The sequence below is a fragment of the Nerophis lumbriciformis genome, linkage group LG08 (genome assembly GCF_033978685.3).
Source record: "Nerophis lumbriciformis linkage group LG08, RoL_Nlum_v2.1, whole genome shotgun sequence".
NCBI lineage: Eukaryota > Metazoa > Chordata > Actinopteri > Syngnathiformes > Syngnathidae > Nerophis > Nerophis lumbriciformis.
In genome coordinates this window covers 1209528-1272447 of record NC_084555.2, presented here as the reverse complement: position 1 = coordinate 1272447, position 62920 = coordinate 1209528, and the positions used below count along the sequence as shown (strand labels likewise).

General features: G+C 35.2%; 3 protein-coding genes across 5 annotated transcripts; 1 reads left to right on the top strand and 2 right to left on the bottom strand.

Moving 5' to 3' along the window:
- Positions 1-2893: 2893 nt before the first annotated feature.
- Positions 2894-17377, top strand: odf3l2a (outer dense fiber of sperm tails 3-like 2a). 2 transcript variants are annotated; one of them, XM_061967923.2, is made up of 6 exons: positions 2894-3139; positions 3293-3480; positions 5060-5170; positions 13774-13896; positions 13966-14107; positions 16717-17377. In XM_061967923.2, the coding sequence occupies exons 2-6, from the start codon at positions 3426-3428 to the stop codon at positions 17048-17050; spliced, it is 765 nt and encodes a 254-aa protein (XP_061823907.2). In that variant the 5' UTR covers positions 2894-3139; positions 3293-3425; the 3' UTR covers positions 17051-17377. The 2 variants fall into 2 exon arrangements, with proteins under 2 accessions (XP_061823907.2, XP_072769702.1); XM_072913601.1 differs by lacking the exon at positions 2894-3139 and having other exon boundaries at positions 3245-3480.
- A 5192-nt stretch (positions 17378-22569) lies between these two features.
- Positions 22570-34952, bottom strand: ebi3 (Epstein-Barr virus induced 3). 2 transcript variants are annotated; one of them, XM_072913599.1, is made up of 6 exons: positions 34696-34952; positions 28884-29001; positions 28594-28732; positions 23661-23778; positions 23428-23591; positions 22570-23342 (listed from the first exon to the last, which is right to left on the bottom strand). In XM_072913599.1, the coding sequence occupies exons 1-6, from the start codon at positions 34766-34768 to the stop codon at positions 23187-23189; spliced, it is 768 nt and encodes a 255-aa protein (XP_072769700.1). In that variant the 5' UTR covers positions 34769-34952; the 3' UTR covers positions 22570-23186. The 2 variants fall into 2 exon arrangements, with proteins under 2 accessions (XP_072769700.1, XP_072769701.1); XM_072913600.1 differs by having other exon boundaries at positions 28884-28998.
- Positions 34953-38537: 3585 nt separating this feature from the next.
- On the bottom strand, positions 38538-56058 carry LOC133611376 (uncharacterized). Its single transcript, XM_061968095.2, has 8 exons — positions 55509-56058; positions 53431-53514; positions 51765-51875; positions 48462-48566; positions 48296-48379; positions 47486-47557; positions 44643-44900; positions 38538-38949 (listed from the first exon to the last, which is right to left on the bottom strand). The coding sequence occupies exons 1-8, from the start codon at positions 55617-55619 to the stop codon at positions 38752-38754; spliced, it is 1023 nt and encodes a 340-aa protein (XP_061824079.1). The 5' UTR covers positions 55620-56058; the 3' UTR covers positions 38538-38751.
- Between the last annotated feature and the right edge of the window lie 6862 nt (positions 56059-62920).

Sequence of the window (62920 nt, the reverse complement as noted above, 5' to 3'; positions counted from 1 at the left end):
CAAAGGTTACAAGGATGTTTCACATGCCTTTACTGTGTATATAATTGAACAGTATTTATGTTGTGTACAAGGTGTAGTTATAATATGTTGTGAAAAGGAAATTTCATAATTTTTATATATATATACATACATACATATATATATATATATATATATATATATATATATAGCGCGGCCCCCAGCCAAATTGTTTTACCCTAATGCGGCCCCGGAGTCAAAAAGTTTGGGGACCCCTGGGTTAGAGTGTCCGCCCTGAGATCGGTAGATTGTGAGTTCAAACCCCGGCCGAGTCATGCCAAAGACTATAAAAATGGGACCCATTACCTCCCTGCTTGGCACTCGGCATCAAGAATTGGAATTGGGGGTAAGTCACCAAAAAATTATTCCCGGGCGCGGCCACCGTTGCTGCTCACTGCTCCCCTCACCTCCCAGGGTGTGGAACAAGGGCATGGGTCAAATGCAGAGGACAAATTTCACCACACCTAGTGTCATACTTGCCAACCCTCCCGAATTTTCCGGGAGACTCCCGGATTTCAGTGCCTCTCCCGAAAATCTCCCGGGACAACCATTCTCCCGAATTTCTCCCGATTTCCTGCCGGACTTACGGCACGCCCCCTCCAGGTTCGTGCGGAGGACAGCCTCTCGTCACGTCCGCTTTTTACTTCATACTTCAGAACCGACTCCCACACTTGCCGTCAGGGTGCGCAATACAACGTAAACCAAGTATCTTTTTGGTTGGCCAACGGTTTAAAAAAGTAACCACAGTTCCGTGGTTACTTTTTGGTTGGCCAACGGTTTACGGTGTATTGCGCACCCTGACGGCAAGTGTGGGAGTCGGTTCTGAAGTATGAAGTAAAGAGACGTAACTTCGTCACCTCGCCTGGTTATTGACTCCAACCCAGAATATTACACTGCCCATACCTATGCTCCTTCAAAGGCTGTGCTACTGCCTGCAAAGCATTGCACTTTCAAATACAACAATGAGTAGAGAGGAGTGTTATGTGTGTAAATGTGTAAATAAATGAACACTGAAATTCAAGTATTTATTTTATTTATATGTATATATATATATATATATATATATATATATATATATATATATAATAAAATACATATTTATATATAGCTAGAATTCACTGAAAGTCAAGTATTTATTTTATTTATATGTATATATATATATATATATAATAAAATACATATTTATATATAGCTAGAATTCACTGAAAGTCAAGTATTTATTTTATTTGTATATATATATATATATATATATATATATATATATATATAATAAAATACATATTTATATATAGCTAGAATTCACTGAAAGTCAAGTACTTATTTTATTTGTGTATATATATATATATATATATAATAAAATACATATTTATATATAGCTAGAATTCACTGAAAGTCTAGTATTTTATTTATATGTATATATATATGATAAAATACATATTTATATATAGCTAGAATTCACTGAAAGTCAAGTATTTATTTTATTTATATGTATATACATATATATAATAAAATACATATTTATATATAGCTGGAATTCACTGAAAGTCAAGTATTTATTTTATTTATATGTATATATATATATATATATATATATAATAAAATACATATTTATATATAGCTAGAATTCACTGAAAGTCAAGTATTTATTTTATTTATGTGTATATATATATATATATAATTAAATACATATTTATATATAGCTAGAATTCACTGAAAGTCAAGTATTTATTTTATTTATATGTATATATATATATATATATATATATAATAAAATACATATTTATATATAGCTAGAATTCACTGAAAGTCAAGTATTTATTTTATTTATGTATATGTATATATATATATATATATATATATATATAATAAAATACATATTTATATATAGCTAGAATTCACTGAAAGTCAAGTATTTATTTTATTTATATGTATATATATATATATATATATAATAAAATACATATTTATATATAGCTAGAATTCACTGAAAGTCAAGTATTTATTTTATTTATATGTATATATATATATATATATATATAATAAAATACATATTTATATATAGCTAGAATTCACTGAAAGTCAAGTATTTATTTTATTTATATGTATATATATATATATATATATATATATATATATAATAAAATACATATTTATATATAGCTAGAATTCACTGAAAGTCAAGTATTTATTTTATTTATATGTATATATATATAATAAAATACATATATATATATAGCTAGAATTCACTGAAAGTCAAGTATTTATTTTATTTATATGTATATATATATATATATATATATATATATATATATATATATATATATATATATATATAATAAAATACATATTTATACATAGCTAGAATTCACCGAAAGTCAAGTATTTATTTTATTTATATGTATATATATATAATAAAATACATATATATATATAGCTAGAATTCACTGAAAGTCAAGTATTTATTTTATTTATATGTATATATATATATATATAATAAAATACATATTTATATATAGCTAGAATTAACTGAAAGTCAAGTATTTATTGTATTTATATGTATACATAAATATAATAAAATATATAGTTATATATAGCTAGAATTCACTGAAAGTCAAGTATTTATTGTATTTATATATGTGTGTGTGTATATATATATATATATATATATATATATATATATATATATATATATATATATATATATATATATATATATATATATATATATGTATAAGAAATACTTAAATTTAAGTGAATTCTAGCTATGAATATACTCCTCCCCCTTAACTCCGCCCCCTGGCCCCGCCCCCCAGACCCCGCCCACCTCACCCCCCAAATCTCCCGAATTTGGAGGTCTCAAGGTTGGCAAGTATGCCTAGTGTGTGTGTGACAATCATTGGTACTTTAACTTTAACTTAAAAAAAAAACAATGGGCAGTGAAAATGAAGTCCAATCTGACTAATAATAGCAACAATATTGAAGTAGTCCAGTAAAGAGTGACGAGAGAAACAATTAGTCACCATTCCAAAGTTAGCATTAGCATGTTAGCATGTGGTCGCAGCCTGTAACAGAAGACGAGAGGACGTTCTTTCATTTTTAATGGCGTGTGCACTGAGACGCGGTAAGTTACAGACAACACCAGTAACCAAACACCACACATATTATATTGTTCACCAGTAACTTCATTTTTTTTAAGAAAGGAGCTGCAACGTCTCCGCAAAGTCTTAGCATCGGTAATTGTGTCTTTTTCCTTCTTCCTTTTCCCGTCCTCAAGTGACCTTTTGAGGTAAGCTCGGACAAGATTGTGTTACTTCCTACCTTGTGCTCGTGTGTTATTTATGACTGGGGGGGGAGACGCATGAAAAGGGAGTGACAGAAGAAAAGAAGAGGAGGAAGAAAGTCGAAGGATGATGGAGGAGGTTGTCGGCAAGAGACGGCCAATAATCTCAGCTAAGGAGAGAGGTCAGTACGTGAAATACCTCATAGTGTGTGTGTGTGTGTGTGTGTGTGTGTGTGTGTGTGTGTGTGTGTGTGTGTGTGTGTGTGTGTGTGTGTGTGTGGGGATAGGTTGATTGGCAACACTAAATTGGCCCTAATGTGTAAATGTTGTCTGTCTATCTGTGTTGGCCCTGTGATGAGGGGGCCACTTGTCCAGGGTGTACCCCGCCTTCCGCCCGAATGTAACTGAGATAGGCTCCAGCGACCCCCAAAAGGGACAAGCGGTAGAAAATGGATGGATTGAGCCGTAACAATGTTGTTAATATTCAGTGTTTTATTGTCCATAGTTAATATTGTAAATCACACTTTCTTTATTTTCATGTACATTTTGGGTGTCCCATTCAGTAAAAAACTGTAAAATTCCATTCGTTTTTTTTTTAGGTTTGTCTGTTTTTACAAACCCCGTTTCCATATGAGTTGGGAAATTGTGTTAGATGTAAATATAAACGGAATACAATGATTTGCAAATCCTTTTCAACCCATATTCAGTTGAATGCACTACAAAGACAAGATATTTGATGTTCAAACTCATAAACTTTATTTTTTTTTGCAAATAATAATTCACTTAGAATTTCATGGCTGCAACACGTGCCAAAGTAGTTGGGAAAGGGCATGTTCACCACTGTGTTACATGACCTTTCCTTTTAACAACACTCAATAAACGATTGGGAAACTAATTGTTGAAGCTCTGAAAGTGGAATTCTTTCCCATTCTTGTTTTATGTAGAGCTTCAGTCGTTCAACAGTCCGGGGTCTGCGCTGTCGTATTTTACGCTTCATAATGCGCCACACATTTTCGATGGGAGACAGGTCTGGACTGCAGGCGGGCCAGGAAAGTACCTGCACTCTTTTTTTTTACGAAGCCACGCTGTTGTAACACGTGCTGAATGTGGCTTGGCATTGTCTTGCTGAAATAAGCAGGGGCGTCCATGAAAAAGACGGCGCTTAGATGGCAGCATATGTTCCAAAACCTGTATGTACCTTTCAGCATTAATGGTGCCTTCACAGATGTGTAAGTTACCCATGCCTTGGGCACTAATGCACCCCCATACCATCACAGATGCTGGCTTTTCAACTTTGTGTCGATAACAGTCTGGATGGTTCGCTTCCCCTTTGGTCCGGATGACACGATGTCGAATATTTCCAAAAACAATTTGAAATGTGGACTCGTCAGACCACAGAACACTTTTCCACGTTGCATGAGTCCATCTTAGATGATCTCGGGCCCAGAGAAGCCGGCGGCGTTTCTGGGTGTTGTTGATAAATGGCTTTCGCTTTTCATAGTAGAGCTTTAACTTGCACTTGCAGATGTAGCGACGAACTGTATTTAGTGACAGTGGTTTTCTGAAGTGTTCCTGAGCCCATGTGGTGATATCCTTTAGAGATTGATGTCGGTTTTTGATACAGTGCCGTGTGAGGGATCGAAGGTCACGGTCATTCAATGTTGGTTTCCGGCCATGCCGCTCAAAATATTTGCCTAGCTCTGCTTTAGAGTGTGTGTTAAGGTATGACGTTTTTCTCGTCTTTCGTGGTCTCGCCAACAGGACCGGGTCCGGGACGCTACGCGCTACCGCCGACCGTGGGCTACATCAACCATGACGTCACCAAGCCCAACAGCCCCGCCTACACCTTCCACAGCCGCATGAGCAGCGCCAGTGAGTCCACATCAACACACAAAAAGACAGCAAGATCATCATACTTGTGGAAAGTGTAGAAGTAAAAAAAATAAAAAAATAAAAAATAAAAATAAAATGTGTTGTACTGTGCAGGTTTGAAATAAATACTGTCAACGAAGATTTGCATCAGTCTGCGACACATGGTCATTTTGATAGTAGGCTAATATAGCTAATATAGACACTTACGTCATGTGTTGCCTTCATTATAACACTTATATAAGACTTTTAAAGTCATTTTGATAGTAGGCTAATATAGCTAATATAGACACTTACATCATGTGTTGCCTTCATTATAACACTTATATAAGACTTTTAAAGTCATTTTGATAGTAGGCTAATATAGCTAATATAGACACTTACATCATGTGTTGCCTTCATTATAACACTTATATAAGACTGTTAAAGTCATTTTGATAGTAGGCTAATATAGCTAATATAGACACTTACATCATGTGTTGCCTTCATTATAACACTTATATAAGACTTTTAAAGTCATTTTGATAGTAGGCTAATATAGCTAATATAGACACTTACGTCATGTGTTGCCTTCATTATAACACTTATATAAGACTTTTAAAGTCATTTTGATAGTAGGCTAATATAGCTAATATAGACACTTACGTCATGTGTTGCCTTCATTATAACACTTATATAAGACTTTTAAAGTCATTTTGATAGTAGGCTAATACAACTAATATAGACACTTATGTCATGTGTTGCCTTCATTATAACACTTATATAAGACTTTTAAAGTCATTTTAATGGTGAGCTAATTATAGCTAATATAGACACTTACATCATGTGTTGCCTTCATTATAACACTTATATAAGACTGTTAAAGTCATTTTGATAGTAGGCTAATATAGCTAATATAGACACTTACATCATGTGTTGCCTTCATTATAACACTTATATAAGACTTTTAAAGTCATTTTGATAGTAGGCTAATATAGCTAATATAGACACTTACGTCATGTGTTGCCTTCATTATAACACTTATATAAGACTTTTAAAGTCATTTTGATAGTAGGCTAATATAGCAAATATAGACACTTACATCATGTGTTGCCTTCCTTATAACACTTACTGTATATAAGACTTTTAAAGTATTTTTGATAGTAGGCTAATATAGCTGATATAGACACTTACATCATATGTTGCCTTCATTATAACACTTATATAAGACTTTTAAAGTCATTTTGATAGTAGGCTAATATAGCTAATATAGACACTTACGTCATGTGTTGTCTTTATTAAAAGACTTATATAAGACTTTTAAAGTCATTTTGATAGTAGGCTAATATAGCTAATATAGACACTTACGTCATGTGTTGCCTTCATTATAACACTTATATAAGACTTTTAAAGTCATTTTGATAGTAGGCTAATATAACTAATATAGACACTTACGTCATGTGTTGCCTTCATTATAACACTTATATAAGACTTTTAAAGTCATTTTGATAGTAGGCTAATATAACTAATATAGACACTTACGTCATGTGTTGCCTTCATTATAACACTTATATAAGACTTTTAAAGTCATTTTGATAGTAGGCTAATATAGCTAATATAGACACTTACGTCATGTGTTGCCTTCATTATAACACTTATATAAGACTTTTAAAGTCATTTTGATAGTAGGCTAATATAACTAATATAGACACTTACGTCATGTGTTGCCTTCATTATAACGCTTATATAAGACTTTTAAAGTCATTTTGATAGTAGGCTAATATAGCTAATATAGACACTTACATCATGTGTTGCCTTTATTATAACACTTATATAAGACTTTTAAAGTCATTTTGATAGTAGGCTAATACAGCTAATATAGACACTTACGTCATGTGTTGCCTTCATTATAACACTTATATAAGACTTTTAAAGTCATTTTGATAGTAGGCTAATATAGCTAATATAGACATTTACGTCATGTGTTGTTTTCATTATAACACTTATATAAGACTTTTAAAGTCATTTTGATAGTAGGCTAATATAGCTAATATAGACACTTACGTCATGTGTTGCCTTCATTATAACACTTATATAAGACTTTTAAAGTCATTTTGATAGTAGGCTAATATAACTAATATAGACACTTACGTCATGTGTTGCCTTCATTATAACACTTATATAAGACTTTTAAAGTCATTTTGATAGTAGGCTAATATAGCTAATATAGACACTTACATCATGTGTTGCCTTCATTATAACACTTATATAAGACTTTTAAAGTAATTTTGATAGTAGGCTAATACAGCTAATATAGACACTTACGTCATGTGTTGCCTTCATTATAACACTTATATAAGACTTTTAAAGTAATTTTGATAGTAGGCTAATACAGCTAATATAGACACTTACGTCATGTGTTGCCTTCATTATAACACTTATATAAGACTTTTAAAGTCATTTTGATAGTAGGCTAATATAGCTAATATAGACACTTACGTCATGTGTTGTCTTTATTATAACACTTATATAAGGCTCTACATGTTTTGCAGCTCCAGACAGATTTTTTTTTTCTATTTTTGGTCCAGTATGGCTCTTTCAACATTTTGGGTTGCCGACCTCTGGATTAAATCTTAACGTTTAAAACATTTACTGTATATAATGTATAGCACTCTAAAATTAAAGTCAAAGAACCAATGATTGTCACACACACACACACTAGGTGTGGCGAAATTATTCTCTGCATTTGACCCATCACCCTTGATCACCCCCTGGGAGGTGAGGGGAGCAGTGAGCAGCAGCGGTGGCCGCGCCCGGGAATAATTTTTGGTGATTCAACCCCCAATTCCAACCCTTGATGCTGAGTGCCAAGCAGGGAGGTAATGGGTCCCATTGTTATAGTCTTTGATTAAAGTGAAATATATTTTATTCAAAAGCCTTACGAAAATGATTTTGACTATTCCGTCTATTTCTACGCTATCGCGACAATAATGTTAAATACGGTACACGTTGCAAAGATACGTCACGCTAACGTTAAGTTACACCCCTAATATTGTTATGGTTCACACAGAGGGGAGATGACGGCAACAGACACCAGGGAGTTATATGTACAATAATTTATTATATATGTAGTCAATATATATATAATAATACAAAACAATACTAATAAACTATAGAATGGTGTTTGACAAAATCCAAGAGCGTATGCGTGGCGCAGTGGAAGAATGGCCGTCCGCGACCCGAGGGTCCCTGGTTCAATCCCCACCTAGTACCAACCTCGTCATGTCCGTTGTGTCCTGAGCAAGACACTTCACCCTTGCTCCTGATGGGTGCTGGTTAGCGCCTTGCATGGCAGCTCCCTCCATCAGTGTGTGAATGTGTGTGTGAATGGGTAAATGTGGAAGTAGTGTCAAAACGCTTTGAGTACCTTGAAGGTAGAAAAGCGCTATACAAGTACAACCCATTTATCATTTATCATTTACACCATTGAGAAACTAAGTTCCCGCCAGGATCCTTGGGTCCACTGGTGCTTGTCTGATTCATACTTGCCAACCTTGAGACCTCCGATTTCGGGAGGTAGGGGTTGGGGGGTGGAGGGCGTGGTCGGGGGTGGGGCGGGGGGCGTGGTTGGGGGCGTGGTTAAGCTATATATAAGAAATACTTGACTTTCAGTGAATTCTAGCTATTTATATATATATTTTAGTATATATATATATATATATATATATATATATATATATATATATATATATATATATATATATATATATATATATATATATATATATATATAAATAAATAAAATAAATACTTGAATTTCAGTGTTCATTTATTTACACATATACACACACATAACACTCATCTACTCATTGTTGAGTTAAGGGTTGAATTGTCCATCCTTGTTCTATTCTCTGTCACTATTTCAGAACACACACATTATACAAATATACATTATAAAATCAATAAGAAAACGGGAGCTCTAATTTGGGAGTCTGAATTAGGATCAGAAGTTCCTACATAAACATTGCGCACTCACGTCGCCTTTTTGTATTGATTACTGCAGCTGTGCACTGGATTCATTCACAAATACAAACTACAACTCACAAACACTTTAGAGTTAGGCTCCACTATCAGAATGTGTACTTAAACTTATAAAGATCACATGGATATTATTCAGTGAGTTGATTCACCAAAACTAACCTGTTATACAGAAGGAAAAAGCACACAGGACGTTTCAATTGTTCACAGACTGGTCGCTCTCATCAGAATGACAAGACACTTCCGGTCTGCAGGTGATAGCATTCAATTGGGAAGAAACGCCCTACTGCCCCCTACTGACCAATGTGAATACTGATAAATGTGTAATGACAGCTCCAAAAACGAATTCAAACCACAAAATAAAATAAATAAATCAACACAAAAATGTGACACATTATGGGTGGGTCACATATGCATGTACAGTAGATGGCAGTATTGTCCTGTTTAAAAGTGTCACAACATTGCTGTTTACGGCAGACGAACTGCTTTACGGTAGACAAAAACTTGACTGCTGTTGTTGTGTGTTGTTACCGCGCTGGGAGGACGTTAATGAAACTGCCTAACAATAAACCCACATAAGAAACCAAGAACTCGCCCTCGATCATTAGCTGTTTATATTGCGGGAAAGCGGACGTGTGAACAGACTGTCAACACGTCACTCAGGGCCGCATGGAGCTGGAGGGGGCGTGGCCTCCAGCTCTGCCTGAATTTCGGGAGATTTTCGGGAGAAAATTTGTCCTGGGAGGTTTTCGGGAGAGGCGCTGAATTTCGGGAGTCTCCCGGAAAATCCGGGAGGGTTGGCAAGTAGGGTCTGATTAGACCCAGGTGCGCAGATAGCAGATTGTCTGCGGCTGCGGCGACGCGTGGGTGCGGTCTGTGCGGCAAGCACGGGGGCGTGTCCTGTGGAGCTCACAGCAGAGCCTCTTGGTGCTCCCGCAGATGAGGGAGAAACAAATATTTCCGAAAAAGCACCACATGAAGCAAACATTAACGTTAAACACTTTTCCGAGAGGTGTTCCGTCGCTGCGAAGTTACGCCAAATCCATTTTTGAAAGAAGCCAAGTCGACATTTGCGTCTTTGTATTTCGTGACAATGTTAACTCCTCTCTGAGCTGCCACCTTACCGTGGTAGAGGAGTTTGCGTGTCCCAATGATCCTAGGAGCTATGTTGTCCGGGGGTTTCTATGCCCCCTGGTAGGGTCTCCCAAGGCAAACTGGTCCTAGGTGAGGGATCAGACAAAGAGCAGCTCGAAGACCTCAATGAAGAACACAAACATAGGACCAAGATTTCCCTCGCCCGGACGCGGGTCACCGGGGCCCCCCGCTGGAGCCAGGCCCGGAGGTGGGGCACGATGGCGAGTGCCTGGTGGCCGGGCCTGTCCCCATGGGGCCCGGCCGGGCACAGCCCGAAGAGGCAACGTGGGTCCCCCCTCCAATGGGCTCACCACCCATAGCAGGGGCCATAGAGGTCGGGTGCAGTGTGAGCTGGGCGGAAGCCGAGGGCAGGGCGTTTGGCAGTCCGATCCTCGGCTACATAAGCTGGCTCTTGGGACGTGGAACGTCACTTCGCTGGGGGGAAAGGAGCCTGAGCTAGTGCGTGAGGTGGAGAAGTTCCGGCTAGATATAGTCGGACTCACTTCGACGCACAGCAAGGGCTCTGGAACCACTTCTCTTGAGAGGGGCTGAACTCTCTTCCACTCTGGCGTTGCCGGCAGTGAGAGGCGACGGGCTGGGGTGGCAATTCTTGTTGCCCCTTGGCTCAAAGCCTGCACGTTGGAGTTCAACCCGGTGGACGAGAGGGTAGCTTCCCTCCGCCTTCGGGTGGGGGGACGGGTCCTGACTGTTGTTTGCGTTTACGCGCCAAACGGCAGCTCAGAGTACCCACCCTTTTTGGATTCACTCGAGGGAGTACTGGAGAGTGCTCCCCCGGGTGATTCCCTCGTTCTACTGGGGGACTTCAACGCTCATGTTGGCAGCGACAGTGAAACCTGGAGAGGTGTGATTGGGAAGAATGGCCGCCCGGATCTGAACCCGAGTGGTGTTCTGTTATTGGACTTTTGTGCTCGTCACAGATTGTCGATAACAGACACCATGTTCAAACATAAGGGTGTCCATATGTGCACTTGGCACCAGGACACCCTAGGCCGCAGTTCCATGATCGACTTTGTAGTTGTGTCATCAGATTTGCGGTCTCATGTTTTGGACACTCGGGTGAAGAGAGGGGTGGAGCTTTCTACCGATCACCACCTGGTGGTGAGTTGGCTGCGATGGTGGGGGAGGATGCCGGACAGACCTGGCAGGCCCAAACGCATTGTGAGGGTTTGCTGGGAACGCCTGGCAGAGTCTCCTGTCAGAGAGAGTTTCAATTCCCACCTCTGGAAGAACTTTGAACGTGTCACGAGGGAGGTGCTGGACATTGAGTCCGAGTGGACGATGTTCCGTACCTCTGTTGTCGAGGCGGCCGATTGGAGCTGTGGCCGCAAGGTAGTTGGTGCCTGTCGTGGCGGTAATCCTAGAACCCGTTGGTGGACGCCGGCGGTGAGGGATGCCGTCAGGCTGAAGAAGGAGTCCTATCGGGTTCTTTTGGCTCATGGGACTCCTGAGGCAGCAGACAGGTACCGACAGGCCAAGCGGTGTGTGGCTTCAGCGGTCGCGGAGGCAAAAACTCGGACATGGGAGGAGTTCGGGGAGGCCATGGAAAAAGACTTCCGGACGGCTTCGAAGCAATTCTGGACCACCAACCGCCGCCTCAGGAAGGGGAAGCAGTGCAGTGTCAACACCGTGTATGGTGGGGATGGTGCTCTGCTGACCTCGACTGCGGATGTTGTGGATCGGTGGAGGGAATACTTCGAAGACCTCCTCAATCCTACCAGCACGTCTTCCTATGAGGAAGCAGGGCCTGGGGAATCTGTGGTGGGCTCTCCTATTTCTGGGGCTGAGGTTGCCGAGGTAGTTAAAAAGCTCCTCGGTGGCAAGGCCCCGGGGGTGGATGAGAGCCGCCCGGAGTTCCTTAAGGCTCTGGATGTTGTGGGGCTCTCTTGGTTGACAAGACTCTGCAACATCGCGTGGACATCGGGGGCGGTACCTCTGGATTGGCAGACCGGGGTGGTGGTTCCTCTCTTTAAGAAGGGGAACCGGAGGGTGTGTTCCAACTATCGTGGGATCACACTCCTCAGCCTTCCCGGTAAGGTCTATTCAGGTGTACTGGAGAGGAGGCTACGCCGGATAGTCGAACCTCGGATTCAGGAGGAACAGTGTGGTTTTCGTCCTGGTCGTGGAACTGTGGACCAGCTCTATACTCTCGGCAGGGTCCTTGAGGGTGCATGGGAATTTGCCCAACCAGTCTACATGTGCTTTGTGGACTTGGAGAAGGCATTTGACCGTGTACCCCGGGAAGTCCTGTGGGGAGTGCTCAGAGAGTATGGGGTAACGGACTGTCTTATTGTGGCAGTTCGCTCCCTGTATAATCAGTGCCAGAGCTTGGTCCGCATTGCCGGCAGTAAGTCGGACACGTTTCCAGTGAGGGTTGGACTCCGCCAAGGCTGCCCTTTGTCACCGATTCTGTTCATAACCTTTATGGACAGAATTTCTAGGCGCAGTCAGGGCGTTGAGGGGATCTGGTTTGGTGGCTGCAGGATTAGGTCTCTGCTATTTGCAGATGATGTGGTCCTGATGGCTTCCTCTGGCCAGGATCTTCAGCTCTCGCTGGATCGGTTCGCAGCCGAGTGTGAAGCGACTGGGATGGGAATCAGCACCTCCAAGTCCGAGTCCATGGTTCTTTCCCGGAAAAGGGTGGAGTGCCATCTCCGGGTTGGGGAGGAGATCTTGCCCCAAGTGGAGGAGTTCAAGTACCTCGGAGTCTTGTTCACGAGTGGGGGAAGAGTGGATCGTGAGATCGACAGGCGGATTGGTGCGGCGTCTTCAGTAATGCGGACGCTGTATCGATCCGTTGTGGTGAAGAAGGAGCTGAGCCGGAAGGCAAAGCTCTCGATTTACCGGTCGATCTACGTTCCCATCCTCACCTATGGTCATGAGCTTTGGGTCATGACCGAAAGGACAAGATCACGGGTACAAGCGGCCGAAATGAGTTTCCTCCGCCGAGTGGCGGGGCTCTCCCTTAGAGATAGGGTGAGAAGCTCTGTCATTCGGGGGGAGCTCAAAGTAAAGCCGCTGCTCCTCCACATCGAGAGGAGCCAGATGAGGTGGTTCGGGCATCTGGTCAGGATGCCCCCCGAACGCCTTCCTAGGAAGGTGTTTCGGGCACGTCCGACCGGTAGGAGGCCACGGGGAAGACCCAGGACACGTTGGGAAGACTATGTCTCCCGGCTGGCCTGGGAACGCCTCGGGATCCCCCGGGAGGAGCTGGACGAAGTGGCTGGGGAGAGGGAAGTCTGGGCTTCCCTGCTTAAGCTGCTGCCCCCGCGACCCGACCTCGGATAAGCGGAAGAAGATGGATAGATGGATGGGTTAACGTATTTTTTGAGACACTCGCATGTTTTTACATTTGTAACATGTAATATTATTATTGAAATTGTTATTATTTGGCTGGTGCTTGTCATATTTATGACATATGGAGTTGCTCTGTGCAGTGGTCTCTGTGGATTCCAGTCCAGGACCAAGGTACCACGTAGGCGCCAATGTGACGCGATTTGGCAGAATGGACACGCCCTCCTACTCCATGCTGGGGCGGGGGAGGCGCATTAGCTCAAAAGGTGACATCGGGAAATACAAGAATATGAAAACATATTTTGTTCGGCTCCACACTAGTCTGTGTTTTATAGGTAATGACTTCCAGACTCCGGGGCCAGGGGCTTACAGCCCTGAGAGGGCTCCACCTCTAAACGCTCAACGAAAACCGCCGGCTTACACCATCGGCGCTCGGACACGATATCGCTCTGTGGATGCAGTACCGGCACCCAACAGGTGAGGGCAGAGAAACACAAGTAAAGAGGAATCGGAAAATACCCCCAATTTTGCAATGCGCTCAGATTTTATGTGACTTCCTGTTTCTGCCAACTGTCCCTGTCCTTTCTCTTCTGCCAAATACTCATGTTTTTTTATTCTGCTTTTTATACTTGGCAGATTGGATTGGGAAAAAAAAGGAACCCAAACAATTTAATTTACCTCCGCCGTCTAGCTTGTTAAAAATCAAAAATCAAAAATCTAATATTTTCTGTCAGTGAAAAAATAAATGTTAATTTTGAGGCCATAAACTCATCGGAAAAAAATAAAACAAGAAAAGGAGGTCGCCCCCTGCTGGAAATGAGGGAACATATACAGTAAGTCTGTGACTTGCTCAGTTAGCTAAACTTAAGACATCATACCAGTCATTATTAAGAATTAATATTATACATTTTCACTCTTATTTTGTTGAAATATAATTATTAAATGATTTTGAAAGCCCAAAATAAAAACATTATATTAATAATAATAGTGGAAAGTATTGGATACAGGTTTTGTTGCCTCAAAGTTTTGACTTTTGAAGTTTGGATTTGATCTATGTTTAATATTGACATCCAAATGTTCAAATCAAAAAGGTGCATATTTTTTTTCAGAATGTTTTCCTGCTAATAATAATATATTATTTAAATAATAATAATAATAATAAATTAGATTTATATAGCACTTTTCTAGACACTCAAAGAGCTTCACAGAGAAGTGAGAACCCATCATTCATAATAATTATAAACAAAACTGACAATTAAAAAAAAGGTATTTATATATTAAAAAAACATTTTAAAATTAGCAAGTGTTTGTGGAAAGTACTGGATACAATGTTTGACTTACATTCTGTCTATTTTTAATATTCACACTGAAATGTTTAAGTAAAAAAAATATTGTGTATGTATTATTTCCTGATAGCAATTATAATGACATACAACACTGCCTTTAAAAATAGTCATTTTTTTAAAGTAACACAAAAAAACATTTGTATATTAAATGTTAGTCGAGTTGGGTAAATGTATTTACTTGTATTCTATTTATTTTACATTTTAACACCGAAATGTTTACATTTAAAAATGTTTGCGTATTATTTTTCAGATTTTTTCTTGATATTAATGATTATATTCAAGAATACTTAAAAAAAAAAAAAAAAAGTGCTTGCCTTAAAAAAAACACAATTTTTATATTGATAAAATGATACTGGAAAGTATTTTTAATATTGACACCAAAATGTTTTTTGTCTTTTTTAATTTCAACATTTTTTTTCTATTTTTTTTACTGATCTATAAAACTAGCATGTTGAAAAAAGTTCCTATTTAAAAAAATAAAAAATGAAATAGTGATACGTGCTATCGGATACAATTTTTGGCTTATATTAAATTTTTAATATTAACATCAGAATGTTTAAATTGAAAAAATTATTTGTTTTTTTTCCAAAAGTATTATACACAAAACTGTCTTCTTAATCAAAAAATAAACAAACATGTGTATTTTAATAATAGTAATAGTGGAAAGTAGTTTTTGACTTACTGTATATTCTATTTATTTTTGATATTCACACCAAAATCTTAAAATTTAAAATAAATCTTGCATATTTATTTTTCTCCTGATAAAAATTACATTATACATACTGGTAACTGTTTATATAACAACGTGGCTGGGGAGAGGAAAGTCTGGGATTATTTTCTCAGGCTGCTGCCCCTGCAATCCAATCCTGCATAAGCGAAAGAAGATGGATGGATGGTTGGATAACTGTCTTTTTAATTAAAAAAAGTCCATATTAAAAAATAACTATAATTATATTGACAATAGTGATATTGGAAAGTGTTGGATATAATTTTTTAATTTTTCCCGCTTAACGAGGCATCTCCTCCTAACTATACGAATGCACATATTGCCCGTCCCCTTAAAAGGGGTGGAGGGGTCGAACTAATATACAATGAAAACCTTAACCTTACCCCTAACCTAAGTAATAAATATCAATTATTTGAGATGCTTACTATGAGGTCAGTCGCCCTGCTGCCTCTCTACCTGGCTGTTATGTACCGTCCCCCTGGGCCCTATTCGAACTTTATCAGTGAATTTTCAGAGTTTGTTACCGATCTAGTGACGCACGCAGACAATATAATTATAATGGGGGATTTCCTCTGCAATCCGATCTAGGATAAGCGGAAGAAGATGGATGGATGGTTGGATAACTGTCTTATTAATAAATTAAAAAAATCCACATTAAAAAATAAAAATAATCATATTGACAATAGCGATATTGGAGAGCGTTGGATATAATTTTTGACTTATATTTATTTTTAGTAGTGACACAAAAAGGTTTAAATCAAAAAAAATATTTCCCCCCCACATATTTTCCTGATATTGATTATTATTTACTTCAATTTTTATCCATTTATTTAAAAATTTATTTTTTACTATTATGAACTTTTAGCTGATTGGCCTGCAGAAATCAAGTTTTTTTTGTCCGTCAGACCTCCTGTCATTTTCAAATCTCCCTGTCCTTTCTGCGCTGTGTGGGGCAGGTTATCAAATTAGGTTTGTTGCCCTTGACATTCTTTTTGTTTTGTTGACGCCATCAGCTATATGCTTCCCAACCTGCTGGGTAGTCGGGCGTCGGGCGTCAGCCACAGCATGTCGGCGCGCAGGCAGGTGGGCGCCCCCTCCGAGGACCTGGCCAAGAGCCCCGGGCCCAGCAAATACAACAGCACCAACCCGGACGTTTACCTCCAGCGCCAGCCCTCCTTCTCCATGCAGAGCAGGACTAAAAGACCTACTTACTCCATGGCCACGCCGGGCCCGGGGTCTTACAGCCCAGAGAGATCCAACGGGCTCTTTCGCAAGGCACCTTCCTTCACCATGGGCGTCAGGCACTCCGAGTTTGTCATGCCGCTTGTCTTGGAAATTATCGACTGACTGTGAGTGTGTGGATTTTTCTTGATTGCAAAAAAGTGTGTAAGAAAGCGTACTATGCATATCACGCTAATGTTGTTTCTGTTATGTATATTTCCTGAAAATGAAACGCTACACGATTTTGTGGCCACTCGTGTTACGTAGCACAAACATTAACGTTGATTACACCAGTCTGCTCCTTTTCGAGGTTATTAGATACATTCACAAAAAATGCAAAGTCATGCTAACGCTGTTTGTGCTACGTCCGTTTCCAAAAAGTATCACTCGCTACAAACGTCTTTAGCCTCGATTGAATCTACAGGAGTGTTGATTCTTGATGTTTTTAACAAAATAAACTAAGTCAATCTAACGTTGTGATATGACATTTTTGACTTTTGTCACGTTAAACTGTCGACTTCCGAAAAGCAAGTCCTTGAACTAAGGATGTAGCCTGCGATTTTAATCTTCAACATAGTTCCTATGAGGTGTTGTCCTAATTACTAGCACACCTATTAACATGATTAACACTTGTTAAGTCACGCTTTTTTTACATTTCCAAAAAAATACTAACCTCATGACATTTATTAAATGTTGAAAATCCATTTTGGTCGGGCTAATGCTAGTAGCATAACAACCAGGAAGTAGCTGCTAACAAACAAACAAACTATGACTGAGGTGTCACTGTGCGTCAAACGTAATACATTTTTAAACATTATATTTGAAAATTTGAACGCATACATTATGTACATTCAAAAGTCGTGAAATCATGCTAACGTTCTTTTCGTAGCATACATTACCAAACACGGGTTTCCAAGATACATTAGGCCTAAGTATTAATGTGTTCATAAACACTACAGACACTTACAGTACGTCACATTTTTGTTATTGCATAGGTTTCCGAAAATATTTATGTTTGGAAACATTTTAATGTTAAATTCATTTAAAAAAATCTGTCAACCTTTCAACCAGGAAGTAGCCACTAACTAACAAACAGATGGACAAACACAAAAATACAAATACGATTTTGCGATCACTTTTGGATGGATGGATGGACATAACACTTCCGAAAATGATTTTTCAAGAGAGGTTATGCCTTAGTTAATTATAATAATTACCGTTTATTAACACTTACAGTACGCCACACTTGTGTTTTTACATACTTTTCCGAAGTTTTTTTCAAAAACTTTCAAATTCGATACATTTTCTCAATTTAGGCTAACACTATCAATGTTACAAGCAGGAAGTCGCTGCTAACTAACAAAGAGATCAAAATACAAAACTATAATTTTGGGGTCACTTCCTGTTTAACGTAACCCATTTTTAAACACATAATATGACACATACAGTATGTATTGACATTCTAATTGTCACGATCCATTGCCCGGATCATGTTTTGTTTAAGTTAAGTATTTCCTTAGTTGTTGATTTTAGTTGACTTTAGTTCTGTGTTTTCGTGTTTTTAGTTTGTTTTCGATGTTGCCACGGGTGCTGATTATTATCACCTGCTTCTGATTAGTGGTCGGGATGCTCACCTGCTCCCGGTCACTAATCAGAGAGCTATTTATTCCTGCCTCACGCCATTACTCTGCCTGGCAGTTTTGTTTGCAACACACGAACAAAACTGCTTGTTCCTGTTTTGGCTAGTCATTTGCCAAGCTTTACCATAGGCACCTTTTTGTATTTTGGCTTGTTTATGGAAATAAACCATCTTTCTTACCTGCACGCTGCTTTCGGCCTATGCCACAGGAAACTCCAGTTAAGCTTAGCAAATGACAAGCCAAAACAGGAACAAGAAGCAAATTGTCGCGTGTTGCGAACAAAACTGCCAGTATGACGTGAGGCAGGAATAAATAGCTCATGGATTAGAGACCGGGAGCAGGTGAGCTTCCCGACCACTAATCGGAGGCAGGTGACAACAATCAGCACCCATGGCAACAACGAAAACAACCCCGGTTGCAGACACAGAACTAAAATCAACAACTAAGGTAATACTAAACTTAAACAAAACATGATCCGGGCAACAGATCATGACACTAATGGTTATAACATTTGTGTAATGTTCATATTGTTGTTACTCAGCCAGCGTTTGTGGGTCTGATGAACCCGTTGCATTTTGTAGCTTTTAATGCCTCACAATCAAACACTTGTATGTTAAAATACTGAATAGATGTTTACCTTATCCCAATAAACATCTGTTCAGTATTTTAACATAAAAGTGTTTGATTGTGAGGCATTAAAAGCCACAAAATGCAACAGGTCCATCTGAGTAACAACAATATGAACGTTGCATGGAAAATTTCTCTGTCAGTTTTTGCATCCCACAGGGATTCTCCTTTTGTGTTTCTGCACCTGCGGTTCCCACACAAGGTTGCAACATTGTTTGTCAACACTGTCTGCTCTCATTTTCTCGCACAATTGACTCTCTGATGTTCTGTGTACCTACACTCTGTCCTCCTCCTGTCTAGGCCTGCTGTGTGTGTGTGTGTGTGTGGGTGTGTGGTACGCAGAACATCAATTTCCACACTTCTATTAGCCCCGGGTCCAGTGGACCCGGACATCTTATATGTAATAGAAATGTATAGGGGGGGGTGTATGGTGTGTGGTCATTAAATATGTATTCTGATATATGTTCTTCACAGAAAATGAGCCAAAGTCAGTGAGTCTCAGTTTGAAAAATTAATTAATTGTATCATTTTTCTTTTAATAAAAAATGAAAACGGGTCCCACAGACCCGAACACCACACAAGGGTTAAAAACATTTTTAAAAGATCTAAAAAGAGTTAAAGAATCTCGGTATTATCTTCGAGCCAACTCTCTCGTTTAAGTCACACATTAAGAGTGTTACTAAAACAGCCTTCTTTCATCTCTGTAACATTGCTAAAATACGTCCCATTTTGTCCACTATTTTGATCATATTACGCCTACACTGGCTCCCTGTGCACTTAAGATGCGACTTTAATGTTTTTCTACTTACGTATAAGATACTACACGGTCTAGCTCCATCCTATCTTGCTGATTGTATTTTACCAAAAGTCCCGGCCAGAAATCTGCTTTCTAAGAACTCCGGCTTATTAGTGATTCCCAGAGTCCAAAAAAAGTCTGCAGGCTTTAGAGCGTTTTCTATTGGGGCTCCAGTACTATGGAATGCCCTCCCGGTAACAGTTAGAGATGCTACCTCAGTAGAAGCATTTAAAACTCATGTGAATACTCTAGCCTTCAAATAGACCCTTTTTAGACCAGTTGATCTGCCGTCTCTCTTTTTTGCTCTGCCCCACTTTCCTACATTAGAGAGGTTATCAGGTGACCACGGATCAGCCTCCACGGAAAAGGCGCGAGCTGTTCCAAGTCGGGACCCAGGATGGACCACTCCTCTGTGCATCAGTTGGTGTTTCAAATAATATTTGTTTGCATATTACTGTGGTTTTACAACAATATCCGTAAATTGTTTCCCGCCACAAATAGATTTACCGATACCTGGTCTGCCAGAGAATAAGATGACAAAGCAAGAGGTGTCGGTGTTGCCAGCCTAGCTATATTTAGTGAGTATTCAGACCCATCTAGATACAATTTGTCAAACGAAGGACAAATCGAGCGACTGTTTCTGGTCTTTTTGGAGACCCGGACATGAAAGCCTGTATTTCTCTTCTCAAAGAGCAGCGGGTGCTGCTGTCTTTAAATTGTCCAAAAAGTCTTTCTTCATCCCCCACCTGAGGTTGTGTGGGAGGACAAAAAGAACAATTTTGTGACGTGGGCGGGGCTTGAGTCTTGGGGAGCGGAGCATGAAATTTAGGTGGCTTGGCTTAGGTGACTAGACCTAATTTTCAAAAACATGTTCTGGTAATGTCTTATCATGGAGGTAGCTTCTTTTGGGGCAGCGTGGTCGAAAGAAACAGAATTTAGAAAAAACATTTCCTGGTCCATGACGTCATCAGCAGGCGGCGGCGTGACGTCATCAAGGAGCGATGCAGCCTGCATCGGTCCGAGGGAGGAGCTTGCAGGAGCGACGCGTCCTGTCGGCTAGGAGAAGCCCTTTTGGACTGCTTCCGTCTCTGCCGGCGCGTCCGGCAATTTGGCGACGCGGCCACGTCCCCGGGCCACACGGAGCTGATCGGGATCAACTTGCTGCTAGGACCCCACATCAGGTCCTGACGCTCCATGGCACGTAACACCTCCCACGTATCTTCCTCCATCTCCTTCATGTCCGTTGCGGGAAAACAGATTGCTGGCGACATTCTGTCATAACTAGGGGGTTTACGCAACTTACTGCGAGGATTGTTCTCCCGGGATGAAAACTGACTTTTCTGGACAAAGGTAGCAGGTAGGAACATATTTATTCTTGACTCTCAAATAGGTGAAAACAAAAAGGCGCACAAGGCGAAGGCACAACTTAACGCAGGAAAAACGCTAACACTTAGTCTGAACTATGGACATGAAACAAAAAGTCGCTTCCGTCTCTGCCGGCGCGTCCGGTAATTCGGCGACGTGGCGATGTCCCCGGGCCACACGGAGCTGATCGGGATCAACTTGCCGCTAGGACCCCACATCAGGTCCTGATGCTCCATGGCACGTAACACCTCCCACGTATCTTCCTCCATCTCCTCCATGTCCGTTGCGAGAAAACAGATTGCTGGCGACATTCTGTCATAACTAGGGGGTTTACGCAACTTACTGCGAGGATTGTTCTCCCGGAATGAAAACTGACTTTTTTGGACAAAGGTAGCAGGTAGGAACATATTTATTCTTGACTCTAAAATAGGTGAAAACAAAAAGGCGCACAAGGCGAAGGCACAACTTAACGCAGGAAACAAACGCTAACACTTAGTCTGAACTATGGACATGAAACAAAAAGTCGCTTCCGTCTCTGCCGGCGCGTCCGGCAATTCGGCGACTTGGCGACGTCCCCGGGTCACACGGAGCTGATCGGGATCAACTTGCCGCTAGGACCCCACATCAGGTCCTGACGCTCCATGGCACGTAACACCTCCCACGTATCTTCCTCCATCTCCTCCATGTCCGTTGCGAGAAAACAGATTGCTGGCGACATTCTGTCATAACTAGGGGGTTTACGCAACTTACTGCGAGGATTGTTCTCCCGGAATGAAAACTGACTTTTCTGGACAAAGGTAGCAGGTAGGAACATATTTATTCTTGACTCTAAAATAGGTGAAAACAAAAAGGCGCACAAGGCGAAGGCACAACTTAACGCAGGAAACAAACGCTAACACTTAGTCTGAACTATGGACATGAAACAAAAAGTCGCTTCCGTCTCTGCCGGCGCGTCCGGCAATTCGGCGACTTGGCGACGTCCCCGGGTCACACGGAGCTGATCGGGATCAACTTGCCGCTAGGACCCCACATCAGGTCCTGACGCTCCATGGCACGTAACACCTCCCACGTATCTTCCTCCATCTCCTCCATGTCCGTTGCGAGAAAACAGATTGCTGGCGACATTCTGTCATAACTAGGGGGTTTACGCAACTTACTGCGAGGATTGTTCTCCCGGAATGAAAACTGACTTTTCTGGACAAAGGTAGCAGGTAGGAACATATTTATTCTTGACTCTCAAATAGGTGAAAACAAAAAGGTGCACAAGGCGAAGGCACAACTTAATGCAGGAAACAAAAGCTAACACTTAGCCTGAACTATGGACATGAAACAAAAAGTTGCTAACTGTGGCATGAATAAATAAAACTTACTTGGCAATAAACGAGCAGCATGAACAAAGCATGAAACAATCAGCATCTCCAGAAAACAAGCATGAAACAATCGCATGAATACAAGCATGAACTATGGCATGAAAGGAACAATGTCGCCAGACCGACTAGCTGGCAACGACAGGCTTAAATAATAGTCTCTCTTGATTAGAGACAGGTGTGACCCGAACGCAAATCACAAGTCGTCATGGAAACTAAAACAAACAAGGGAGCGCAAACAGGAACTAAAAGAGTCCAAAAACTAACAAAACATAACAAAAACATAATCCAGACCACAGATCATTGACAAAAACACCAACACAAAAATAAGCGACATATTTGTTTGCTTTTCATCTTTTTTACTCGCTGTTCGTTATTCCTCTCTCATTTTTACAATGCCATGCACATACGTCATGGCCAATTATGCACATTAGACAATGACGTCACAGTCGGATTTGAATTGGTTTTTAGAGTTTTTTCTTGGGTAACGTGATTGTTACGGGCGAGCTCCAGTGACTACGCTGGCCCAGACCCAGCAGCTCTTTGGCGCACACCTGGAAGCGGTAAGTTCTACCCGGGGTAAGACGGTCCAGTTCCATGCTGGTGTTCTCCAAAGGACCCAGCTGGATCAGAGAAAAAAAATCAAACCAAAAATATCAACAGTGTACTTCATGGAGACAAAAAGGCGGAGTTGTGGGTAAAACGTACTTCCACGGACTTGGCGATGCCCCTGTGGTCCCACTTGTACGTGACGTAGTACTTCAAGGGGGCGATGTCCAGGTACGTCCAAGTGGGAGGAGCCGACCACTCCAATAAAGGCTTCTTGGGGTGTTGCGGGGACACCTTTATGTCCACGGGGGGGTCGGGTTTGACTGCAAATGGATGGTGTTGTTCAGGTTGTGTGGACGTTGTGTTGATGTTGTGTTGATGTTTGTCCTCACCGATGTCCTCCAGCATGAAGCTGGTGAGGGACGAGCTGCTGCCGCCCTCGTAAAGCGTGGTCACGTTGATGATGTAGTCCGTCAGCAGCTTCAGCTCCCGCAGGGGACAATGCCACAGCTGGACACGTTTGGGTAAGAGCAAGAAAAATTCATTGAAATGTGAATTTTTAAAACATTTTCTTTCATTTTATATACGGTACATATTCACGGTATATATTTATATAGAATGTATATTTGTGTACAGTACAGAACAGTGGTTCTCAAATGTTTTTCACCAGCTCAGAAAACATTTGGCTCTCCAAGTACCACCGTAATAGCGGACATTAGTATACAGTAGCGTAAAAAAATAAAATAAAAAAATACAGTAGCGTATGAGGCCTACGTATTCATTAAAAACAAGGCAAAGGTTTTATTCAATAAGGATATTTAATATTTTTTGCCTACTGTAACACTATGTTTGAATGTAGGAAAATAAAACAGTGTACTTAAATGATGAATAGAAATATATGTATTTAATTTATGTAAGGGATTGTTTGGTACACCACTAGATAGAGCCTGGGTTCTACTAATAGCAGAATATCTATTTTTTTATGCATTCAATTTTTATTTATTTATATTATCTTTATTTCTATTAATGTTAAAGTATTATAATACAGAGTTCCTTCAAATAGACTCCAAATATGGTGATATATATTTTCTTATTATTTAATTTTCTTTTTAAAGAATGTTTTATTAATTTTTTTGTTATTATGTAATTTTGTTACTTTTTTAAACCCATTCATTCAAGCATTTTTTTCTTTTTGTACAATTTAATAATGACGTCCAAAAATAATTTTTCATATTTTCATTGACAGAGAATGAATTAATATTCATACAAAAATTTTCAAAAAAGTAAATTTAAAAAATTATATATATTTTAATCTAATTCAAGACCAAAAATGTGTTGAAATTAGAAGATATTATATTATTGAGAATATTAATTCATGGTTTCTGGTTGTATTACATGAAAATGATCCTTCAAGGTTCAATAATAATATTCATATACATGCATTAATTTGTGTGTCTTTCTTTTTATTTTATTTTAAAACTGAATCTCCTTTTATAGATTTTGAATAATATAATCAATACAAAATGTAATGTGGTTGACTAACATAATGATAGTTAGGTTATTCAAAAATATATTAATGCTTGCATCCTTCCATTAATATTAATTAAGATTCCTGATGATGATAATAATACACAACTACTGATATCATATTCATAATAATAATAGACAATTTTCTTTTCATTGATATATCAGATATTTTGAGGGGATTGTTGTGCAAATCTGGAAATACGTCAAAATTAATTTAGGGAAATGTGCATTGAGTGTTTCAGTATCACATGAACAAAATTTGTCACTGGAAAATTTTCTTTTACAATAAAAAAAACACACATTTCTTGGCGTGTTGGTTCCAAGAGCCAACACAAGTCTTGGTAAAAAAAAAAAAAAAAAAATACTTCTCCATGGTTACGGAATGAATTTCAAATAAATCTGAGGCTACCTGAACTCATCACTTTGGGGGAATTTCAGCAGAGGTGTGGACTCGAGTCACATGACTTGGACTCGAGTCAGACTCGAGTCATGAATTTGATGACTTTAGACTCGACTTGACAAAATGTAAAAAGACTTGCAACTCGACTTAGACTTTAACATCAATGACTTGTGACTTCACTTGGACTTGAGCCTTTTGAATTGACATGACTTGACATGACTTGCTACTTTCCCCAAAACCTAAAGATGAAAAAGTTATTCGGGAGCGCTCCGTATTTTTCATTGTGTACTTGTCTATCAGCGTTGCGTGTGTCAGCTGGTGTGCTCTCAGTACAACAGCCAATCAAATTAGATCTACTTTGTTTTCATCACACAGCATTCATCCAATCAAATTGCAGGACAACCAACGAAGAAGACATGTCCAAACCACACGCCAGTGAACAAAAAATTATACCTAAAATATTTTCGTTTGGGTATAAAAATTACGAGGTGGTCAACACAAAACGGTTTGCAGTATGCAACACATGCGGTTCGAAAATTACTGATGGAGAGGCAACAACTTCCAACTTCGTCCGGCTTTTGAAGTTGCACAAAGAAGGGTAAGTTTTGAATGTAAGATAACGTTTATTGGCTAAGTAACGTGACTTTTATTTGCTGTGTAGTTAAATCAGTGATGCTGTAAACTCACTGCTAACGTTATAACGTTATTGCAAACACGGGAATCTGTTGCAGTTCACTACCTTATTCATACTTTTTGTTCAGTGATTTTTTAAGCAGGGTTACGTTAGTCAATATATCACACGTAACGTTAGACGGCGGTCAGTAGCACCGCGTATTTTAGCCACCTAAAAAAAGACAAAAATAGTAAAATAAAGGTCAGTTAAAATGTATACTATATTATGAATATGTGTACCGTTTTAGCTAGCTTTCTGACATACTGTTGGTTGTTTACCTCAGTGGTCCCCAACCACCGGGCCGCAGCCCGGTACTGGTCCGTGGATCGATTGGTATCGGGCCGCACAAGAAATAATTTTTTTATTTTCTTTTTTTAATTAAATCAACATAAAAAACACAAGATACACTTACAAGTAGTGCACCAACCCAAAACAACTCTCTCCCCCCTTTTGTTCTGGGCATTGAACATGAAGACTCTTCCTTCACTGTTCCGAGTGGCCATGAGAGTCTTGGCAGTGCCTGCCTCCAGTGCTCCAGTGGAGCGAGTTTTCAGCCATGGTGGCATCATACTACGCCCCCATCGTGCACAAATGACTGACAGACTCTTGGCTAATTTGGTCTTTTGCAAATGCAATGCAGCATAGGGCCCTGACATATAAAAAGTACAACTTTTTTGTTATGTTCACGTATATGTCATGTTTTTTCAATGTTAACACTTTTGTACAAATAAGTACATTTGCACTTTATTTTTCAATGTGTTTGTTCTGTAAAGGAATGAGTTAATGTTTAAAATGACTGGTTAATAGTGCTATTATAAAGTGCAATGTCAGCACAATTTTCTTTCCTGCAATTTAAAATGCACTTGTTTTAATAAATAAATACAGAGTTTGAAAAGCATACACAATCTGTGTTAATATATTAGTCTGTGGTTAAAAGGACTTGAAAGGACTCGAAACTCAAAATGCAGGACTTAGGACTTGACTTGAGACTTTCCAGTCTTGACTTTGGACTTGACTCGGGGCTTGCCTGTCTTGACTCGGGACTTGACTCGGACTTGAGGGCAAAGACTTGAGACTTACTTGTGACTTGCAAAACAATGACTTGGTCCCACCTCTGCATTTCAGGCCATTTTAAAAGGATGGAGGAACTGCTTCTATTGGGCACTGGACTTGTTTTTAATTTGTTTTTAGTGAAACATTTTATTTTTTACCTATTGCGTGTTTTTCTATGTTATTGTGGTAAGTAATTTTTTTGTTATAATTATAATGTGAGACATGGTTAAATAAAGGAGAATTTAAATATAAAATAGAATGAATGTATTTTATATCATTCTTATTTCATGAAATATTATTATTATTATTATTATTATTATTATATCATTGTTACTATCCATTCATCCATTTTCTACTGCTTGTAGTTAGTATTTTGATACTGATTTTCTTGTCCAATCTGTTTTCCTTAATATTAGGAAATGTTAACCAATTATTTGTTTAATATTGACCTTTTCTCCACATTCATTTATACAACAAATATAGCAATTTCGGGAGTCTTTTAATACAACAGTCTGTCTATTGTTCTTCCATATTTATGTGACAAATACAACAATTTTAAAAATAACTGTATTTTTGTATTTTATACAGTATACACACCTCATTTTTATATATAATTTGGCATTTTAATGCATATTTTTGTCTTTTTGATTATATTTCTGATATAAAAAAAGACAAAAATCCATCCACGGATGGATGGATGGATTTTTGTCTTTTTTATATCAGAAATATAATAATTTCATACAGATGTTTGTCTAATGTCGCAGAACCGCGTGCGGCTCTTTAGCGCTGCCCGAGTGGCTCCCTGGAGCTTTGTCAAAAATGTATGAAAATGGAATAAGATGGCGGATATTTTTTTGTTTTCACATGACTTCTGCAGGAGGACAAAACCTGACACAAACCTTCCTAATTGTTAGAAACCCCACTGTTTGTATTAAACATGCTTCACTGATGAGATGATTTGGCGTGCACCGTTTTGTCCTACTAATTTCGGCGGCCCTTGAACTCACCGTAGTTGTGTGGACTGTACAACTTTCTCCGACGCTGCCACAGAAAGATGTGTTTTATGCCACTCTTTGTTTGTCTCATTTTGTCCACCAAACATTTTATACTGTGCGTGAATGCACAAAGGTGCACTTTGAGATATATATATATATATATATATATATATATATATATATATATATATATATATATATATATAATATAATTTATATATTTTATATAATTTTTTTTTCAATTCACTTTTGTGATGAATATAGCATGTTGGCTTTATTTGAATACACATTTTTGGAATTAAAAAAAAAAAAAGATTTTCTTAATTGATGTGATAAACAGTATGTTGGCAGTATGTGAATACACATTTTTTTTTTCCAAAATTGTTTTATATTTTTGTCTTAATTAATATGATGAAATAAATATAATTTTTTTCCCCAGCATTTTAATACACCTTTTTGTCAAACATTTTACTGTATTCTTTTAAAAGATGCGATAAATACTGCATTTTTGCTATATTTTAATACGCTTTTTTTTTTATATAGGTGACAAACGTATGTAAGTTCAACATTTCAATATTTATTTTTCATTGCTCCATATTGAATTAGAACAGCTTATTGTTAGTGTGTCTTTAACAACTTTTTTTTTTGTTATAGAATTAAAAAAGTCAAATTGGTACCAGATGATGACCCGATGATGATGATGAGGATGATGATGATGATGATGATGATGATGATGATGATGATGATGATGATGATGATGAAGAGTTGGGGGGGATGAGTTGACACTGCTTGGTGACTGACGGCTGGTGTCTCTCCCTGAAATGTACACACACACACACACACACACACACACACACACACACACACACACACACACACACACACACACACACAGTTGTAGGCACATTGTATGCTTATGAAGATGAATATTGATGACTGACATGTAAGATGAATATTGATGACTGACATGTAAGATGCGGTGTAATTCACTGGCTGAGAGTCGGCAGGTTGAGGCCAGGAGCAAAAGGTCACGTTAGGATAACTGGCACACCAGCATTGCACTGTAGGATTGATGGGAGGAGCTACTGGAAAAAAGTTATAATTACAAGGAAGTATTTCTATTATTCCATATCAACATCCTGATAAATTATGGATGTAAAACGACTTGACTTTTTTATTTTTTTGGATAAAACTTTTTACGTTTTATCAAAGCATTTATTTTGAATAATAAATTAGAATAATTAAAACATTTCTATCTACAAAATGTTTTTTTTTATTCATGAATCAACACAAATTACTTGAGTAAAATATAGCAATTTTGGGAGCATTTTACACAACATTTTGTCCAATGTGTTTTCCCATTCGTATTTATTAAAGGGACAAACGTAACAGTTTCTGTCAATACTTTAATACGAAGGTTTTGTAAAAATAAAATGTCTAAATATTTGTATTCATATTTTTATTCATGTGTAAAATATAGTGATTCTGGCAGCATTTGAACGCACAATTTTGTCCATTTGACTCCTTAAATAATTTAAGTGACAAATGTAACCGTTTCTGTTAATACTTTATTACAAAACCTTGGTCAAATTAAAAAATTATTTTTTTTTCCTTATTCATGAGTAAAATATAGCAATTTTTGGCAGCATTTTACACAACATTTTGTCCATTTTTTTCTCCCTTCTTTTTTATTTTTTTTTATTTAAGTGACAAATGTAACCGTTTCTGTCAACACTTTAATACAAAACCTTTGTCAAATTAAAAAAATTGTTTTTCTTATTCATGAGTAAAATATATCAATTTTGGCAGCATTTTACACAACATTTTGTCCAATGTGTTTTCTTTCCTTTGTTTTTTGTTTTTTATTGAAGTGACAAATGTAACCATTTCTGTCAATACTTTAATACAAAACCTTTGTCAAATTAAAAAAAAACATTTTTTTCCTTATTCATGAGTAAAATATTAGGGGTTAGGGTTAGGGTTAGGGTTAGGGTAAGGCTTGGGGTTAGGGTTAGGGTTAGGTTAACCCTAACCCTAACCCTAACCCTAAAATATAGCAATTTTTGGCAGCATTTTACACATTTTGTCCAATGTGTTTTACTTTTTTAATTTTAAATTTTATTTAAGTGACAAATGTAACCGTTTCTGTTCATACTTTAATACAAAACCTTTGTCAAATTATAAGCGGTAGAAAATGGATGGATGGATGGATGGATATATTTTTCCTTATTCATGAGCAAAATATAGCAATTTTTGGCAGCATTTTACACATTTTGTGCAATGTGTTTTACTATAAAAAAAAAAAAAATTCATTTAAGTGACAAATGTAACCGTTTCTGTTAATACTTTATTACAAAACCTTGGTCAAATTAAAAAAAATATATATTTTTCCTTATTCATGAGTAAAATATAGCAATTTTGGGAGCATTTTACACAACATTTTGTCCAATGTGTTTTCCCATTCGTATTTATTAAAGGGACAAACGTAACAGTTTCTGTCAATACTTTAATACGAAGGTTTTGTAAAAATAAAATGTCTAAATATTTGTATTCATATTTTTATTCATGTGTAAAATATAGTGATTCTGGCAGCATTTGAACGCACAATTTTGTCCATTTGATTCCTTAAATAATTTAAGGGACAAATGTAACGTGTTCTGTTATTACTTTAATACAAAACCTTTGTCAAATTAAAAAAAAACATTTTTTTCCTTATTCATGAGTAAAATATTAGGGGTTAGGGTTAGGGTAAGGCTTGGGGTTAGGGTTAGGGTTAGGTTAACCCTAACCCTAACCCTAACCCTAAAATATAGCAATTTTTGGCAGCATTTTACACATTTTGTCCAATGTGTTTTACTTTTTTAATTTTTAATTTTATTTAAGTGACAAATGTAACCGTTTCTGTTCATACTTTAATACAAACCCTTTGTCAAATTATAAGCGGTAGAAAATGGATGGATGGATGGATGTATTTTTCCTTATTCATGAGCAAAATATAGCAATTTTTGGCAGCATTTTACACATTTTGTGCAATGTGTTTTACTATAAAAAAAAAAAAATCATTTAAGTGACAAATGTAACCGTTTCTGTTAATACTTTATTACAAAACCTTGGTCAAATTAAAAAATATATATTTTTTCCCTTATTCATGAGTAAAATATAGCAATTTTTGGCAGCATTTTACACAACATTTTGTCCATTTTTTTCTCCCTTCTTTTTTATTTTTTTTTATTTAAGTGACAAATGTAACCGTTTCTGTCAACACTTTAATACAAAACCTTTGTCAAATTAAAAAAATTGTTTTTCTTATTCATGAGTAAAATATATCAATTTTGGCAGCATTTTACACAACATTTTGTCCAATGTGTTTTCTTTCCTTTGTTTTTTGTTTTTTATTGAAGTGACAAATGTAACCGTTTCTGTCATTACTTTAATACAAAACCTTTGTCAAATTAAAAAAAATTTTTTTTCCCTTTATCCATGAGTAAAATATAGCAATTTTGTCAGCATTTGACACAAAATTTGTCCAAAATGATTTCCCATTTTTATTTATTAAAGGGACAAGTTTCTGTCATTACTTTAATACAAAACCTTTGCCAAATTTAAAAAAAAAATGGTTTCCTTATCCATGAGTAAAATATAGCAATTTTGGGAGCATTTTACACAACATTTTGCCCAATGTGTTTTCCCATTTGTATTTATTAAAGGGACAAACGTAACAGTTTCTGTCAATACTTTAATACGAAAGCTTTGTAAAAAAAAAAGTCTAAATATTTGTATTCATATTTTTATTCATGTGTAAAATATAGTGATTCTGGCAGCATTTGAACGCACCATTTTGTCCATTTGATTCCTTAAATAATTTAAGGGACAAATGTAACGTGTTCTGTCATTACTTTAATACAAAACCTTTGTCAAATTAAAAAAACAAACATTTTTTTCCTTATTCATGAGTAAAATATTAGGGGTTAGGGTTAGGGTTGAGGTAAGGCTTGGGGTTAGGGTTAGGGTTAGGGTTAGGTTAACCCTAACCCTAACCCTAAAATATAGCAATTTTTGGCAGCATTTTACACATTTTGTCCAATGTGTTTTACTTTTTTAATTTGTAATTTTATTTAAGTGACAAATGTAACCGTTTCTGTTCATACTTTAATACAAAACCTTTGTCAAATTATAAGCGGTAGAAAATGGATGGATGGATGGATATATTTTTCCTTATTCATGAGCAAAATATAGCAATTTTTGGCAGTATTTTACACATTTTGTGCAATGTGTTTTACTATAAAAAAATAAAAAAATTCATTTAAGTGACAAATGTAACCGTTTCTGTTAATACTTTATTACAAAACCTTGGTCAAATTAAAAAATATATTTATTTTTCCTTATTCATGAGTAAAATATAGCAATTTTGGCAGCATTTTACACAACATTTTGTCCATTTTTTTTCCCTTCTTTTTTATTTTTTTTATTTAAGTGACAAATGTAACCGTTTCTGTCAACACTTTAATACAAAACCTTTGTCAAATTAAAAAAAAATGTTTTTCTTATTCATGAGTAAAATATATCAATTTTGGCAGCATTTTACACAACATTTTGTCCAATGTGTTTTCTTTCCTTTGTTTTTTGTTTTTTATTGAAGTGACAAATGTAACCGTTTCTGTCAATACTTTAATACAAAACCTTTGTCAAATTTAAAAAATTTTTTTTTCCTTTATCCATGAGTAAAATGTAGCAATTTTGTCAGCATTTGACACAAAATTTGTCCAAAATGATTTCCCATTTTTATTTATTAAAGGGACAAGTTTCTGTCATTACTTTAATACAAAACCTTTGCCAAAAAAAAAAAAAAATGGTTTCCTTATCTATGAGTAAAATATAGCAATTTTGGCAGCATTTTACACAACATTTTGTCCAATGTGTTCTTTTTTTTTTTTTTTTTAATTAAATTTAAGTGACAAATATAACCGTTTCTGTCTTTAATACAACACCTTTGTCAAATTAAAAAACATTTTTTCCCCCTTATTCATGAGTAAAATATAGACATTTTTGGCAGCATTTTACACAACATTTTGTTCAATGTGTTTTACTTGTTTTTATTTTTTTTATTTAAGTGACAAATCTAACTGTTTCTGTCAATACTTTAATACAAAACCTTTTTCAAATTAAAAAAATATTTTTTTTCCTTATTCCTGAGTAAAATATAGCAATTTTGGCAGCATTTTACACAACATTTTGTCCAGTTTTTTTCTCTCCTTCTTTTCTATTTATTTTTTATTTAAGTGACATATGTAAATATTTCTGTCAATACTTTAATACAAAACCTTTGTCAAATTAAAAAAATATTTTTTTTCCTTATTCCTGAGTAAAATATAGCAATTTTGGCAGCATTTACACAACATTTTGTCCAGTTTTTTTTCCCCTTCTTTTCTATTTATTTTTTATTTAAGTGACATGTGTAAATATTTCTGTCAATACTTTAATACAAAACCTTTGTCAAATTAAAAAAACATTTTTTTCCTTATTCCTGAGTAAAATATAGCAATTTTGGCAGCATTTTACACAACATTTTGTCCAGTTTTTTTTTCCTTCTTTTTTATTAATTTTTTTATTTAAGTGACAAATGTAACTTTTTCTGTCAACACTTTACTACAAAACCTTTGTCAAATTTAAAAAATATATAAAAATTTAATTTTTTAAAGTATTTTTTCCCTTATCCAATTTTTGTCCAAAATGTTTTCCCATTTTTATCTATTAAAGGGACAAATGTAACAGTTTCTGTCATTACTTTAATACAAAACCTTTGTCAAATTTAAAAAAAATTTTTTTCCTTATTCATGAGTAAAATATAGCAATTTTGGCAGCATTTTACACAACATTTTGTCCAATGTGTTTTTTTTGTTTTTGTTTTTTTTAATTAAATTTGAGTGACAAATATAACCGTTTCTGTCAATACTTTAATACACAACCTTTGTCAAATTTAAAAAATATATTTTTCCCCTCATTCATGAGTAAAATATATCAATTTTGGTAGCATTTTACACAACATGTTGCCCAATGTGTTTTCTTTCCTTTGTTTTTTGTTTTTTAAGTGACAAATGTAACCGTTTCTGACAATGCTTTAATACAAAACCTTTGTCAAATTTTAAAATATATTTTTTTCCTTATTCATGAGTAAAATATAGCAATTTTGGCAGCATTTTACACTACATTTTGTCCAAAATATTTTCACACTTCTATTTATTAAAGGGACAAATGTAACAGTTTCTGTCAATACTTTAATGCAAGCTTTTTTGTCAAATTAAAAACAACCAAACTTTTTAATTAATGTGTAAAATGTAACAATTTGAGCATTATTTAGCACATATTTTTGTCCAATGTGTTTTTAATTTTTTTAAATTAATATAAGTAATACACGTATTTATTTTGTATATTTTACCAATGTTTTCATACACATTTCTGTCCAATTTGTACTTTTTTCACCATTAATTAATATGACAAACTTTTTGTAATTTTTTTTGATAAGAATACAAATATTGCCAAAATTTAAATCGAAAATTGTGTACAATTTGTACTTTTTCTCCTTTTTTTTATGCGACAATTTTGGTACATTTTGGCAGTGCATTATATATGTTCTGTGTAATATTTTTGCTGTGACAAAAAATGTCATTGTAGGAGCACAGAACTATCAGTTGCTGTAAAAAAACACACAATATTTGACATTTCAGGCAATGATATGAGCGCTGCATTGGAAGTAGATAAAAAGTATCAAAACTACTCACCAGTTGATGTTTCTGCAGGCTGACTAGCCAGCAAAGCGAGCAGTAGAGTCCAACAGCACACACTTGGCATCATTTTTGCTGCTCTTCTCCTTCTGTCTATTCCACACTCAAGCCGTGGTGCACAGTGAAGGAGGCGGCTGCTGATTGTTGGCCGTGTGAGCGGCAGCTGCTCTTAAGACGCGGCGACACTGAAAGTGAAAGAGGAAGATGAGGCGCATCAGAGGAAAAGCCCTCGAAGAGAAACAAGCGCTAGTTTTGTCACGTCATCAAGCAAGAATGTTTAATTCTGTCTTTCATGGCAGCATTCATTCCAAACATAATAACTACATACAGTATGTATGTACACTATAGGAATATACATCACTGACATGTACATGACGGTTAGGCGTAAACAAAGATAACACCATTTTATCGTATTTTAAAAGCCATACAACTTTTGCAGTTTTAGGCGTTTTTGTTGACTTTTACTGTTTTGTTTTTTAATTTTCACTTTGAGAAGAAAATACAAACCCCAAAACCAGTGAAGTTGGCACGTTGTGTAAATGGTAAACAAAAACAGAATACAATGATTTGCAAATCCTTTTCAACCTATGTTCAATTGAATAGACTGCAAAGACAAGATACTTAACGTTTAAAGTGAAAAATGTTGTTGTTTTTTGCAAATATTAGCTCATTTGAAAGCTGGCACGAGTGGCAAAAAAGACTGAGAAAGTTGAGGAATGCTCGTCAAACACTTATTTGAAACACCCCACAGGTGAGCAGGCTAATTGGGAACAGGTGGGTGCCATGATTGGGTATAAAAGCAGCTTCCATGAAATGCTCAGTCAATCACGAACAAGGATGAGGCGAGGGTCACCACTTTGTGAACAAATGCATGAGCAAATTGTGGAACAGTTTAAGAACAACATTTCTCAACCAGCTATTGCAAGGAATTTAGGGATTTCACCGTCTAAGGTCCGTAATATCATCAAAAGGTCCAGAGAATCTGAACGTAACATTGAATGCCCGTGACCTTCGATCCCTCAGGCGGTACTGCAACAAAAACCGACATCAGTGTATAAAGGATATCACCACATGGGCTCAGGAACACTTCAGAAAACACCTGTCAGTAACTACAGTTGGTCGCTACATCTGTAAGTGCAAGTTAAAACTGTACTATGCAAAGCGAAAGCCATTTATCAACAACACCCAGAATCCCCGCCAGCTTCGCTGGGCCTGAGCTCAACAATGGTAAAAATGCCCCTGTGCCAACTTTTTTGCAATGTGTTGCTGCCATTAAATTCTAAGTTAATGATTATTTGCCAAAAAAAAACATGTTTCTCAGTTGGAACATTAAATATCTTGTCTTTGCAGTCTATTCAATTGAATATAAGTTGAAAAGGATTTGCAAATCATTGTATTCTGTTTTTATTTACCATTTACACAACGTGCCGACTTCACTGGTTTTGGGGTTTGTAGTAATGGCGACGCAAAAGTAAAAAAATTATAATAAATGTGCGTTGTAAGCGGTAATTAATCAAACGTAAGAATAGCTACAGGTTTTATCGTGATATTTTATCGTAACAACAACAACAACATTACTACTATCACTTTTTGCACTTACTTGAATATTACTGTTTACGAGAAGCTAATGGTGAAATATTAGGAGAATAAAGTCATACGTTCACAACAAAAAGTGTTTGTATTACTTATCTTTTGTTTTTTTTAATACTAAAATGATATCTAAAATCTTACCAAATACAATTATTCACAAAATTTCGACCCCTTCCAGTAATGGGCTGTATGCTTTCTTCAAAAATTATTCAGAAAAAAAAGTTTTTATCCCACACAAATGTTCGATTGAAGAACATGCTGCCATCGGTGTTTCTTAACCTTGGGGCCGGGGCCCATTGTTGGGCTTCCAAAAAATATTTGTTTCTCAGCTGTGGGTTGCAGCAGTACTCAGCTGTAATACACTTTTCCACCACTTGTGGCAGTAATGACAATATCAAACGAACAGAAGAAGTCTGGAGCTAAGGTCATAGAGAGGTTTTTCAAGTGCAAAAATTATGACTACAGTGGTGAAGCTGTATTTTCATTTGCACTTTAATTTTATTGACAGTAAATTAAGAAACATTTATTAATTTGCAAAAAATTATTGTATGGGTAGTTTTCGTCATATATTTACGAATCCCTTCTTATGTTGTTAGTACCTATTTTGCAAGTCAGCCCGACCTAAGCCCAATGTTTATGTGTTAAATAAATCATCTCTGTCATCAACACATGCTTTCATATTATTTGACAAGGTTGTAAAACTAAGTAGAATAGATGTAATTATTGAATACGATTAAAATCAAGGGTACTCATTCAATGTGAATATTTGAGTGGGCCCCGGGGTCCCTGAGGTCAGAGAGGTTGAGAAACCCTGCTGTCGTCATATCACGAGAAAAAAAGAGACATATTAGAAGACTAAAAGTGAAATTTTGCTTAAAGTCGTATTTTAACGGACAATAACTAGTTTTTGGATGATCAATTTTGTCAAATGACAAGAAAATACAATCAGTATACTGTAACGATATTTAAAAGAATAAAGGTAATTTATAGGTAAAAAAAAAAAGTTTGGGGGAATATTCGTCTCAATATTAAAAGAATAAAATCGGAAAACTAATATATCTTGTGTTTGTGTGGAAATGCTTGCTTGCTGAGGTAAAAAATATATGTAAAATAAATCATTATGTATATATATATACATATATATATATATATATATATATATATGTATGTGTGTGTGTGTGTAAATAAATATAATTATATATATATATATATATATATATATATATATATATATATATATATATAAAATAAAAATTTTTATATAAATATATAAACACAGACAATTGTATTATTAAGAAAATCCAGTCGGTATGTTACATGAAAAAAACTCCTAAATATTATGAAAAAAGGTTTATATATATATATATATATATATATATATATATATATATATATATATATATATATACATATATATATATATAATATACCATAAATATTTTATTCACGTATACATATATATATATATACATATATATATAATATACCATAAATATTTTATGTATGTATACATACATATATATATATATATATATATATATATATATATATATATATATATATATATATATATATATATACATATATATATATATATATATATAAAATAAATAATTTTATATAAATGTATAAACACACACAATTGTATTATTAATAAAATCCAGTCGGTATGTTACATGAAAAAAACTCCTAAATATAATGAAAAAAGGTTTATATATATATATAATATACCATAAATATTTTATGTATGTATACATACATATAAACATGTATATATATATATATATGTCCATGCATATATATTTATACATATATAAATACATATATACACATATGTACAGTATATATATATATATATATATATATATATATATATACATATTTATATATATATATATATATATACACATATATGTATATATATATATATATATATATATATATATATATATATATATATATATACTGTACATATGTGTATATATGTATTTATATATATATATATATATATATATATATATATATATATATATATACCCACACAGTAAGAAAAATTATAAAATATTTAAATTAATATTAATCTTTTACGAGAATAAAATCAAAATACTGAAACAAAATTTTAAGAAAAAAACACACTTTATAATTATATTGAGGTTTAGTTTGTGTGAGAAAAGCAGCATTTACTAAGTATACTTCTAACCGCAGGTGCTGTCTAAGTAGTTGTGCACGTGTGCAACATACATCTTTACTTTTTGACAGGCAGCAATTTTCCACTCACTTTTATTGTTCTCACTTGTCTCCGCACTCACGTGACAATCATCATTGCTGACGTACAAAACATCACAACTTCATTCTCGGAGTACGAACACTCTTTTCCCCCCTCATAGAAATATAAAAAAAAGATCCACGTTGGCTCCGGTGCACATCACGTATATTACAGCTTAGTTCGTTAGCGTGTTGTCGTCAGCTCGTGTCTTTTTGACTGTCTTTGTTGTGCGGCCATGACAGCTTCCATCCAGACAAGGAGCTGGTGTTGAGGCTCCAGCCTGACGTCGGAGCTCCGTCGGCGGACGTACGCAGCGAGGTGAAGGCCTTGCTGATCCAGTTGTTCTTGGCTTCCTGGAGGTCGTTGGCCAGGATGCCTCTCTCGTGCTCCAGCTCCTGCACCACACATTCTTATTACAACCCACACAATATTATTTCTACAGTGGAACCCGCTTATGTCGACGCCCCTCGACCCGCCTGATACGACCATTTATGGTCTTACCCGCTGCGCTCATGTTGTTGTACATCTGGACTACAATGACACATATCTTGGCCAATAAGTCATTTTTAAAAATAGGTACCTTTTGTTAGCTGCAGGTTGATATTGCCATGCTTTTATTTTGAAGCTTACTTTGCACTGAACAGGAAGTCACTGTTTTAACACTGTGCAACTAGACAGCATTTAAGGTGACATTACCAATAACATTACATGTCGACTAGGGCTGCAACTAACGATGAATTTTATAATCGATTAATCTGTCGATTTTTACTTCGATTAATCGATTAATAATCGGATAAAAGAGACAAACTACATTTCTATCCTTTCCAGTATTTTATTGAAAAAAAAACCAGCATACTGGCACCATACTTATTTTGATTATTGTTTCTCAGCTGTTTGTAAATGTTGCAGTTTATAAATAAAGGTTTATAAAAAATAAATAAAAATAAATAAAAATAAAACGAATCGATGACTAAATTAATCGCCAACTATTTTTAAAATCGATTTTAATCGATTTAATCGATTAAAATCGATTTTAATCGATTTAATCGATTAGTTGTTGCAGCCCTAATGTCGACGTAAACAGACCCATTTTTTAATAGAAAGGATCCCTTTGGCCCTTACATTTAATGTCGACAAAAACGTTTAAATCGTGTGTTTTGACACTTTTTTGTAAGAATAACATTGCAAGACCGAGACTTGTACAGTTGGTCAATAGATGAGTTGTCTATATTAGTATTGTCCACATAAACTGGTAGTCAACATTAGCGGGTTGTCAACATAAACAGGTCTTTGTCACAAACAGATTGTCGACACCAACGGGTTGCTTACCTAAGCAGGTCGTCGACACAAAAGGGTTGTCATTCCGAACAAATTGTTGTCGGCAGAAACAGGTTGTTGACATAAACAGTTTGTCTCTACTTTATAAACAGGATGCTGTAGTCGACAAAAACAGTTTGTCGCCATAAACAGGTTGTCAACAGAAACAAGTTGTCGACAAAAAGGGGTTGTCAACATGATGATCTATTTGTCTATACAAACTGGTAGTCAACAGCAGCGGGTTGTGAACATAAGCAGGTTTTTGTCCTAAAAAGATTGTCGACACCAACAAGTTGCTTACCGAAGCAGGTCGTCGACACAAAAGGGTTGTCATTCCGAACAAATTGTTGTCGGCAGAAACGGGTTGTTGACAGTTTGTCTCTACTAGATAAACAGGATGCAGTAGTCGACAAAAACAGTTTGTCGCCATAAACAGGTTGTCAACAGAAACAAGTTGTCGACATAAAGGGGTTGTCAACATGATTAACTATATGTCTATATAAACTGGTAGTCAACAGCAGCGGGTTGTGAACATGAACAGGTTTTTGTCGTAAGCAGATTGTCGACACCAACGGGTTGCTTACCTAACCAGGTTGTCGACACAAAAGAGTTGCTTACCTAACCAGGTCGTCGACACAAAAGGGTTGTCATTCTGAACAAATTGTCGACACAAAGTAGTTGTCGGCAGAAACGGGTTGTTGACAAACAGTTGTCTCTACTACAGGATGCTGTAGTCGACAAAAACAGTTTGTCGCCATAAACAGGTTGTCAACAGAAACAAGTTGTCGACATAAAGGGGTTGTCAACATGATTAACTATATGTCTATATAAACTGGTAGTCAACAGCAGCGGGTTGTGAACATGAACAGGTTTTTGTCATAAACAGATTGTCGACACCAACGGGTTGCTTACCTAACCAGGTTGTCGACACAAAAGAGTTGCTTACCTAACCAGGTCGTCGACACAAAAGGGTTGTCATTCTGAACAAATTGTCGACAAAAATTAGTTGTCGGCAGAAACGGGTAGTTGACATAAACAGTTTGTCTGTACTATACAGGATGCCGCTGTCGACAAAAATAGTTTGTGGCCATAAACAGGTTGTCAACAGAAACAAGTTGTCGCTATAAAGGGGTTGTCAACATGATTACCTATTTGTCTAAATAAACTGGTAGTCAACAGCAGCGGGTTGTGAACATAAACAGGTTTTTGTCCTAAACAGATTGTCGACACCAACGGGTTGCTTACCTAAGTAGGTCAATGAACTGTCGACTTTTAACAGTTTGTTGACATAAACGGCGTGTTGCAAGAAACGGGTTGTTGACATAAACGGGTTGTCGAAATTAATGTGTTGTCGACTTAGTGTGTCAACCCAAGCGGGTTGTCGAAATAAACTTTTATGTATGAACAAGTTGTTCACATAAACCGATTCTTCACATAAACAGTTTGTCGATATAAACGTGTTGTCGACATAAGTTATTTGTTGACAAAAACGTATTGCCAACATCAACATGTTGCCGACCTAAATAGTTTGTCGACATAAACAGTTTGTTGATGTAAATTGATTGTCAACATGAACGGGTTGTCAACATAATTTAAGGTCGACATAAACATGTCGTCGAAATACAGTAAATGGGTTGTAGACATATACAGATTGTCGACACCAACGGGTTGCTTAGCTAAGCAGGTCGTCGACACAAAAGGGTTGTCATTCCGAACAAATTGTCGACACAAACTAGTTGTCGGCAGAAATGGATGAACAGCATTAATATCTATTTGTCTGTATAAACTGGTTGTCAACATAAATGGGTTGTTATCAAACAGATTGTCGACAATCTAACCGTGTTGTCAACATAAACAAGTTGTCGACTTTAACAGTTTGTTGACAAAAACAGCTGTGTTGCAAGAAACGGGTTGTTGACATAACCCGTTTGTCAACATTATAGTTTGGTGGCGTAAATGAACTGTCAACATAAACGGGTCGTCGACTTTTAACAGTTTGTTGACATAAACGGCGTATTGCAAGAAACGGGTTGATGACATAAACGGATTGTCGTAATTAATGTGTTGTCGACGTAGTGTGTCAACCTAAACGTGTTGTCAAAATAAACTTTATGTATGAACCGATTCTTCACATAAACAGTTTGTCGATATAAACGAGTTGTCAACATAAATCATTTGTTGACAAAAACCTATTGCCAACATCAACGTATTGCCGACCTAAATAGTTTGTTGATGGCAACATAAACGGGTCGTCGACTTTAACAGTTTGTTGACATAAACGGCGTGTTGCAAGATACGGGTTGTTGACATAAACCGTTTGTCAACATAAACGGGTTGTCGACATGAATGTGTTGTCGACATAAATTATTTGTTGACAAAAAACGTATTGCCAACATCAACGCGTTGCCGACCTAAATAGTTTGTCGACATAAACCGTTTGTTGATGGCAACATAAACGGGTCGTCGACTAACAGTTTGTTGACATAAACGGCGTATTGCAAGAAATGGGTTGTTGACATAAACCGTTTGTCAACATAAACGTGTTGTCGACATGAATGTGTTGTCGACATAAATTATTTGTTGACAAAAACGTATTGCCAACATCAACGTATTGCCGACCTAAATAGTTTGTCGACATAAACAGTTTGTTGATGGCAACATAAACGGGTCATCGATTTTAACAGTTTGTTGACATAAACGGCGTGTTGCAAGATACGGGTTGTTGACATAAACCGTTTGTCAACATAAACGGGTTGTCGACATGAATGTGTTGTCGACATAAATTATTTGTTGACAAAAAAATGTATTTCCAACATCAACGCGTTGCCGACCTAAATAGTTTGTCGACATAAACAGTTTGTTGATGGCAACATAAACGGGTCGTCGACTTTAACAGTTTGTTGACATAAACGGCGTGTTGCAGGATACGGGTTGTTGACATAAAGTGTTTGTCAACATAAACGTGTTGTCGACATGAATGTGTTGTCGACATAAATTATTTGTTGACAAAAAACCTATTGCCAACATCAACGCGTTGCCGACCTAAAACGTTTGTCGACATAAACAGTTTGTTGATGGCAACATAAACGGGTCGTCGACTTTAACAGTTTGATGACATAAACGGCGTGTGGCAAGAAACTGGTTGTTGGCATAAACCGTTTGTCAACATAAACGTGTTGTCGACATGAATGTGTTGTCGACATACATTATTTGTTGACAAAACCCTATTGCCAACATCAACGTATTGCCGACCTAAATAGTTTGTCGACATACACAGTTTGTTGATGGCAACATAAACGGGTCGTCGACTTTAACGGTTTGTTGACATAAACGGCGTGTTGCAAGAAACGGGTTGTTGACAAAAACTGTTTGTCAACATAAACGGGTTGTCGACATGAATGTGTTGTCGACATAAATTATTTGTTGACAAAAACGTATTGCCAACATCAACGCGTTGCCGACTTAAAAAGTTTGTCGACATAAACAGTTTGTTGATGGCAACATAAACGGGTCGTCGACTTTAACAGTTTGTTGACATAAACGGCGTGTGGCAAGAAACTGGTTGTTGGCATAAACCGTTTGTCAACATAAACGTGTTGTCGACATGAATGTGTTGTCGACATAAATTATTTGTTGACAAAAACGTATTGCCAACATCAACGCGTTGCCGACTTAAAAAGTTTGTCGACATAAACAGTTTGTTGATGGCAACATAAACGGGTCGTCGACTTTAACAGTTTGTTGACATAAACGGCGTGTGGCAAGAAACTGGTTGTTGGCATAAACCGTTTGTCAACATAAACGTGTTGTCGACATGAATGTGTTGTCGACATAAATTATTTGTTGACAAAAACGTATTGCCAACACCAACACGTTGCCGACCTAAATAGTTTGTCGACATAAACAGTTTGTTGATGGCAACATAAACGGGTTGTCGACTTTAACAGTTTGTTGACATAAACGGCGTGTGGCAAGAAACTGGTTGTTGGCATAAACCGTTTGTCAACATAAACGTGTTGTCGACATGAATGTGTTGTCGACATAAATTATTTGTTGACAAAAAACCTATTGCCAACATCAACGTATTGCCGACCTAAATAGTTTGTCGACATACACAGTTTGTTGATGGCAACATAAACGGGTCGTCGACTTTAACAGTTTGTTGACATAAACGGCGTGTTGCAAGAAACGGGTTGTTGACAAAAACTGTTTGTCAACATAAACGTGTTGTCGACATGAATGTGTTGTCGACATAAATTATTTGTTGACAAAAACGTATTGCCAACATCAACGCGTTGCCGACTTAAAAAGTTTGTCGACATAAACAGTTTGTTGATGGCAACATAAACGGGTTGTCGACTTTAACAGTTTGTTGACACAAACGGCGTGTTGCAAGAAACGGGTTGTTGACAAAAACTGTTTGTCAACATAAACGGGTTGTCGACTTTAACAGTTTGTTGACATAAACGGCGTGTTGCAAGAAACGGGTTGTTGACAAAAACTGTTTGTCAACATAAACGTGTTGTCGACATGAATGTGTTGTCGACATAAATTATTTGTTGACAAAAACGTATTGCCAACATCAACGCGTTGCCGACCTAAATAGTTTGTCGACATAAACAGTTTGTTGATGTCAACATGAACGGGTTGTCAACATAATTGGTTGTCGACATAAACGTTTCGTCCAAATACAGTAAATGTGTTTTAGACATAAAGTGGACATAAATGTGTTGTCGCCACAAAGTGTATGGTAATGAGGGTGTCATGTGACCTGGGTCCTGCAGTTGGCCTGCACCATCTGTAGTTTGGTCTGAGCCAGCTCCTTCTCCAGTTGTCTGATCTGAGCCTTGAAGGAAGCTTTTTCCTGCTCTTCTCTCCTGTGCTCCGCCTCACTCAGACCGCCATGTTTCTTGTTCCAGCCCGGGAAGGACAGGACGCCGTCTACCGGCGACGGTGTTGTGATGGACATTTTGTCGTAGTCTTCGTCTTCTTCTTCCGACTCTCCAGCGCGACACGACTTCAGCGTGCTCTGTGAGGACCACCAGAACTTCATGTCAACTGAAACTACATTTAAATCGATACTCCCATGCTTTTATTTTGAAGCCAATTTTACAGTGAACAGGAACTCACTGTGTGCACATTCTGAGTAGTTATTTCACTGTTATACATACTGAATATATATACATATTAGAAATATACAGTCAATTATTTTTGGTCACATGTTGAAAATAAATTATTACAAGAATAAAGTCAACATATTATGTACTGTATGTCATATTACAAGTAAGAAGTTATGAGAATAGAGTCACATATTTTTTAAGAAAGTAAGACAATATTAAAAATATACTGTATGTATATTGCAAGAATAAAGTAGAGATAGGAAAAAACGTATGTAAATTTACAAGAAAAAACTCATAATATACAGAAAAATATATAACAAGAAGAAAAACTTGAGAGAATAGTAATATTGAAGGAAAACATAATAAATTATATTAAAAAAACAAACAAACAAACAAAAAAATAAAAATATATATATACATACATACATATATGCATACATACATACATATTTTGGGAATACATGTGTATGTTTACGAGAAAATCAGCCATGATATTGAAATTAAATTAAAAGTGTGCGTTACGATTTACAAAGCAAATGTCATAGTATTAAAAAAAATTAAAATAAAATAAAAAACTCATAATATATCGAAAAATATATAATAGGGAAAAAAACTTAAGTCTAGAGAATAGAAATATTGAAGGAAAACATAATAAATTATTTAAAAAAACTCAAAAAATAAATGAATTATATATATATATATATATATATATATATATATATATATATATATATATATATATATATATATATATATATATATATATATATATATATATATATATATATATATATATATATATCCATCCATCCATCCATCTTCTTCTGCTTATCCGAGGTCGGGTCGCGGGGGCAGCAGCCTAAGGAGGGAAGCCCAGACTTTCCTCTCCCCAGCCACTTCGTCCAGCTCTTCCTGTGGGACCCCGAGGCGTTCCCAGGCCAGCCGGGAGACATAGTCTTCCCAGCGTGTCCTGGGTCTTCCCCGTGGCCTCCTACCGGTCGGACGTGCCCGAAACACCTTCCTAGGGAGGCGTTCGGGTGGCATCCTGACCAGATGCCCGAACCACCTCATCTGGCTCCTCTCCATGTGGAGGAGCAGCGGCTTTACTTTGAGCTCCTCCCGGATGACAGAGCTTCTCACCCTATCTCTAAGGGAGAGCCCCGCCACTCGGTGGAGGAAACTCATTTCGGCCTGCTTGTACCTATGATCTTGTCCTTTCGGTCATGACCCAAAGCTCATGACCATAGGTGAGGATGGGAACGTAGATCGACCGGTAAATCGAGAGCTTTGCCTTCCGGCTCAGCTCCTTCTTCACCACAACGGATCGATACAGCGTCCGCATTACTGAAGACGCCGCACCGATCCGCCTGTCGATCTCACGATCCACTCTTCCCTCACTTGTGAACAAGACTCCGAGGTACTTGAACTCCTCCACTTGGGGCAAGATCTCCTCCCCAACCCGGAGATGGCACTCCACCCTTTTCCGGGCGAGAACCATGGACTCGGACTTGGAGGTGCTGATTCCCATCCCAGTCGCTTCACACTCGGCTGCGAACCGATCCAGTGAGAGCTGAAGATCTATATATATATATATATATATATATATATATATATATATATATATATATATATATATATATATATATATATATACATACATATATATATATATTGAAATTATTTTGAGAATACATGTGTATGTTTACGAGAAAAACAGCCCTGATATTGAAATGAAACTGAAAGTGTGCGTTACGATTTACAAAGCAAATGTCATAGTATTAAAAAAAAGAAAAAGAAAAGAAAAAATTCATAATATATAGAAAAATATATAATGGGGAAAAAAACTTAAGTCAAGAGAATAGAAATATTGGAGGAAAACATAATAAATTATATAATAAAAACTCAAAAAAGGCAGATAAAAAAATAAATAATAATATAAATAAATAAATATACTGTATATATATATATATATATATATATATATATATATATATATATATATATATATATATATATATATATATATATATATATATATATATACATATATTGAAATATTTTAGAATACATTTGTATGTTTATGAGAAAAACAGTGGGATATTGAAATTAAATAAAAAGTGTGCGTTACGATTCACAAAGCAAATGGCAGTGCCATGTTGGCACTTTTTTTCATAACTTGAGTTGATTTATTTTTGGAAAACCTTGTTACATTGTTTAATGTATCCAGCAGGGCATCACAACAAAATTAGGCATAATAATGTGTTATATCCATGACTGTATATATCGGTATCGGTCGATATCGGAATCGGTAATTAAGAGTTGGACAATATCGGAATATCGGCAAAAAAGCCATTATCGGACATCTCTACTCCCCGTCCTTATTTTCGAAAGGTCATAAAAAAAATTAAAAAAATATCGATATCGACCGATACAAAACACTTCAATCGTGATACAGTTTTCAGCCATATAAGCGTACAGGAAGTGAGCGTCTCACCTTGAGCGACTGGACTTCCTCTGAGTGTGTCTGCTGTTGTCTTTCCAGTCGTGTTGTCAGCTGAGAGCAGATCTGAGACACACACACAGACACACACACACACACACACACACACACACACACACACACACACACACACACACTGGTTATCATTTGGAATGGGGACCAAGTTTTTGATCATGACTTGTGGGGACCACCCTTTCTACAGCTTGTGGAGGCATAACATTTTTTTGGTAAAATGTCCACTGCCCACGTCTTTAAATCTCTGGATTGATGAAGTCATGTGCTGATCATTCTTACTGGTCATTAATATGGTTCATGGGGGCCAAATTTAAATCATTTTGCATAATTCACACAAATTTGCACGTGACAACTGAGGACCATTTATAGATGGTCACAAACAAAAACAGCTTATTTTCGTATCCCGTTAGCCGACGTCTCCTGCAGGAAAACCACCTTCGTTATGGGGACCAGGTGGAAGTGGAAGAAGTGTGAGCGGAGCAGCGAGTGCAGTACCAGCTACAGCCCGATGAGGGGGCTGCTGTGCAAATGTCTCACACTCAAACTAACCAGTAGACATGTTTTATGGGCCAAAGCTTAAAAATCACTTAGGCATCTTCAGAATAGATCTGACTATAACTTAAAAAGGTTTCCCTTTAGAGGACCTGTTTTTTTTGTCCCCATACCGTCAGAGGTCCCCTAAAGGTGACTGTGTAAACAGAGCGATGTCCCCCCAGACACACACACACACACACACACACAAACATTCGCACCACTTCCTCCTCCACCTCTAAGGCTCCTCCCTCTCACCTGCTTGTAGTCCGCAATGATGCCCGACGACCTTTTGGCCTCCTGCTCCGCCCTTTCCAGCTCCCCCCGCAGCACCTCCTTCAACTGGAGAGAGACAGACGGAGATATCTTCTACATGATGATGATGATGATGGTGATGATGGTGAAGATGAGGGCGTGTACTCGCCATGGCCGCTTCATCGTCCATCCTTTGCTTCTCTTCCTCCACGGCCTTCAGACGGCAGCGTGTCAGCTGGAGGTCGCTGGTGAGCGTGTCCACCTTGTCCTCCGCCTGACAACAAACATGAGTCAAAACATTACATTCTTTATTTCACTTACTTTTAAATATACACTTTATTTTCTTATAATAAACATATAATATAATAATGACAGTTGTCCTTTACTTTTTATTACCTACATTTACTTTACATTGTTGTGTTATATATTTTTTATTTACCTTACCTAGTAGTCCTTTATTTTTTAACCTATATTATTTTTTACTTTGTTGTTTTATTTATTTTTTATTTACCTTACCCAGTTGTCCTTTACTTTTTATTACCTACATTTACTTTACTTTGTTGTGTTGTATATTTTTTTATTTACCTTACCTAGTAGTCCTTTATTTTCTAAACTACATTATTTTTACTTTGTTGTTGTATTTTTTTTAATTTACCTTAACCAGTTGTCCTTTACTTTGTATTACCTACATTTACTTTACTTTGTTGTGTTATATATTTTTTATTTACCTTACCAAGTAGTCCTTTACTTTTGATTACCTACATTATTTTTACTTTGTTGTTGTATTTATTTTTTATTTACCTTACCTAGTTGTCCTTTATTATGTATTACCTACATTTACTTTTATATTTTTTTTATTTACCTTACCTATTAGTCCTTTATTTTTTATTTACCTTACCTAGTAGTCCTTTATTTTCTAAACTACATTATTTTTACTTTGTTGTTGTATTTATTTTTTATTTACCTTACCCAGTTGTCCTTTACTTTTTATTACCTACATTTACTTTACTTTGTTGTGTTGTATATTTTTTTATTTACCTTACCTAGTAGTCCTTTATTTTCTAAACTACATTATTTTTACTTTGTTGTTGTATTTATTTTTTATTTACCTTACCCAGTTGTTGTTTACTTTTTATTACCTACATTTACTTTACTTTGTTGTGTTATATATGTTTTATTTGCCTTACCTAGTAGTCCTTTATTTTTTAACCTATATTATTTTTAATTTGTTGTTGTATTTATTTTTTATTTACTTTACCCAGTTGTCCTTTACCTTGTATTACCTACATTTACTTTACTTTGTTGTGTTATATATTTTTATTTACCTTACCAAGTAGTCCTTTACTTTTGATTACCTACATTATTTTTACTTTGTTGTTGTATTTATTTTTTATTTACCTTACCTAGTTGTCCTTTACTATTTATTACCTACATATACTTTTATATTTTTTTATTTACCTTACCTATTAGTCCTTTATTTTTTTCCCCTATATTATTTTTACTTTGTTGTTCCATTTATCTATTTGTTTGATAATTTTTTTAATTTACCTTATGTAGTTGTTTTCTATCTTTTTTTTAATTTATTTTTTTTACCTTCATTTACTTTAGTTTGTTGTTTAAGTTTTATTGTTTTTGGTTGAGTTAGTTAAAATATTTGACTTATGTTTCCTGTTTGTCTTTCATATATAGATTTTTACTGTACAGGAGCTAGTTGTCTTTTACTTATGTTTGTACTTTCTTTACCTAAATTTATTTTGCGGTATTTCTTTGCACTTAAGTTTACTTAGCTGCATTTTAAAAATGTACATGTGTATTTTGAAACTACAGTAGCTGCATTTGTTTTAGTTACGTTTACTTGCTTATTTATATTTTATTCTTGTTTACTTTGGGGTATTTTTACTTAACTTACTGTGTTAGATTCATTAATTAGTTAAGTGTTTTAATCTTATATCGGCATCAAGGGTTGGAATTGGGGGTTAAATCACCAAAATGATTCCCGGGCGCGGCCACCGCTGCTGCTCACTGCTCCCCTCACCTCCCAGTGTGTGATCAAGAGTGATGGGTCGAATGCAGAGGATCATTTCACCACATCTAGTGTGTGTGACTATCATTGGTACTTTAACTTTAACTTTTATATTTACTTGGTTGCATGTTTTACTTATGTTTTTTTAACTTTAGAAATGTTTTACATTACAAGTAAAAATATTGCTTTTGCTTTACATAATTTGATTTAATTTTCCCCAGTTGCATTTTTTTTTAAACTTATATTCACATTCACTGTGTTTGACTTATTATATAGTAAAGTGTGTTCAGCTTGTTTACTTAGTTGCATGTTTAAATTTAGTTAAATGTTTTTAACTTATCTTTAATCAGTTGCATTTTTGAGTTACGGTTCACTTTTAGTTGAGTAAAACTAGTTATTCATTTTGCTTTCCATAATTGTAATATTTGATTGAATTTTACTCAGTTGCATTTTTTAACTTATGTTTACTATTTTTTTTTAACTTATGTTTCCTTTACTTCTACTTTTAAGTTGTTAAGTACAAAACAAAATATTGCTTTTGCTTCACATAATTGTAATATATGATTTACTTTAACTTAGTTGAATTTTTTAAACATATATTCACATTTACTTAAACTTAAGTGTTTTTAACTTTTTACATTGTTATGTCTATTTTCAAACTACTATAGTAGTATTTGTTTAGTTACATTGATTTGCCTGTATCTTTTTTTCTTCTTTTTTTTTTTACTTTGTGGATTGTTTTTACTCGCATTTACTTTATTTCATTGCATTTGATATTGTTTTATGTTTGCTTAGTTGCATTTTTAAACTCATATTTAAATTAGACAAATTATTTAGCTAAGTGCTTTTAAGTTATGTTTAATTGTATGGGTGTTTACTCACGTTTATTCTCCTTTTAAAATGTTTTACTTTCAGTTAAAAGATATTGCTTTTGTTTTAATAAAATTGAATTTTACTTAGTTGCTTCTTTTTTTTTTAACTTATATTTCTTTAGGTGTGTTTAATTTATTATTTAGTTGTAGCTTTTTAACATATGTTTAATTAGTATAATTTTTTTTTTTTTACTTTACTTCTACATTTTAAATGTTTTACTTTTATTTAAGTAAAAACGATTGCTTTTGTTTTACATAATTGTAATACTTAATTTACTTTTACTTGTATTTTTTTAAACTTATATTTCACATGTACTTTGCTGTGTTTTATTCATCATTTAGTTAGGAGTTTTTAACCTATGTTTAATTAGTTGAATTTTTTTTTACTTAGATTTTAATCACTTCTGCTTTTTAAAATATTTTACTCTAAGATAAATAACATATTTTATTGCTTTTGCTTTACATAATTGTTATATTTGATTTACATTTACTTGCATTTTTTAACTGTACTTTGACTGGGTTGTGTGTTAAGTTAAGATCAGATGCAGGTTGAGTAAGAAGCGTCAGAAAGTGAAACCTTGTCCAGGGCGCTCCTGAGGGCCACCTTGCTGGTTATGAGCTTGTGGGCCAGATTGTCGTTCTCCTGCTCCAGGCGGAGGCTGGCCTGCTGAAGACGACGGTTCTCCAGCTAGAAAGGACAGCAAACATGCAGTTAGAGCAGTGTTTTTTAACCACGGCACACTGGTGGGATGGCCATGCAGAACGAAACTAAAACTGAACTGGTTACAAAGTAAAAAAAAACCCCAGAATGCTGGACGACAGCAAAGACTTACAGCGTGTGGAGCAGACAGGGTCCACAAAGTACATCCGTACATGACATGAAAATCAACAATGTCCACACACAAAAAAGATAGCAACAACTTAAATATGCTAAAAATCCAACAATTGTGACAACGATTTTTTATTGTCTACTGCAGGGGTGCTCACACTTTTTCTGCAGGCGAGCTACTTTTCAATTGATCAAGTCGTGGGGATCTACCTCATTCATATACTGTATATATAATTTATATTTACTTATTTATGAAATATATATTTTTGTTAACAAGTTAAAGGTGTTTAATAATAATACAAACATGTTTAACACATATAGTTAATATTGTTAAAAAATTAAAGGTGTTTAATGATAATACAAGTATGTTTAATACATATAGTTAATATTGTTAACAAGTTAAAAGTGTTTAATGATAATACAAGCATGTTTAACACATAGTTAATATTGTTAATAAATTAAAGGTGTTTAATGATAATACAAGAATGTTTAATACATATAGTTAATATTGTTAACAAGTTAAAGGTGTTTAATGATAATACAAGCATGTTTAACACATATAGTTAATATTGTTAACAAGTTAAAGGTGTTTAAAGATAATACAAGCATGTTTAACACATATAGATTCCTTTCTTTCATGAAGACAAGAATATAAGTTGGTGTATTACCTGATTCTGATGACTTGCATTGATTGGAATCAGACAGTGGTGCTGATACGTCCACATTTTTGAATGGAGGAGAAAAAAAGTCCTCCTTTCTGTCCAATACCACATGAAAGTGGTTGGTTTTTGGCATCTTATTTGTCCAGCTTCTATATTCCTTTGTATACACTTTACAAGAAATACATTGTCGGCAAACTCCGTAGCTTACTAGCTTGTGCGCGCCAGCTTTCTGAAACTCTTATTTTGTTAGCGCAACTAATGCAGTCGGTCTTTGGAGTTTTGACGACAGGTACGGAAATAAAGTGTTTCTCGCCTTCCAGTCGGTAATTTTAATGAGCTGGCAGCAGCCAGCGTCATCTCAGAAGACCCTCGGGTGCCGTGAATGTCAATCAAGTGACAAAAGTGACGTCATAGTGAAGATTTATGATCGCTCATTTTTAGGACTATTTTTTTAATGCCTGGCTGGTGATCGACTGACACACCCTCCGAGATCGGCCGGTAGCTCGCGATCGACATAATGAGCACCTCTGGTCTACTGAGTTTCATTTTTTTAATGATTTCTGCTGGTGGTGTGCCTCTGGATTTTTTCAAAGAAAAAAATGCGCCTTGGCTCAAAAAAGGTTGAAAAAGAGTGAGTTAGAGAACGTCATCACTTCAAGGACAAAGACCCTAAGACCCAACAATGTGGACACATTTTCAGTCTTCTCTTAAATAGGTCACTTTTTTGTAAAGGGAGTTCAACACTGCCTGACCTGGTATTTGTTCAAGTGGTCTTCCTCGTCTTCCATTATTTGCAGACGGCTTTCTTTCAGTTTGGCTTTTTTGGTCGGCACCTCCTGAGGGACAAAAGAGACAATTAATGACATCGTCGGGACTTGGCAAGAAAGAAAAAAAAGATCATTCTCTGGCAGATAGGACGAATTAGCGAGACGTGAAAGATGAAGATAAGGATCGGAGCGAGATAACGCCTTCAAATGACACTGTGTGGACAAAAGTATTGGGACAGGCAGTGGAAATGGAAGAAAACATGAAGTTTATTTCTTTTAGCTTTAATTGTTCTGGAATATTTTGTGTTCAGATGCTGGACCATCTCCAGTGTACACACCCCAAATTAGTTTTTAGTGACTTCCTCCACACCCAACTCATCTAAAAATACCTCAATGTATTAATACTGTATATTTGATGTATTATTAATATATAAAGATACATTTTAATATCATTCGTTAATAATACGTCCATTTTTTATTTCTAAATACATTCCATTGCAATACTTAACCTTTTTGACTACCACACTTAATGTTGCTCTAAATTGAAATACAACGTATGTTCTTAAATTATTTTTTAGTATTTTGAGTAATATCTAATATGGAATATTTGGATACATTTTCAATATTTAACAACATATGGACAAATCATAATTTTAATATGTGTATTATATATTGTTAACAATCTGAGTAATTATATTACTTTTAAATATAAACAATTAAATAAAGAGGTGTAAAAATATATTTTTTTTTAAACGTAAAAAAATGTAAATAATATTAGGACAACAGATTAAATGTAGCTATTGTAGATAATTCTGGCATATTTACTGTGATACTTTTGCTCATGTGTTGACCAATAATACATTGTTTTAATCAAATAGTTATTGTATTCATTGTTTTACTTTTAAACAAAAGTGTTTTTAAAAATATGTTAAAAGACTCTAAACATGAATAATATGATTTATTGCCTTACATGTTTCAGATTCAAATATATCTATTTTTAAATGTAATCCTGAATAGGATTATTTGCATCACATTTAAATACCATACTACGGACATGGGGGAATTTTGTTTTTTTATAATTATTTTTTCTAGTTTTTTTTTTTTTTTTTTTTGACATGTATCTCGTGCGCACAAGAAACTTTTAATAAAGTTATAAAAAAAAATTAAAACATTTATATATATATATCTATATATATATATTTTTTTTTTGGCATGAGATACATGTCTAAAAAAAATATAAAAAATAAAATTTCCCCCATGTCCCTTTAGGGGCTCCGTACCATACCATACCAACAATAAATAATACATTTAAATATATAAGAAAAATCTAAATGTGAATAACATGATTAGATTTAACACATTTAAATGAATATGTACACATATATGTACACATATTATGTATGATCAAGGGTGATGGGTCAAATGCAGAGAATAATCTCGCCACACCTAGTGTGTGTGTGACAATCATTGGTACTTTAACTTTAACTTTTATACATTCGTATATATGTTGGATTTTTTATCGCTATATTAGTCTATTTGTCCTTTCCATCCTTACACTTTCCATCATTGTAGCTGAGCTACTGTGTTGAACAATTTCCCTTGTGGATCATTAAAGTTTGTCTAAGTCTAAGTCTAAACACTTTTTTAAATTATCATTTGTTATATGTAACATGTAGTTTGATTTAAATCTGTTTTAATTAATTTGCATGAGCTGAGATAGGCTCCAGCACCCCCCTGCGACCCTGTAAGGGACAAACGGTAGAAAATGGATGGATCTTAGAATTAGGGAACATGCAGTGATTATAATACAAATACTATAATAAATCTATTTGAAATTGCTTTTTGTTACACTATATGCACAAGTAAGTCAACATATTGATAATAATAATAATAATAATAATAATGAAGATATAACATTTAGTTCTGCATGCAAACGATGATGTCATGTCTATTCATTGAAAACACTGTTGTGTTATTTTTGGACTTACCTGAGCAGGTGCAGCTGACTAATTACACCTCCAGTAATCACAACAAGGAAATGTAGGTGGTATAAGGGTCCTTACCGGAAAGATGGGTCCAGTTTCTGCCACCAGACTGGCCAGAATCTCCTCCTCCGTCATCTGCTCCGACATCTGCTCGTCACAAGACACGGTGACCGACACCTCCTGCATCATCTTGACCCCCCCCCGCCCCCCAAAAAAATCCCCAAAACGGAAAACTAAAATTTCGCAGAGTTCTTTGTTTCCGGGCAAGACGGCAGGTGGAGTGCCGGGAAGAAAAGCGAGGATCAATGCTCTTTTTTTTTTTCTCCCCTCCTCCGGTGGTCTAAAGGTGAGGACACAAAGACTGAAAGTATTCCAGGTGCCAACAGGTTTCACAAGCTTTTTATACAAGACCCAAGAAAGGACACGCCCACCTCGTCTCTGCCGTCCCTTTCACCAACAAACGCTCAAAAGGCAACTTTTACCGCTGGCGGAGATTCCGACAGAACCTGCAGAACGCCTCCGAGAAGAGACCGTTGAAATAAACATGATAAACATGTGTGTTAGTTGCACTCTCCCCGGGCCGTCGCGCTGATTATTGTGGTTGAAGACCGGTGGAAAACAAGTCAAGCAGGTAAAGCCGTGACATACTTCAGCATCAATGGAGAAGAAAACAAGGATTACAATAGGCAGCTACACCCTTCTGACTTACAAACCCCGTTTCCATATGAGTTGGGAAATTGTGTTGGATGTAAATATAAACGGAATACAATGATTTGCAAATCATTGTATTCCGTTTATATTTACGCCCTCTCTCTGGAGCTTTTTCAAAAATGTATGAAAAATGGAAAAAGATGAGGGGAAAAATATATTTTTTGTTTTAATATGGTTTCTGTAGTAGAACAAACATGACACAAACCTCCCTAATTGTTATAAAGCACAATTATTTGCGAGCGCCGTTTTGTCCTACTAATTATGGCGGTCCTTGAACTCACCGTAGTTTGTTTACATGTATAACTTTCTCCGACTTTCTAGGACGTGTTTTATGCCACTTCTTTTTCTGTCTCATTTTGTTCACCAAACTTTTAAAGTTGTGCATGAATCCACAAAGGTGAGTTCTGTTGATGTTATTGACTTGTGTGGAGTGCTAATCAGACATATTTGGTCACTGCATGACTGCAAGCTAATCGATGCTAACATGCTATTTAGGCTAGCTATATGTACATATTGCATCATTATGCCTCATTTGTAGCTATATTTGAGCTCATTTAGTTTCTTTTAAGTCCTCTTAATTCAATTTATATCTCATGACACACTATCTGTATGTAATATGGCTTTTAATTTTTTTGCGGCTCCAGACAGATTTGTTTTTGTATTTTTTGTCCAATATGGCTCTTTCAACATTTTGGGTTGCCGACCCCTGGTCTAGTCTCTTACGTGAACGAGCTAAATATTTTACGGTAATGTGTTAATAATTTCACACATAAGTCGCTCCTGAGTATAAGTCGCACCCCCGGCCAAACTAAGAAAAAAACTGCGACTTATAGTCCGAAAAATACAGGAAAAAAAGGGTTAACTTTTTTTTAAAATTCATTTTAATTGATTTGGAATTCATTCAAATATAAACATTTTTTACTAATTAAACTAGACCAATTAAATGAAAAAAAAGTAACAGAAGCACGTGCTATTTTAATAACATATATTTTATTACGTTTTAATAAATTAAAATCAGGAAAATTACATTTCAAAATTAAATTAATTAACCAAATAACATTTTTAAAAAGAACCATAGAAGCACATTGTATACATTTTTTAAAAATAAGATCAATTCAACACAATTTATTTTAATCAATTACAGTACAATTTAGAAAATGAAATGTTTTAAATAAATTTAAAAAAAGAGTCCTACAAACACATTTCTTTAAAAATAAAATAAAACATGTATATATTTTTGGGCAAAAATGGTCGTTACAAAAAAAAGAAAATGTGTATATACAGTTAAAACTGTTGAATAATGGTAAAATAACAATCAAACTATTACAACAATATATATATATATATATATATATATATATATATATATATATATATATATATATATATATATATATATATATATACATATATATATATACACACACACACACCGTATTTTTCGGAGTATAAGTCGCTCCGGAGTATAAGTCGCACTGGCCGAAAATGCATAATAAAGAAGAAAAAAAAAGATATATAAGTCGCACTGGAGTATAAGTCGCATTTTTTGGGGGGAAATGTATTTGATAAAAGCCAACACCAAGAATAGACATTTGAAAGGCAATTTAAAATAAATAAAGAATAGTGAACAACAGGCTGAATAAGTGTACGTTATATGAGGCATAAATAACCAACTGGTATGTTAACGTAACATATTATGGTAAGAGTCATTCAAATAACTATAACATATAGAACATGCTATACGTTTACCAAACAATCTGTCACTCCTAATCGCTAAATCCCATGAAATCTTATACGTCTAGTCTCTTACGTGAATGAGATAAATATTTTACGGTAATGTGTTAATAATTTCACACATAAGTCGCTCCTGAGTATAAGTCGCACCCCCGGCCAAACTATGAAAAAAAACTGCAACTTATAGTCCGAAAAATTCGGTGTAATAGATTTTTTCTGTAAAATGTGAAGCCAACTATTCATTATATTTATTTCCGTTATCGTTACAGACGTTAATAGATAGAAGTTAATAGAAAATACAAACATTTTTTTTCACTTCTTTTATATTCATTTAAAATGGAGTAAGATGTACAACGTTACATTTTAAAATGTAATTAGACAATTTAAATGAAAAGGGGGGGAAAAAGGGTTAACTTTTTTTTTAAATTAATTTTAATTAATTTGGAATTCATTCAAATCCAAACATAAAAATCTTTATTTTATTGCAATTGATATTGTTTTGTTTGCTTAGTTGCATTTTTAAACTCATATTTAAATTAAACAAAGTGTTTTTAACTTATGTTTAATTGTATGGATGTTTACTCACGTTTATTCTACTTTTAAAATATTTTACTTTCATTTAAAAAATATTTATTTTGTTTTTATAAAATTGAAGAATTCATTTTATTTTACTGCCTCTTTTTTTTAAACTTATATTTCTTTAGCTGTGTTTAATTTATTATTTAGTTAAAGCTTTTTAACATATGTTTAATTAGTATTAATTTGTTTTACTTTACTTCTACTTTTTAAATGTTTTACTTTTATCTAAGTAAAAAAGATTGCTTTTGTTTAACATAATTGTAATACTTGATTTACTTTTAGTTAGTTGTAGTTTTTTAAACTTATATTTCACATTTACTTTGCCGTGTTTTATTCATCATTTAGTTAAGAGTTTTTAACTTGTTTAATTAGTTGCTTTTTTTTTTACTTATGTTTTATTCACTTCTGCTTTTTAAAATGTTTTACTCTAAGATAAGTAACATATTTTATTGCTATTTGATTTACATAATTGTTATATTTAATTTACATTTACTTGCAGTTTTTAAACTGTAATTTGACTGGGTTGTATGTTAAATGACAATTTAAATGAAAAGGGGAAAAAAGGGGAAACTTTTTTTTGAATTAATTTGAATTAATTTGGAATTAATTCAAATATAAACTATTTTTACAAATTAAATGTTTGTAATTCCATCCATCCATCCATCCATCCGTCCATGGATGGATGGATGGATGGATGAATGGAATTCATTCAAATATAAACATTTTTTACAAATAAAATTAGACCAATTAAATGAAAATTTAAGAAAGTCATAGAAGCACGTGCTATTTTAATAACCTATATATATATATATATATATTTTTTTTTTAAATTAATTTTGAATAAATTAAAATCTGGAAAATTACATTTCAAACATAAATTACATAATTAAATAAAAATGTAAAAAGAACCATAGAAGCACATTATATATATATATATATATATTTTTTTTTTTAAATAAGATCAATTCAACACAATTTATTTTAATTAATTACAGTACAACTTAGAAAATGAATTTTTTCAAATAAATTAGGCCAATTTAGTGAAAAAAAAAAAAAAAAAAAAAAAAAAGAGTCCTACAAACACATTTCTTTAAAAATAAAATAAAACATGTATATATTTTTAGGCAAAAATGGTCGTTACAAAAAAAAAGAAAATGTGTATATACAGCTAAAACTGTTAAATAATGGTAAAATAACAATGAAACTATTACAACAATATATATATATATATATATATATATATATATATATATATATATATATATATATATATATATATATATATATATATATATATATGAGAATGCCACGAGTGTGCGAAATAGTAATCAGAGCAAAGGGTGGCTATTTTGAAGAAACTAGAATATAAAACATGTTTTCAATTATTTCACCTTTTTTATAATTACATAACTCCACGTGTTCATTCATAGTTTTGATGCCTTCGATGACAATGTGGTCATGAAAATAAAGAAAACACATTGAATGAGAAGGTGTGTCCAAACTTTCGGCCTGTAGTGTATATATATATATATATATATATATATATATATATATATATATATATATATATATATATATATATATATATATATATACATACATATATTGTTGTAATAGTTTGATTGTTATTTTATCATCACAGTTTTAGCTGTGTATACACATGTTCTTATATATATATATATATATATATATATATATATATATATATATATATATATATATATATATATGTATGTATGTGTGTATATATATATATATATATATATATATATATATATATATATATATATATATATATATATATATATATATGTATATACATATATATATATGTATATATATATATATATACACACATATATACACACATATATATATATATATATATATATATATATATATATATATAGAGGCTATGTGAGGCGTGATTATCTACTGTACGTCGACTGCATGTCTACACTCGGGATGGGCATCATGAAAGATCAATACACTTATTGATTCATCGAGTCTTAAAGCAACGTAGGCAAAATGAAGCGCACGACTTGGCTGCGACCAGCAGAGGCGCGACTGACTGAGACTCCATTGGTTTCATTGGATAACTACATGCCCAGCCTGAGTCTAGAAGATTCCAACCCAACAGAGAGAAGTGTCTTATTCAGCACACACTTGACGACAAACCTTAGTGGAAACAAAGTCAGTGTTTGAATATACTTTGTAATAAATATATCACACACACCACAACATTAGGTACACTTGTGTAACCTACAGGAATCCAATACAAGAGTCCTGGCAAAAAAAAAAAAAAAAACGCCAACAAATAATCCTAAAAAGCATGAAAAATTTCAAACATTTTTTTTTTTAGATCCCATTAAAAATTTCTCAGAACCAGCAATGCATTATAGTCTTCTGTATGTTATCATTCCAGCGCATTTGAAACATGTCATAACATTTGAACAGTTTTGGTGTGTTTAAAGGTACAAGTTCAATGTTTAATTAACAGTTTGGGGTAGGGCTGGGCGGTAAAACTTGTATTTGCACCTTCATTTTAAGAGGTTTTTGTTAAGTGTTCAAAGTGATTTTAGAATCTTGTTTACGGAGTGCTTTCCATGCTTGTGTTGATATTTCCTTTCCTTTCTGCCTCAATAACTGAGGGATTATATTTAAAGAAAAGTTAAATTTGAAATAAAAATGTTTACATTTAATGTATTTTTCTCCTGGTCCTTATTTTCAATAGGTCATTAAAAAAAATTCCATTTAAATTCAGGAATGTACAGTGTGAATAATTTACTCATATTTGCGATTAAAAATATGTCGTACAAGTATTTAAAAAAAAAAAAAGGCGCACACGTGCGAATACAGATTTTAACCCTTAAATTTGCAATTTGCTCTAAAAGGAGAGTAAAATGTTTGCACATCTGTATAGAATGTTCAAAATAAACTGAAACCATAACCAAACGGACAAGTGATTGACGCGGAAGTGTCACACTGATCACTGCAGAGCTATGTGTGTCCCTCCTCCTCGTCATCACACACTCAAAGTTTTCAAACACAGAAGAAACAACGTCTTAGTTGGAGGAACTGGTCAGTAAAAGCAGCGTTTATTTGTTGACTAAAATATGTTCGTCTTTGTAATCGGCAACGACAAATTTTCCCTTGACAAAATTAAGACGACAACGAATCAAAAAAAAAAGCACGTCGACTAAAACAATGACGAAATGAATTGACAATTTCGTCAACGTATTAAAACAAGACAAATGTTGACGGTAACGAAATCCAACCATATTTAATTTTGTCTTTAAACGAATGGGACTAAATATCCAATCACAGTTACATGTGGGGGAGGGGCGGGTGGAAAAGTATCCAATCAGAACTGGCGCCTTTGTAAGACAAGGTGTTTCGATTTTTCACCCGGAAAAGCAAGACTCAATACAAAATGTCTTCTACACCGGAAAGAAAGAGAAGAGAAGAGAAGAGACATGGACGCACTTCACTTTTGTTGCGGTAGACAACAAATCAACTTGCAAAACCCGTGGTTCGATTTTCTTCTGCAAAAAGACAACAATCTCGGAGCGCCATTTGCAGACTAAAAATCGGGACATTTACGCAAAAATAAGTAGACCGCCAAAACTAATATTTGGAAATGACCAGTGATAGGCTACATGTTGCTAAGCTACATAGCTTAACGACATTTCCCTTTAGCTTGGCGGTAGCTTAGCTACTTTTTTAACGAGTAGCTTTTCCTGTAGCTTAGTTACTTTTAGACTCACGTAGCGAGGTAGCTTACATCAAAGCTACAAGCCACAAAGAGAGAAAATGGACAGCGAATCCAGGCCCCCCCCCCCCAAAAAAAATGGACACCTAAATGAATGAGAACATCCATACGTACGGAGATGATCGGTTGGTGTTTGTATGATTAGTCACCATTGGCTAAGGTTAGACGAAACACTACGAACCGGCCAATCAGAGGCAAGATAAGGCGAGTCATCGAAACGAGTAAGCATGATGACGAGGGAGTCCGAGACAGAGGGACGCTTCAAGCTGACCACTCAGAAAATATATATACAACATACTTGAAAATGGCAGAATAATTATTTCCCAGCAGATTATATTTTATCCTTTAGTGATGAAGACAACGTGCAGGAAACCCACAATAATGCGTGTCCTTGGCCATATTTAGACAAATCTACACGTTTAGAGAAAACAATCCCAAAACCTTAGTTAATGGAAATGACATGAATGTTTGTGCCACTGCTTAATAACTCTTTAATAAATACAGTTTTGGTCAATTGACTTAGTTGTGATTTCCTTCTCTGCATGAAAGTTTAAAAGTAGCATATATTAATGCAGTATGAAGAAGAATGTTTTAATGTAGACACATAGAATCATCATACTAGTGTGAATATATGCATCAAGTGTTCATTCAAGGCGAAGGCAAAATATCCAGATATATATCGTGTATTGTGACA

Bases quoted from the DNA above. Each gene is read 5' to 3' on its own strand.
- odf3l2a (XM_061967923.2), top strand. From the start codon at position 3,426: ATGATGGAGGAGGTTGTCGGCAAGAGACGGCCAATAATCTCAGCTAAG. The intron at 3,481-5,059 runs GTCAGTACGTGA...TCTCGCCAACAG, and splicing joins AATCTCAGCTAAGGAGAGAG to GACCGGGTCCGGGACGCTAC. The intron at 14,108-16,716 runs GTGAGGGCAGAG...TGACGCCATCAG, and splicing joins GCAGTACCGGCACCCAACAG to CTATATGCTTCCCAACCTGC.
- ebi3 (XM_072913599.1), bottom strand. From the start codon at position 34,768: ATGATGCCAAGTGTGTGCTGTTGGACTCTACTGCTCGCTTTGCTGGCT. The intron at 28,733-28,883 runs GTCAGTCATCAA...TGTACATTTCAG, and splicing joins AATTACACCGCATCTTACAT to GGAGAGACACCAGCCGTCAG. The intron at 23,343-23,427 runs GTACGTTTTACC...TCTCTGATCCAG, and splicing joins GCATCGCCAAGTCCGTGGAA to CTGGGTCCTTTGGAGAACAC.
- LOC133611376 (XM_061968095.2), bottom strand. From the start codon at position 55,619: ATGATGCAGGAGGTGTCGGTCACCGTGTCTTGTGACGAGCAGATGTCG. The intron at 48,567-51,764 runs GTTTCACTTTCT...GTTTGTTGTCAG, and splicing joins TCAGGAGCGCCCTGGACAAG to GCGGAGGACAAGGTGGACAC. The intron at 38,950-44,642 runs GTCACATGACAC...TGTGTGGTGCAG, and splicing joins AGGCCAACTGCAGGACCCAG to GAGCTGGAGCACGAGAGAGG.